The sequence below is a fragment of the Elgaria multicarinata genome, chromosome 8, assembly GCF_023053635.1.
Source record: "Elgaria multicarinata webbii isolate HBS135686 ecotype San Diego chromosome 8, rElgMul1.1.pri, whole genome shotgun sequence".
Classification (NCBI taxonomy): domain Eukaryota; kingdom Metazoa; phylum Chordata; class Lepidosauria; order Squamata; family Anguidae; genus Elgaria; species Elgaria multicarinata.
The window spans coordinates 1,961,010-2,032,582 of record NC_086178.1 but is presented as its reverse complement, the minus strand read 5'-3'; the positions used below and the strand labels follow the sequence as shown (position 1 = coordinate 2,032,582).

The following is a 71,573-nucleotide window of genomic DNA, read 5'->3' as shown; positions in this document are numbered from 1 at the left end:
TGGAATAGAGCAGAAGGTGGCTGGCTGATAGTTGGGCCTTTATACACTGGCTAGACTAGAAGCTAGTGTCATCTGGTAGCAAATGCAAGTGCTTCCAGGGAGACGGATCATAACGTCAATGATCAGAAGGCATTCTGCAGCTCCTCCGTCTTTTTCCTTTTTCTTAATGGACTTTCCATAGAAAGAAAAAAGGTAGAAGAAGCCGTGGGAAAACACAGGAGGGTTACGAGAGGAAGACATCATCATCTGAGGTGTGGCAATGGTGCAATAAACCCTGAGAAAGATCTACAAAGAGGCTGCCACCGCTCTGTGGCAGCGCACCTGCTTTAAGAATATAAGAAGTGCTCTGAGGCTGGATCAGACCCAGGGTCCATCTAGTCCTGCACTCTGCTCACACAGCGGCCAACCAGCCATCAGTCAGGGATGAACAAGCAGGACATGGTGCAACAGCACCCTCCCACCCATGTTCCCCAGCAACTGGTGCACACAGGCTTACTGCCCTGAATACTGGAGATAGCACACAACCATCAGGGCTAGTAGCCAGCCTTCACCTCCAGGAATTTATCCAACCCCTTTTTAAAGCCATCCAAATGGGTGGCCATCGCTACATCCTGTGGTAGTGATGTCCATAAATTAACTATGCGCTATGCAAAGAAGTCCTTCCTTTTATGTGTCCTGGATCTCCCACCAATCAGCTTCCTGGGATGACCCCATTGGGTTCTAGTATTTTGAGAGAGGGAGAAAAATGTCTCCCTGTCCGCATTCTCCATCCCATGGATGATTTTATCCATCTCTATCATGTCTCCTCTCAGCCTCCTTTTTTCCAAGCTTTGCATGCAGAAGCTCCCACAGTCAATCCCAGGGAATGTATTCAATATCTCACCTAGCAGGGCTGTGGAAGGCCTTTCTCCACCTGATACCCTGGAGAGTTATTCAAACATTTGTTCCATTTCTACACTTGTCAACAGGCGAAGTTCCCTTGGTGGTGTACAACGGTTACAAAGATTTACAAAGTTATTGGCTGTCAGCATAGGCAATACTGGGCCAGAAGAACCAGTGGTTTCTGGCTTTGCATAAGGACCACTTCATTCGGTCACATATGTTCCATTTCCGGAAATCCAGTGAATAACATGAACAAAGTTCTTACTACAAATTTCAGTAACGGATCTAAAAGCAAGTCCTGCTGTTCTTAGGACGTCATGTCAACCACAAGCTTACGTCATCCCCTCTGGGCCTCACCTGGCTTATAAAAGCAGACTTTTTAATTAAAATCTCCATCTTGAACAATCAACACTGTTCCCTTTATTGGATTTCACACCTTGCAAACGTTTTGGGTGGTGGGTGTTCTGTTTTTTGCCGCCTATAGCAAGCTATAATGTGCCCTTCCTTGAATATATTTATGTGCTTCTTGGAAAGGTTGTACGAGGGCTTTGTACCAATTCATATGATTGCTGTTCTACTGTGGCTCCAAACGTGGGTTCTTTCCACACCTATTAAGCTGACTAGTCTCACTCTGGGCTCTTGCCTTTTGAAAGCAAAGATATTTAGGAGGGCTGTGATGCCTTTATTGAAAGATTTATGTGTTTCCGGATGAATCTGAGTGGATTCATTAGATTAAGTACAGATGTTTCTTCCCCCCGTGTCAGAGCATGGCAACCACCAGTTACATTTCTACGTGCTTATCAGTAGCTATCTGGTGGTTAAAAGCAGCTGAGCTTCTTGGTGTATCTCTCAATTATGCCCTGCGGCCAAAACTCTGGTTTCTATTTAGATCCGCTGGTGTGAATTCAGTCTCCATTCCATCAGCACTGTCCCTCTGGCTCCAGGCATGTTTGTGGCAAGCTTGTGGCCCAGTGGAGAGACAGTGGTGGAAGCCAGCAGGTGTCGTCGGTTATGGAGTCCCAACATACAGTCAGGCAGATATATGGGAGTATTTACTTGTAATTATTGCTAGGCCGCTCTTAATCCGGAATGGATTCCAGTGCAGTCTACAGGTATAAGAATTCAAAATTGCAAGTACAGCACAGTAAAAACCAATTAATGTAAACATTAACTTAAATTATGACTCACTTGCCTTCTCCTCACAGCGCTACTTAACTCACATGTGTGCATCACTTCTTTTTACCTTGATGATTTGTCACTGGGGCTGAGATACTTTGGGCATGTCTAGACCTAGGATCCGGAAGGGGAGGATCTCACGATATGGTGATCACGAGGTCATCGCCCTCAGTCTACACACGGCACACTATGTCCTGGGAAGAAGAGGACATCCTGGGACATCCTGGGATGACCTCATTGGGTTCTAGTATGGCACCTGCCATTTTTTTTTAATCGAAACTGAGCGCAGGAGCGCTCCAGCGGAAAAGGTTTTTTTTTTAAAAAAAAAAAACAACAGCAACAACCCCTCCCATTCCCCCCACCCCCACCCGGATGGGCAAGGAGACATCAGGAAAAACGTCCTGACTGTTAGAGCAGTATGACGGGACACCCAGCCACACTTCCAGCAGTCTCTGGATCATCCCGAGACCGTGAGAAGAACCAGGATTAAAGTGTAGGGCCATATCCCAGGGAAATGGAGGGATCATCCTTCCCTGCTCCCGGGATCCCCTGTGCGTCATGTGGACGCTCAGGGACAATCCCGGGATGATCCCTGGAATATCGCCCCGTCTAGCCATGCCCTTTGTCACTGGGCTTCCCCTGAGTTGCTACCTTTGTATTAAAGTACAGAATCAGGACTACACTATGTACTGTCACACACACAGAGAGAGACAGTTTAAGAGATCTGGCAATCTCTACCCCCACCCCAGTGACTCCATGAAACCATAAATCAAGGCTCTGGAGCTAGAGATGTGTTCCAGGTCCTCCTTGCAGCTTGCAACAAAACAACTGGCAGGTTTTAGGGCCATGTCATACCTTTCAAAGCTATAAGCAGCTACAAGCCTCCTGGGACTGTCTGGGTCAAAGTATTTCAGGCCAGTTTACAACTGACAAAATCAGCAGCATTGAAAACGGGCTGGTTTTATGCCACTTTTCCATCAGCTGGTTTCACAGCCATCAGGTTTCTTTCTCCCCCACCCGCAATCTTGAGCTGAAATAGATGTTTCTTCAATGCATCTGCCCAAATGTCTTATTTCTACATGTGAATATAATAGTTCATCAGCTCTTTATTAAACAGTTGAGCTGTGAAGCTCCTATGTTTTTCTGTTGCATAGTGGACTGTTGAAATAATGTTAATGAAATTCAAATTATTTTAATTGCCATTGTATAGGGTGACCATATGAAAAGGCGGACAGGGCTCCTGTATCTTTACAGTTGTATTGAAAAGGGAATTTCAGCAGGTGTCATTTGTATATATGGGGAACCTGGTGAAATTTCCTTTTCATCACAACAGTTAAAGTTGCCCTCTTTTAAATCTGGTCACTCTAGTATAGCTCCTGCAGCTTTAACTGTTATGATGAAGAGGGTATTTCAGCAGGTTCACCTGCTGAAATTCCCTTTTCTTTGCAACTGTTAAAGATACAGGAGCCCTGTCCTCCTTTTCATATGGTCACCCTACCATTGTATGTATGTATATATGTATGTATGTATAAAGGTTTGAGGCCTACAGAGGTCAAGGCGGCAGGGCTCCTGCAGCTTTAACTGCTGTGATGAAGCAATTTCACCAGGTGCTGCATGCATACCAATGATACTTGCTAAAATCCCCTTTTCTATGCAACTGTTAAAGATACAGGAGCCCAGTCCTCCTTTTCATATGGTCACGCTACATAATGGTCTGTTGTTTATTCGTTTATTTCATATGGTCTGTTGTTTATTCATTCAGTCGCTTCCGACACTTCGTGACTTCATGGACCAGCCCATGCCAGAGCTTTCTGGCGGCCGTCGCCACCCCTAGCTCCCCCAAGGTCGAGTCTGTCACCTCCAGAATATCACCCATCCATCTTGCCCTTGGTCGGTCCCTCTTCCTTTTGCCTTCCACTTTCCCTAGCATCAGCCTCTTCTCCAGGGTATCCTGTCTTCTCATTATGTGGCCAAAGTACTTCAGTTTTGCCTTAAGTATCATTCCCTCAAGTGAGCAGTCTGGCTTCATTTCCTGGAGTATGGACTGGTTTGATCTTCTTGCAGTCCAAGGCGCTCTCAGAATTCTCCTCCAACACCACAGTTCAAAAGCATCTATCTTCCTTCGCTCAGCCTTCCTTATGATCCAGCTCTCGCAGCCATAGGTTACTACGGGGAATACCATTGCTTTAACTATGCGGATCTTTGTTGTCAGTGTGGTGTCTCTGCTCTTATCTATTTTATCAAGATTTGTCATTGTTCTCCTCCCAAGAAGTAAACGTCTTCTGATTTCCTGGCTGCAGTCAGCGTCTGCAGTAATCTTTGCGCCCAGAAATACAAAGTTTGTCACTGCCTCCACGTTTTCTCCCTCTATTTGCCAGTTATCAATCAAGCTGGTTGCCATAATCTTGGTTTTTTTGAGGTTTAACTGCAACCCAGCTTTTGCACTTTCTTCTTTCACCTTCGTCATAAGGCTCCTCAGCTCCTCCTCGCTTTCAGCCATCAAAGTAGTATCATCTGCATATCTGAGGTTGTTAATGCTTCTTCCCGTGATTTTAACTCCAGCCTTGGATTCATCAAGCCCAGCACGTCGCATGATGAGTTCTGCATACAAGTTGAATAGGTAGGGTGAGCGTATTCAACCCTGCCGTACTCCTTTCCCAATCTTAAACCAGTCCGTTGTTCCGTGGTCTGTTCTCACCGTTGCTACTTGGTCGTTATACGGATTCCTCAGGAGGCAGCCAAGATGACTTGGTATCCCCATATCCATATGGTCACCCTATGATAATATATCCTTGAATCCCAGCTGCTAAGACAATCTAGCCCTACTTAACTGGTATGGAAGCAGGATATAAGAGGCAGGAGCCACACTGCTGCTTTATAGTGGCATCGAAGTGCACTGACAACTGTTGGACCCATTGACACATACCATAGACCGCTTTCATAGTGCTCTATCCTGCTTGGTGTAGATTAGGCCCTAAAGGCATAAGTGACTCACAATTAAAAAGCATCCATGGGTCTCATGCTGACCAGAGACTATGGCGAGTGCTAGTCCCAACTCATCTAGAGGGGCCCCAGTTGGGAGAGGCTACGGCAGAGCTATGAGGAGGTGCTTGAGCCAGGGTCTCCTGGTCCCTGCATCATCATTCAGGTTCTGGGCTTTTCCCTCCAGAGGGAGGGGGCAGAAAGAGCTCATTGGTTTGACCCCACTAAACAGCATTTGGACTAAAACATAGCAACAATCCAGTCATCTGCTCTCAGTCACAGTTTTGTGGCAACAGAAAAAGTGAATAAAAATGCATCTACTTGGAGCAGCCCTGTCTAGCTTTCAGGGCAGAAGAGGCCCCAGAAGAAGAAAACGCCTTGAGCCAAGTCCTTGCCCCCTCTCCGCGCCACTCCGAAGGGATTTTCAGATTCGCAGAAAACAATTTTGCAAAATTTGCAATGGTTTCAGAAGGAGAGCTCACTTTACAAATCATTGTTCTATTTCAGGCAAACAAACTGTCAGCAGCTTGGCTTAAGGGTAGCAAAGAAAAGAAATGCCTTCCTCACCCCAAGGAGGCCTTCAAAGTATCTTGCCACAAAAAAGAAAGAAACACACACACACACACACACACACTTTAATTTCTGGCTAGCGCCATCCTCCTGGCTCAGAAAAGGTAATAATGATTGAGAGTACATATATAATAAGCATTTTACAGCTTAATCCTGCACCCAGCTTTATTTTCTGCTCACTCACACCTTGTTCAACAATCGCGGATGGGGGTGGAGCTTTTATTAATAATGAGGACAAAGAGGTTCGAAAATATAAGACCAATTCTGGACCGCTTGCATTGGCTGCCTGTATGTTTCTGAGCCCGATTCAAAGTGCTGGTTTTAACCTTGGGACCACAATACCTGACGGAACGCCTCTCCCAACATGAACCTACCCATACACTGTGCTCTACATCTAAGTTCCTCCTCTGAGTGCCTACTCCGAGGGAAGTTTGGAGAATGGCAACAAGGGAGAGGGCCTTCTCGGTGGTGGCCCCTCAATTATAGAACGATCTCCCCAATGCATGGTGCCAACATTGTTATCTTTTTGGCGCCAGGTCAAGACTTTTGTTTTCTCCCAAGCAAGATCTACACTACTGCTTTAAAATAGTTTATAACAGTAGTGACAACTGTTGAGGCCCAGGACACAGAGCTCCCGATACAGTCTTCAAACCATTTTCAAACCTCTCCCACCCTAGAGGCCTTCAAGAGGCAGCTGGACAACCATCTGTCAGGGATGCTTTAGGGTGGATTCCTGCACTGAGCAGGGCGTTGGACTCGATGGCCTTGTAGGCCCCTTCCAACTCTGCTATTCTGTGATTCTATTATTCAAAGTGTCATATCCTGCTGTCCATGTTCAGAGGCAGGATGCCTCTTCTTGGGGAGTGGTGTGGGGGCAAACAAGAGCTGAGGACTGTGTTCTCCATGCCAGGTTTTAGGGCTTCCCCGGAGCCTCTGGCTAGCCATGGCTGGAAATGAGATGGACCCCTGGTCTGATCCAAAAAGGCTCCTCCTGTTTCCGCAGGGCGACCTGTATGAAGGATGTGGACTCAGCACATGGCTAACACAGGGCTGAGTCAGGAGCGTCCTTTCCTGTTCTCTCCCACTGCTAGGTTTTGCCCTTAATTGGGGCTCTTTCTCCTTCCCAGGGAGGTGATCAGGACGGTCCTTCCCGCACCAGAGCTAAATCTCTGCATTTGTGCTCCTGCGGCAGCAGTGGTTCGAACACTGCAAATCATTCTCAGATGCTGCCGGCGTCTTTCCCCCTCCGCCTCGGCCTTGGCCTTTATCCTCCAGTGACCATTTGCCTGGAGAGTGCCACAGACACCACAACGGTTTTGCTGTGAAAGGAAGGCTCACATATCAAAGCCAAGAGCGATTTGAAACTGAAAAAGCTGACCGGCCCCGTCGCTTCCAGCTGCCAGAACTTGATTGTGAACTCTGCTGACAAACTTCTTTTGCGGGAGCCATGCAAGAGTCCAGCCCCAGTTAAGATTCGGATCCAAGCCTCACGTAACCAAAATAAATACAGGGTTATCTGAGAAACTCCTTTTGCAGTTTTGCCTCTTATGTTCCAAGCCCAAGGGTCGGCTGAGCACATCACAGCTTGTGGAGAAGTCAGCAAGAAAGGCCGTTTTGCGCCCAGAATAGTATCGTGGCAGGGGGGAGGTGGCAGGGTGGCGTGGCGGGCGTAGAGCAGGGTCTTTTGAAGGGAAGAGGTGGGAGACGGCTGTTAAAAATCATGGCACAATCCATCTTCCTGGCACATGCAGAAAATACCTCCAGAAACAGCTTTCATCAACCTGGTGCCCTCCAGACTATTCCTGCCATAATCCCCAGCCAGCATTGGCCATTATAAATTCACATTTGTGACGGCAGACCAGCCTGCCACAGAGGCAGCCAGGGCAAGAGTAAGGCTCACGAAGAGTGGCTGGGAGCCACGCAAGCGCAGCTCCACCGACTGCCACCTTATTATTTATTTATTTATTTATTTATTTATTTATTTATTTATTTATTACATTTCTATACCGCCCGATAGCAGAGTTCTCTGGGCGGTTCACAAAAACTGTAATCATAACAACGCCGAGCTTGTGAGGACAGACTTGTGTGCACAGGTGTGCGTTCGGCACCCTTTGTTTTTTGTGTATGGGGATGGTTTCACCTGCCCAAACAAGTTCAGGTGTGTGTGAACAATAAGCTGTTGGGCCATGAATACTGAAAGTCCAAAAGATCATAGAATCATGGAATAGTAGAGTTGGAAGGGGCCTACAAGGCCATCGAGTCCAACCCCCTGCTCAATGGAGGAATCCACCCTAAAGCTTCCCTGACAGATGGTTGTCCAGCAGCCTCTTGAAGGCCTCTAGTGTGGGAGAGCCCACAACCTCCCTAGCTACGTTTGAAGGAACGCCTCCTCCCATATGTACCTGCCCGGACCTTAAGATCATCTACAGAGGACCTACTCCGTGAGCCCCTGCCAAAGGAAGTGAGGCAGGTGGCTACTAGGAGGAGGGCCTTCTCCGCTGTGGCACCCCGGTTGTGGAATGAGCTCCCCAGAGAGGTCCGCCTGGCGCCTACACTGTACTCCTTCCGTCGCCAGCTGAAGACCTTTTTATTCTCTCAGTATTTTAACACTTAATTTTAACTTAAATTTAAATTTACTGTTTTAACTCTGTATTTTAATCTTATATCAATTTTGCTGCATGGTTTTTATCCTGGTTGTGCTTTTTATACTGTATTTTGTATTTGTGCTTTTAACCTGTTGGTTGTTTTATTATGGTTTTAATTTTTGTGAACCGCCCAGAGAGCTTCGGCTATGGGGCGGTATAAAAATGTAATAAATAAATAAATAAATAAATAGGTAGCTGGTTCCATTGTCGTACTGCTCTAACAGTCAGGAAGTTTTTCCTGATGTCCAGCCGGAATCTGGCTTCCTTTAACTTGAGCCCGTTATTCCGTGTCCTGCACTCTGGGAGGATCGAGAAGAGATCCTGGCTCTCCTCTGTGTGACAACCTTTTAAGGATTTGAAGAGTGCTCTCATGGCTCCCCTCTTCCATGAGGAGGTGCCTCATGCAAGACCATAAACTTAGAGGAAGGCCTGGTGGCTTTGTTGTGCGTCTCTACTTTCTTTCTAAATCTAATAGTGAGATTCAAAATACACGAATCCATTTGGAGTTGACTCCAGTGGTTAGATGAAGTTATGCAGGAAATGGAAACGGAACAATTGTCACCTCCAGTGGCACTAAGGGTGATGCGGCAGCACAGTGCCCTTAATTCAGCGGTCGTGCTAGCCTTCTCTCTGCATTGCAACGGCAGTAGTGAAGATGGCATAAGCGGCAATTGTGTTTACCTCCAAAATGTTTTCATAGGTTGAACAGTGGTAAATTCAGGGGTGAGGTCTGGGGTGCCAAGGCTGAAGCCACCATCCAGACTATATCCAATAATGGTTGATGTCATCGAATCATAGAATAGCAGAGTTGGAAGGGGCCTACAAGGCCATCGAGTCCAACCCCCTGCTCAATGCAGGAATCCACCCTAAAGCATCCCTGACAGATGGTTGTCCAGCTGCCTCTTGAAGGCCTCTAGTGTGGGAGAGCCCACAACCTCCCTAGGTCACTGATTCCACCGTCGCACTGCTCTAACAGTCAGGACGTTTTTCCTGATGTCCAGCCAGAATCTGACTTCCTGTAGCTTGAGCCCATTATTCCGTGTCCTGCACTCTGGGAGGATCGAGAAGAGATCCTGGCCCTCCCTTGTGTGACAACAATCTTTCAAGTATTTGAAGGGTGCTCTCATGTCTCCCCTCAATCTTCTCTTCTCCAGGCTAAACATGCCCAGTTCTTTCAGTGACACTTAATCCCTAGCAAAGGGACGCACCTAGAGTGCCACATCGCTTGCCACAAAACTGAGGTAAGACAGTTGAAACAGGTTCTGAAATTAAACATCCTAGCTGGGTGAATCAGCACTTTGTTACTGCCCTTCCAGAACTGAGGAGACCAAAATGATAAAAACCCTGGGTCATAAGAAGAGTCATGCTTGATCAGAGCAGCTCAGGCCGTAGCTAGACCTAAGGTTTATCCCAGGATCATCCCGGGTTCGTCCCTGCCTGAGCGCTGGATGCCCTGTGTGGCACTTAGGCCATAGCTAGACCTAAGGTTTATCCCTGGATCGTCCAGGGGCCAAACCTGTTCATCTAGGTGACACACAGGGGATCCAGTGCTCAGGCAGGGGCGAACCCTGGATGATCCCAGGATAAACCTTAGGTCTAGCTGTGGCCTTAGATGAACACGTTTGACCCCAGGACAATCATGGGATAAACCTTAGGTCTAGCTACGGCCTCAGTTCACACAGGGGCCCCACCAGCTATTAACCAGGAACCCAAAAGTAGGACATGGGTGCAGCAGCACCCTCCCGCCCATGCTCCCCAGCAACTGGTGTAAACATAACACAGCTCCACCTAGTCCAGCATCCTGTCTCTCACAGTAGCCACCCTGGTGCTTCTGAGAAGCCCACAAGCAGGACATGGCAACCACCCCACCCACCCCGATTGCTTGCCCCTTGCCTCTGGTATTCAGATATGCTGGGAGGGGCAGCGGCTCAGCAGCAGAACAAATGCCAGCCAGGCAGGATGTCCCAGGTTCAATTCCTGGCAATTCCAGATAGAGCTGGAAAAAGCTGTGCCTGCAGCCATGGAGAGCTGCCGTTGCTGCTGCCAGTCAGTGCTGGGCTGGATGGACCAAGGGCCTGATTCGGTTGAAGGCATGTTCCTAGGTCCCTCTGCTCCTGTTCTGCTTCTGCTCTTGAAGGCTCCATGTAGCTATTGCTTGGTCCCTTTCCTCCTGCCCCCACCCCCAGCCCATGATATACCCTAGCGAAAAGAAAACGGGAAATCCCCTCCGATAAAAAGGCCGTGAGCAGATATAAAAGATGGTGAGAGATTGATGCTGCCCAGAAGGTAGTGCCCTGACTCAGCGAAAACGCTGAGGTCAGCGGGGGAGTCGAGGGCTTCCTCTCGCAACCGCGTATCTTTCAGCTTGGCAGTTGTGCACCACAACCTTCATGCTCCCGGTCTGCATTGGGCAATTACTTTGAAAAGTAAACGATGTTGTTCCATCGCAAAGGCATATACTTTTCTGCACTTGGCCGGCTCATCCTTGGCTTCTTAATAAGGTTTGGCTGGGGTGGGCTGGGTGAGAGTTTATTTCAGGTAATGAGCAACATCAACAGCACAAATGAATAGGTTTGACAGAGGAGAGGGGCGGGACACACACACACACACACAACACACACAACACACACACACAGCACACACACAACACACACATCACACAACACACACACAGACAACACACACACACAAAACACACACAACACACACAACACACACATCACACAACACACACACACACAACACACACAACACACAACACACACACACAACACACACACACAGACTCCGGTAAGCCTCATTTTTCCCCCGTTACCTAAAATGCAAAGACATGGAGAGTTACTGCTTGCAGGTCATTTCTTAAACAAAAAGTATTTTTAGTAAGCAATTCACTCCAAGTACCATGACTCAAGGGAGTTATAACAGCCTAGACAGTCTTTTATCGCTGCTTTTTCAATCCGAATCCAGACCACAAACTTTGGCACGCTCACTGTATGGGGAGTTTTAACAATAGGGGCCCGTACTGGAAGCCAGGCGTGTGGATCCCAAACCAAGGAGGGTGTTTTGCTCAGGGACAGAGCGTGCGCTTTCTGTACACAATGCCCCCCTCCCCCCGTTCCATCATCACGACTTGCCATAAAATGGGATTTGGCTAGTGAGGCTGCAAAGATGTTCTCAGCTTGAACTTGAGATCAAGGAAAGCTGCTGGCAAGCAGAAGAAGCACTGTGGCTCTCAAGTCACAGAAAAGGGGGAAATAGGTCCAGATGGACCTCTTGGCTGATGTTGCAAGACTTCACTTTTTATGCCCTTACGATTCCTCCCCAGGGAGGAAGACGCTGCATGCAGTTCCCACCTCATCAGCAAATTACCTCCAGCAGTGGAAGCACATCTTTAGCTATCAGTGGCTGGGGAACATGGGTGGGAGAGTGCTGTTGCACCATGTTCTGCTTTGTTGGTCCCTGGTTGACAGCTGGTGGACCACTGTGTGAACCGAGTGCTGGACTCCATGGACCCTTGGTCTGATCCAGCCTCAGGGCACTTCTGATGTTCTTATCATGGCTGATATGCCACTGCTTATTAGACCTAACTCTCAATTTGCAAATCTACCCACTTTTAAAGCCATCTAAGAGTTACTTAGTAACTCCTCAAAGACTGGGCACTGCTAAAGCTACAGCGACGCTGTTAGGGTAAGATTTTGGGGACAGAGGTCCAGACCCTCACTCAGCAGAATGACCAAGATTGGCTCACCACATCTTGAAACAAGGAAGACCATGTGGTTCAGAGTCTAAGAGCTTTATCACACCAGCCTTATACTGTGCAATCACTGACAATTGCATGCAAAGGACTCAGAAGTTTTCCACCTTATAACCTGCTTTGATTGTGGAGTACTTCCAGGCATCCTGCTTCAGTTGTGTTTCAAAGCAAAAAGATTTGCCCTATTTAGCCCCTACTTTCTGAGTGTATCTTCCCAGCTGCCGCTGGGGTGCAGGAGCAGGATTTTAAACAAATGCTTACATCTGCGCAAGCTTTAAAGATAAAGACAGCAAAATTGGCACATTAATAGATATTAGGGAGAGCTTTAAGTGTACCAAATTTGAATTGAATTGGGTCATCCGTTGATTTTTTATTATTATTATTTTTTACATTTCCCCCCTTAAACTCACTTCCTGGTATGCAAAGGATCGCTGTCGCCCGGTAGCAAAAACAGCAACAACCGTGAACGCTTAGCGCTACGGGGATAATCCGAAGGAAGCAGGTAGGCGGGATGAAGCTATAAATGACCAAACACCATCAATGTCCATTACTATCCACCAGCAGCCTTCCCCAACCTGGTACCCTCCAGATGTGTTGGACTACAACTCCCATCAATCACAGACAGCAATGAGCATGCTGACTGTAAATGTTAGGCACTCATACCAGTTCACTATATATTGCAGAATTTGTTGTTATGGGTTGGAGGGTGGAGGAATCCCAGCTGACAACATCTTTTCTGTTTGTTGCCTGAAGATTTCCCTTAAAAACCTCAGGAAACATGATAGAAAATAACCTGGAAATCTCCTAGTTGGCTGCTGGCATCTTTTTTCATAAAGGAGACACCCCTAACTCCACTCCGTTTAGTTATCCTTTACTGTATCTTCTTTCAATGTCATGAATCCACTTCAAGAGGAGGCAACCAGAATTGTTCACCATGTTAGACCCAATGGGACTGCACTGGAGATGAATTAAGTATGAGAGAAACAGAAAAACGGGGAGGATTTGCATTTGTGGAGGAGAAATTGAACATCCATGGTGTGCTTTTAAGGTAGGATAAATTCCAAGTCACATTCATGTAATCCAACTTATCTACGAGCATCATCACTTGGGGGGAAATCATGTTTCCTTACCAGCGCTTCTCTGCCCGCGCTTTTGTCCCTCATTACGAGCACGTGGGCCATTCAGTGGGCCGTATTGATCCTGCTTCTTCTCCTGCACATGGCAGGCGATAGAAGAAAGTTCCATCTCAAAAATAATTCCAATTTACCAGGGCCATGTTTTTTTCTCGCGAAGAAGGCTAGAAGGGACCCACGACATCGTGAGAGAGACCCACGGAAATCTGTGATTGCCCAGTAACGAGTGTGCAATGAAATGCTCGTCTGATGACACCCTTTGTTTAGTCAGAAGTTAATCCCATTGAGTTCAATGAGACTCTCTCCCAAGCAAATGTGCATAGGTTTGTCGCCAAGTGCCCAAACTCTCCCATTTCAGGCTACAGCTGAGTTAAGGCTATTTGACTACCCAGTGAGGTAGTTGCATTTCTTTGCTTCATAAAATTGTCCTCAACTTTAATCCTTAATTCTGTATTTTATGGAGTGTTTCCCCACCTCATTCACAATACACTGTCATTAACGGTTCTTGAAGTGCAGCAGTGTTATGTGGCGGAAGGTCTGGCATTTTGGAAGTGTGGGGAGATCCAATTTTCTTTGGGCCCCGGGGCTCTAAAAATGGTTACTTGGATGCACACATTAAAAGTTACCTTTTAAAGACACGGTTACACCCGTGTGAGTCACACCCCATGAGAAATGCCACCTCGCCTCCCAGAGCTGCAAACTATTCATATTGTTCTTTAAGAAAGGGTGTCTTGCTATTATAGTACTTATTTATTTATTTTTAATGGAGCAAGTATTTTGTAAACTTCACTTTTAATTTTATGCACATTCAAAATCTAGATACATCTTTTCGTTAGCAGTTCCAAATGTTGCAGTTTTCACTTTTAAAATGTATCGAAAAGGCTTAAAAGGAGTGAGTTTCTGAAAAGTTACCCTAGATTCTGCTTTTAGAACAAACATTTGCAGGTATCATGTTTTTAATATTTTAGGTTCACATGATGCGAGCTATAGAAATTGGTGAGTTCTCCCAAGCTTACTTGGACCTAACTCAGAAATTATCCAAGATCTTCTGGGGTATGTGGGGGTGGGGGTGCACAGAATCATTTCTCTGAGTCGATCTGAAGGTTGAAATGATGGCTCTCTTCTTGGCCTGTAAGCAACGCAGGAGGATATTTATAATGCTGCAGCAGCAAATCTGGGGCCAGGGGTGGGGACAGGTGGGAAGACCACCTTTTTTGTCCAAAATAATCCCTGCAGGACAACTGACTTCCCCCCAACAGTACCGTAGTGGTAGGGTTGCCATAAGTCTCAGAAAACTGGGAATGTCCCGATTTCCAGGAGATTCTGAAATGTCCCAACTGGCTGGGCAAGAATCCCGGATTCCTGGTCCAGCTGGCTGGAGAAATTCTGACTTCCAAAATGGTGCCTTGAGCCTGCTCGGTGGAGCGGCGGCAGCAGAGAAAAAGACACATCAACCTGGCGCCTTTTCCAGAGCATCACCGCTCCTCCACAGGGTCACCTGAGTCAGTCACCGTGACTCACCTTATTGCGCCTGCGGCTGCACAGGAGAAGAACAACGGCATGGAAAGGCACACGTGCTCTCCTCAGGCTACCCGAGTCCCATGCAATGCAAAGGAGTTTGGTGAGCTTGGCTGGTTGTGGTCAGACCTTTAGGGTAAGCGCTGGGCGGAGCTGCTGGGTTATTTGTAGGGGGGAGAGAGTTTTTTGGGGGACAGGAGGGAGGGAGGGAGGGGGATGAGGGGGTGAAGGAGAGAAAAGCAGAGAGGGCAGAAAGGAAAGGAAAGTCACTCCCCCAAAAATCGCCCTTCAAAATTCCACTTCCTTGGATTTGGGCTGCAAGCCTCAAATCTGTTACTTGGAAGCAAGTTGCAGTGAATTAAGGCCATAGCTAGACCTAAGGTTTATCCCTGGATCATCCAGGAGTCAAACCTATTCATCTAGGTGACACACAGGGGAACCAGTGCTCAGGCAGGGGCGAACCCTGGATGATCCCAGGATAAACCTTAGGTCTAGCTGTGGCCTAAGATGTCTGGTTTTATAGTTGTTGATGTTTTAATTGAAAAATTGGGCTTTGTAAAAATTGAGCTTTCCCTGGACCTTTATATATTGCTCCGTTTTTTAAAAAAAATCCTAGCCACCACCACCCAAAAAAATTGTCCTGGTTTTGTGGATTCAGAATATGGCAACCCTACGTAGTGGTTGAAGTCCAGCCACACCCCCAAAGTGAGTCCAAGACTGCAGACCACAGTGATGATCCATGTATCAGCAAGCCAGTTCTAGACATTTTATCTCCACCATGACCAGCTCTTTTATTATTATTTTATTATTATTTATTTATATAGCACCATCGATGTACATGGTGCTGTACAGATAACACAGTAAATAGCAAGACCCTGCCGCATAGGCTTACAATCTAATAAAGTTGTAGTAAACAATAAGGAGGGAAAGAGAATGCAAACAGGCACAGGGTAGGGTAAACAGGCACTGGGTAGGGTGAAGCTAACAGTATAGAGTCAGAACAAACTCAAAGTTTAAAAGCTATAGGGAAAAGAAAAGTTTTTAGCTGTGTTTTAAAAGCTGTGATTGAGTTGGTAGTTCTCAGGTGTTCTGGAAGAGCATTCCAGGCATGAGGGGCAGCAGAGGAAAATGGGCGAAGCCGAGCAAGGGAAGTAGAGACCCTTGGGCAGGCAAGAAGCATGGCATCAGAGGAGCAAAGAGCACGAGCGGGGCAATAGTGTGAGATGAGAGAGGAGAGATAGGCAGGAGCTAGACCGTGAAAAGCTTTGAAGGTCAACAGGAGAAGTTTATATTGGATTCTGGAATGAATTGGGAGCCAATGAAGAGATTTCAGAAGCGGAGTGACATGGTCAGAGCGGCGGGCCAGGAAGATGATCTTAGCGGCAGAGTGGTGGACAGAGACCAGCGGACTGATGTGAGATGAGGGGAGGCCAGAGAGGAGGAGGTTGCAGTAGTCCAACCGAGAGATAACCAGTGCGTGAACGAGAGTCTTGGCAGAAGAGACAGACAAAAATGGTCGAATCCTGGCAATATTATACAGGAAGAAACGACAAGATTTAGCTACTGCCTCGATATGAGGAATAAAGGAGAGCGAGGAATCAAATATAAAGCCAAGGCTACGAGTTTCCTTGACCGGAGTAAGCGTGACATCGTTGACAGTAAGAGAGAATGAGAGATGAGGAGAAGGTTTAGGAGGAAAAACAAGCAGTTCAGTTTTTGCCATATTGAGTTTCAAACGGCGATGAAGCAGCCAGGCTGAGATATCTGAAAGACATGCTGAGATACGATCGTGGACATCAGGAGAAAGTTCCGGAGATGAGAGGTATAGTTGTGTGTCATCGGCATACAGGTGATATTGGAGGCCATGAGATTGAATAAGTTTACCCAAGGGCAGCATGTATAGAGAAAACAGCAGCGGTCCAAGCACCGAGCCTTGCGGAACCCCTACTGAAAGGGGAAAGGAGGAGGACGAGCTGCCGTTAGCCGACACGCTAAAAGAGCGACCCTCTAGATAGGAGGCGAACCAGTTATAGACAGAGCCACAGAGTCCAAGGTCATGGAGGGAATCTAAGAGAAGATCGTGATCAACCGTGTCAAAGGCTGCAGTTAGATCAAGGAGAATAAGGACGGAATAATGGCCCTTAGACTTGGCAGTGAGAAGATCATTGGTGATCTTGGTAAGGGCTGTTTCAGTGGAATGCAAAGGATGGAATCCAGATTGAAAGGGATCCAGAGCAGAGTTACTAGAGAGAAAGTCAAGACAGCGAGAGTAGACCACACGTTCCAGAATCTTTGAGACAAGGGGCAACAGAGAGACAGGTCGGTAGTTAGACAGAGAAAGTCGATCAAGAGTGGGTTTTTTGAGAATGGGAGAGACATAGAATCATAGAATCAATGACAACTCTCATTTTGTTATTGGCCTTGTGTAGCAATTGGGAGTCAGAAATCCTTGCCAATCTAATGCAAGCCACCCTCAGATCTACAATTGCTTGTTTTTCCTCCTAAACCTTCTCCTCATCTCTCATTCTCTCTTACTGTCAATGATGTTACGCTTACTCCGGTCAAGGAAGCTCGTAGCCTTGGCTTTATCTTCGACTCCTCGCTCTCCTTTATTCCTCATATTGAGGCAGTAGCTAAATCCTGCCGTTTTTTCCTGTATAATATTGCCAGGATTTGATCATTTCTGTCTGTCTTCTCCAAGACTCTTGTTCGTGCATTGGTTATTTCTCGGTTGGACTACTGCAACCTTCTTCTCTCTGGCCTTCCTTCTTCTCACATCAGTTCGTGGGTTGATTCTGATCTGACTTTTATACTGTTAGTTTTACTCTCCCCTGTGCCTGTTTGGTGCATTCTCTTCATCTTCTTATTGTTTTCTTATGATCTTATTAGAACGTAAGCCTAAGCGGCAGGGTTTTGCTATTTTATTGTTTTACTCTGTACAGCACCATGTACACTGATTGTGCTAAATAAATAAATAAATAAATAAATAAATAAATAAATAATACAAGCTTATCTGGATTTACCTCCTTTCCTATCCTGCTGTATATATTTGGCCTGACAACCAAATCAAGATGAATAAGCAGGCTGTGAAAAATATCCTAACGCTGAAGGAGAACTTCACAATTACAAAATTCTTTCCACATTGTTCTACAGTGAGTCGGTCCATTGATCCATTTCAAGAGACTTTTTCTTTTTCTTTTCTTTTTTGTGATAAGTAGAGTCAGAACAAACATTTCAGAACAAACACATGTATTTCATACTGTGCTCTTCCACAGTGATTTGCATTAGAGAAACCAAAACAATGAGAGTCGTGATACATTTTTAAGAAATAAAAATTTAAAGGCAGCAGAACCAAAGACAGAATCAACATAAAAACAGTAAAAACTCAAGAGTGTAGATGTTTTATAAAGTTCAACAAATTGAATGAGGAGCCACTGATGTTTGTGCCAATATTAAGAAATTATTATTTGCCAGTAATAAGAAATACCGATGTGGATGTCACCAAAGATATACGTTATGCCAGTGTTTATTTTTCTATAGGCATTTCACACACACACACACACCTTTCTTTTCTTTGGAATTCTCAATTATGACAAAAAAAGTCTGCATTTTGTTAAGCCATTTTGTGTGTTTTTTACACACACACTTTATTATATAAATTTGATTATACAATTAGAATTGCTTTCATTGCTTTTTCCCCCCATTTTCATTTTGTAACTCTGGACGCTATCCACAATTTATCTACCGTATTTCTTCAATTCTAAGACGCACTTTCCCCATATAAACATCTCTAAAAACGGGCTGCGTCTTAGAATCGCGGGTGTGTCTTAGGTTTTTTTTTCTGTTGGTGGTACTGAAATTAGTGTGCATCTTACAATCGATGGCATCTTACAATCGAAGAAATACGGTAATAAGTATTTTTCTTTTGAGTTTCCTGAATCATAAATTGCTTTCTTCTTAGGTGCCCCCTGAATACAATGCATGCCAAAATACAGGGGCCGTTTTGCATCTTCCAGTCAAAGTCTTTCATTTTGGGGTATTGTTTGAGGAGGCGTCTCTTTTTCTGGCTTCCTGGTTCTTGTTTTCCTTCTGTGTTGATGCCCCATCTTTTCTCAGCTCACCTTTCTCTGACAGGAGCAGCAGGCAGGGATAAGGTGTCCATGAGCATTGCTGTGGCAAGAAGTCACGTCCATTGGAAGTGACAGAAGGGAAAGCTCCTTTGACAGATGGCCTCTTTGACCATAGAGAACCAGCAATTACCTTGTTACATGGTTGGTCTCTTCCTTCCAAAGCAGAATTTATTCACCCACTGCGGTGTGTGTGCACACTACAATATTATAGAAGCATTTTGTAGATGTGTGTACAAACCGCATGTGTTTGCGCAAATGTTTGTATAGGAAAGGATGTCATGGCTCCCTGTCTATCTCATGATGGAATTGGCAGTATGTTACCACAACAGGTTTGCCTAATGTAGGGTGACCCTATGAAAAGGAGGACAGGGCTCCTGTATCTTTAACTACCTGACTGTTAGAGCAGTATGACAATGGAACCAGTTACCTAGGGAGGTTGTGGGCTCTCCCACACTAGAGGCCTTCAAGAGGTAGCTGGACAGCCGTCTGTCAGGGATGCTTTAGGGTGGATTCCTGCATAGAGCAGGGGGTTGGACTTGAGGGCCTTGTAGGCCCCTTCCAACTCTACTATTCTATGATTCTATGTATTGAAAAGGGAATTTCAGCAGGTGTCATTTGTATGTATGGAGAACCTGGTGAAATTTACTATTCATCACACCAGTTAAAGCTGCAGGTGCCCTGCGCTCTTTTGAATCTGGTCACTCTAGTATAGCTCCTACAGCTTTAACTGTTGTGATGAAGAGGGAATTTCACCAGGTTCTCCATATATACAAATGACACCTGATGAAATTCCCTTTTCTATGCAACTGTTAAAGATACAGGAGCCCGGTCCTCCTTTTCATAGGGTCACCCTACCTATTGTTAGAGCCAGCCCTGTTCAAAAGTTATTTTTTCAAGCATCCTAGTTTGAAGTATCTCTACTGTTCTACAAGAAGCTTGGAGACACAGGAGTAGAAGCTACTAGCTCCTCGTGAAGCAATCCTTATCTAGCACAGTGTACAGTGTGTGCTGTGCCTTAGCCAAAGATCCTGTGACTACTCTACACCAAGCAGGATACAACACTTTAAAAGTGGGTTGAAAACAGTATCTGTAATGTGTCCTGGGCCTGAACAGTTGTCAAAACCATTATAAACCGTTATAAGCAGTAGTGTAGATCCTGCCCTGGTCGTTTCCCACGTCCTTTAAGAAGACGTGCATTAATGATGTGTGTTTTCATGGATGTGTGATTGAAGACATGGGCAGCAGTTTGGGTAACAATGGAGAGGGGCTTTGCTCTGATTTGTCTCCCGCCCCAGGATGGAGAAGAGGGGGAAGCAGGAGGGAAAAGGAAGCCGTTCTTCCTAGGCAAGCTGCTATCAGTCGAAGTCAAGAAGCCAGCAAGAGGACGGGGCAAATGCCAGCCAGCCTGAGGATTAGAGTGAAGAAAGATGCCTCCTCCTCCTCCTCCTCCTCCCCCTCCTCCTCCTCCCCCTTCTCCTCCTCCTCCTCTTCCTCCCCTCCTCCTCCTCCTCCCCCTTCTCCTCCTCCTCCTCCTCCTCCCCCTCCTCCTCCTCCTCCTCCTTCTCCTCCTCCCCTTCTCCTCTTCCTCCTCCTCCCCTCCTCCTCCTCCCTCCCCTCCTCCTCTTTCTCCTCCTCCTCTCCCTCCTCCTTCTCCTTTTCCTCTTCCTCCTCCTCCTCCTCCATTCCTTCCCCTTCTCCTCCTCCTCCTCCCTCTCCTCCTCTTTCTCCTTCTCCTCTTCCTCCTTCTCCTCCTCCTCCTCCTCCTCCTCCTCCATCTCCTTCCCCTCCCCCTCCTCCTCCTCTCCCTCCTCCTCCTCCTCCTCCTCCTCCTCCTCCTCTTCTGGGCTTTCCTGGGACTCCAGTAGTTCTTTCTGAAGTACCCCAGGGGGAAACAGCAGCATGAGACAACAGACTGTAAAGTAACTTCACCTAAGTTCTAAAGCTGGGCTGCAGAACCCCTCTCAGCCCAACAGCCAAATTCCATTTCAGGAAGCTCTTGGGTGGGCAAGGACAAGGCCAAAGCCAAAAGGGTAGGACCAAAATATCATCAGATTTTAGCTTAATGCTCTTTCTGCCACTCACTAAGCCTTCAGAGAGGCATTGATCAACCTTTTAAGTAGGGTGGCCATATGGAACAGAGGACAGGTCTCCTGTGTCTTTCACAGTTGTATAGAAAAGGGGATTTCAGCAGGTGTCCTTTGTATGCATGCAGCACCTGGTGAATTTCCCTCTTCATCACAACAGTTAGAGCTGCAGGTGCTATACTAGAGTGATGAGATACAAAATAGGGCAAGGCTCCTGCAGCTCTAACTGTTGTGATGAAGAGGGAATTTTGGCAGGTGCTGCATGCATACCAATGACTCCTGCTGAAATTCCCTTTTCTATGCAACTGTGAAAGATAAAGGAGCCCTGTCCTCCTTTTCATAGGGTCACCCTAATCAGTGGCAGTAAGCCTATATGCACCAGTTGCTGGGGAACATGGGTGGGAAGGTACTGTTGTACCATGTCCTGCTTTATTGGTCCCTGGCTGATGGCTGGTTGGCCCCTGTGTGAACAGAGTGCTGGACTAGCTGGACCCTTAGTCTGATCCAGCATCAGGGCACTTCTGATGTTTTAAGTGGGCTCTCTCCTCCTCCTCCTCCTCCTCCTCCTCCTCCTCCTCCTCCTCCTCCTCCTCCTCCATAGACCAAGTCTGAGGCTGCCAATACCATTATTGGGTGCAATCAACCAGGGACCTTATGTTGAGCGCATCCCATTGAAATGACTCCAAGATATCCAGCTGAACTCCTTCCCTGATTAACAGTTTCTTAGAGATGCACAGTTTTGATTCATGCATGGACACACACACACCCATCCCCTGTTCCACGTATGCAAAAAAACCCACCCTGTTTCCTCCTTGGATGTGAATGCAACTCAGCAGTCCGCACATGGCTCTGGATCCAGCACTGTTTCAATCAGTCAATTTGTCTTAACGGGATTTGTGCGGGAGACATCTTTGATCTGTCCAGCATTTTTGTGGCACTATTACAGAAAATGCAACCCAGGGGATTCCGAGAAACATCGACAGCGTCTTTTATTGGGCCAGCAGAATGCAAAAGTCCTGGAAGGCAGCATTTGCATGGCATGATTTTTGAATCAGGCTTTGGTGTTCTTTTGGAGTAAAAAGAAAAAAAAAAAGAGTTTGTTTACAACACGCTTGAGCTGATAGTGACTACTGAAGAAAACAGGAAGGTTTGAGCAGAGACAATGGATCGGGTCCATAGTTTGGGGGTGCTCTTGGATCCAGAACTGTCACTTGAGGCACAGGTGAACTCAGTGGCAAAGAGCACCTTTTATCAGCTTAGGCTGTTATACCAACTGCGCCCTTATCTGGACTGAGATAGCCTAGCTACAGTGATCCATGCTCTGATAACCTCTTGTTTGGATTACTGCAATGCGTTATACGTGGGGCTGCCTTTGAAAATGGTCTGGAAATTTCAACTGGAACAAAACAGGGCAGCACGGTTACTAACAGGGACTGGCTGACAAGACCACATCACGCCAGTCCTTTTCCAGCTTCATTGTCTGCCAGTCCAGGTCTGGGCCCGATTCAAAGTGCTGGTACTAACATTTAAAGCCCTAAACGGCTTGGAGGCAGGCTATCTGAAGGAACGCCTCCTCCCATATGTAACTGCCTGGACCCTAAGGTCATCCTCAGGGGTCCTTCTCCGTGAGCCCCTGCCAAAGGAAGTGAGGCAGGGGGCTACCAGGAGGAGGGCCTTCTCTGCTGTGGCACCCCGGCTGTGGAATGAGCTCCCTAAGGAGGTTCGCCTGGCACCTACACTATATGCCTTTAGACGCCAGGTGAAGACCTTTTTATTCTCCCAGCATTTTAACAGTCTATAAATAAATTTTAACGAGGTGTTTTAAATTTGTAATTTTGCATTGCTGCTGTTTTTATCTGGTTGAGCTTTTATATTGTATTTTATATTATGGTTTTATACTGTTGTTTTATACTTTGAATGGTTTTAATTTTTGTGAACTGCCCAGAGAGCTCTGGCTATTGGGAGGTATAGAAACATAATAAATAAATAAATAAATAAATAAATGGACTTTTGTGAACCGCCCGGAGAGCTTCAGCTATTGGGAGTATTAAATGCAATAAATAAATAAGAAATGCTCAGTGGTCAAAGGAGCTGGGGGTGGGTGGGAATTGCGCACACTACCACAGGCCGCCACAGAAGGGTATGCATTTGCACCTGTTTCCTTGTCTGTCCTTTGCAAAGGGCCCAAAGACTAGACACATTGACGGACACATGGTCACAGCCTCGCACCATTGCCCTGAGGCAGGGCTCATAGAGCAGGGCTTAGGCTTGGACTCAGACTTCAGTGAGGCCGTTGCTAGATGAGGAGTTAGCCCGGTGTGAGGCCCGGTCTCCCTCCTGTGCATCCAGATGACGCACAGGGGATCCCGGGGTCAGGCCGGGCTAAGTCCTCCCTTGACCCGGGATAACCAGATGCGCTTATGGACTGGCTTTTCCACAGCCCCAGGCTGAGGCCGGGGCTGCGGAAGGTCTAGCAGGGTCCATGGCTTTTCCCGGCTGCTCGCTTACTCGCGAGTAGCCGGGAGAAGCCGCATACTGGGCACAGCATTCCATAGAAGCGCTGTGCCCATTGGGCTGGGGGGGGAATCACAGACGGGGGGCGCGGAGGGGGCATCGGACACGACGAGCAGGCAGGGAGTGGGCATGGCGAGCGGAGACATGACGAGTGGGCACGGGCGAGTGAGCGGGCAGGGGGGGCATCAGACATTGTGGGGGGGAATCAGAGGCAGGGGGAGCGGGGAACCCTTTATTTTTAAAAAAAACATTCTTACCTTTTCCGTTGGTGCGCTCCTGCGCACATGGCCCTTTAAGTTAAAAAAATGGCGGACGCGACGGGGCTTTCCCTTACCCCGTCGCGTATTACGTGTGGAAAAGGACGACGGCCCGCGCTAGCTGTAGCGCGGCGGCGCCCCTACTCCCCACTGGATTATCAGGTAGATCTAGCAAGGCCCTGAGTCTCCTGGAGCAGGGAGTTCCCAAGAACGCCTCTCTGCAGGCCCTCCTGGTATCAACTGTGCACGCAAGTGGTATTTCAAGAGGACTTTGCCAGCTGATCTTATGCACATTCTTACATCATACGTTTAAGCCTGACTTCAGTATCTGGGGCTCCCAAGGGACCCTGGGAATGGCACCTCTGTGAAGGGGCTTAAATGGCCTCTTTCTGAGAGAGTATTCTCTGGGCATGTGCAAGGCTACAACACCATGGGTTTTGTTTTGCATGGAAAACCACAACTGCTACAGGCCCCCAAATTGCTGTTGTTATGCCATCAATTTGCATGGTGCTTTACAACATATAGGAGAAGAGATCTCTGCCCTGAGGGGCTTACAATGCAAGAGAAATGGAGGTAAACAATGGAAGAATGAACATTTCCTTCAGTTTCACTGGCTTAAGCCTAATGACAGGGGTTCTGGGGACTGCAGTGGGCTTATCATTTTCCAGCCACTTTGAAAAGATACCACAGCTATTCACCCTGACCTGACATGATAAAAACTGAGAGCTTAAACAATCCACCGGCTCTGAGGATTTTAGCTTTTTCACTACTACTGAGAATAACAAGTAAGACAATCCCTGTGGCCCCCTATCTGCTGGGGGGCTTCCAGAACAAAAACAACCATCAAAAAAAGGCACCAGGGATGCCGCAGTTCGCACCAGAATTCTGGACGAGGTGGACCCTAAGTCTGCTCCAGCGTAGCCAGTTATGGCATGATAAATCTAGTCCCCGTGATCAGAGCAATAAATATAAGAGGAGAAGCGAGAATGTGCAGAGGGGAGGGGGGAGGGAGAGATTCAATACAAGGAGCAGTGGAAAATCTTTAGACATGATGTAAGAGAGAGCAGAGGCAGGGATTGGAGTGTGGAGGCTTCATCTGAGACTATAAAAACTCTGAGAGAAAAGTGAACATTAGGGATAAGTTAGGGGAGACCAGCTGTGAAGGACCAGCAGCTCCAAGGCTTCCGAGGACCATCCATCTGTAACCCCAGGAAAGGTGAGTGAGGCCAAGTGCCCTCGGTTTGCCTTCCTCGTCTAGCAGCTATTTGCTTCTGTTGTGGTGGCTGGTTGGGTTTAAAGCTCTGATCATTTCAGAATCAGCAAACTAGGCAAATAGGGTGATAATTGGCCAAAATTGCACCAGGTTGTGAAAAAGACACTTCGCTTGGACAGAGTCTGTACTCAGCTTGAACTGTCTCAATGCAGGTAAGGATGATGATGATGATGACGATGATGATTTGTTTTGCTAATTTTGGGAAAGAAATCCACCGCTTGCCACCTCTGGAGAAACATGGCAGACAGTCAAGTTCAGTCAGTAGTGTGGTTCCTTTGCTATTAAGGGAATTAAAGGACCCTGCTGCTACTTCAATGAGATGTTTGTAAAATGGAGTGGGAGGGAGAATTTAGCTCCAGGAGGGACAAAGCAATTCTCTTCGCTGATAAACTCATTTATTTCAGTGTATTGATGGTCAGGGGTTGAAGAAATGTTAGTTCAGATTTTCCACGTTTTTATAAATGCAGAACCAATACCTGGGTTCAGGTATTCCAACTATTTGTGTATCTCTGATTGAAAAGCGGGTCTAATTAACAACACAACTCCTCACTCCATGTGACTTCCTTTGCTCATGTCCATGGCTTGTTACCCTGGTTTGTTACCACCCTCAACCCTCTCTGCCATCATTGTCCCACCACCCTACTCCACACAGTATAAATTTAGAATGTAAACACCTTGGGGCAGAGGTCTGCATCTTATCTTGCCGATATAACTCTGTAATAAAGTGCCTCTTATACTGATGGGGTATATCGATATTGATATATAGCTCTAGATGTCGTATAGATCTAGATTTACGAGAAGCAACTCACTGGACTGACGAGGAACGTTTTGCATGGATTGAATTGTAAAACCAGAGTAAAACTTTGTGACAGCACACACTGGATTTGTCTGCCATCTTCTGCCCTGCACTAACAACAATCACATGTCACTCAAGCAGCTCAAGAGAGGTGTGCGGTGTTTTTTAGCGTCTCTCCACCAATTCTCTCTGTGTTCATTTCTCTTCCTTCTTCCATGACTGTTGTCTGCAGCTGGCCCAGCTGAACAAGCAGCTCAGCTTGTGTCTTGCGCGCACATGCATGGGTGTGCATTTTAGGGCTCTAAAGCAGCGGTCACGTAACCCAAGAGTTGCGTTCCAACCCCCTTGCAATGTCTCAGAAGAGGTGGGCATACAGCTCTGTTTCCCTGGGTGCGATCCAATCAAGAAACTGAGCAATGGTCCCTCTCCAGTATGGGGCGGGGTTTCTTGTTGTCAATCTTGTGGCCAGCCGCAATGAACAGCAGGTGGGGCTGCATTCGGCTTATGGGTCACACATTGTCGGCCAGGATCTAGACTGCCTTTTGTTTGTCCTTCTTCGGCTTTCTGCCACCCTGGCGGTCAGGACCCAAGGCAGGCTGGATTAGACCTGCAGGACTGAGTTCTGCAGCCCTGCTTTAGACCCAATCTCTGGATGGCTGCTTCCCATGGTTTCAAGTAGAGTGCCATCAGACGCTGATGATCCACTGCCCTCTCTACCTAAGCCAGGAAGAGGGCAGGTGACTGCTGGAAACCCAACATTCCCTCCTTGGTGTGGGGATTACCCGACGCCAACCCAGGTAAGTGAAACCTCAGGGTTTTGGAGGAAAGTGGGACCAACTTGGCATGAAGGAACCCTGTGGGCACATGGCTTCAGAGTCCATACATTGAACACTTTTTTCAAGCACTCTGCCTGGGGGGGGGGGCAGGAAGAACTACTGAAAATGGGGGGGGGCTTCACGAGGCATACAATTTATATTCATGACCTCCACCCAGTTCAGCTTCGCACTACTTTTTATTATGTTATGTTAATTATGTAAATTTGAAATGGGCATTTTCACCCCAGCAAATGTTTTATTGTCGATTGCCTCGAGCAGTCATTGAATGGAGGGGTGCTTAAAATACATCAGATAAATAAATAAGTCTGTGAGATAACAATTATGGATTGATTATTTGTTGCAAATATTTGTATATTTTTGTGATTTTAATTTTTTGTTTTTAAGTGTTTTTATCCTATGTAAACCACCCAGAGAGCTTTGGCTATGGGGTGGTATACAAATGTAATAAATAAATAATAATAAATAATATATCCCTGCTTTCAGGATCCAAATCCTTCTAAGGGGTCTTACAAGTAATGTCAAAATATATCCATGAAATCACAACAAGCAAAATTATGTAAAAAGTTGTCAGGATCCTTCCCATGGGGCAGCGGATGACCCAGTTGTGGGGTGGAAGGATCCCAGCTGGAGAAAGGCCCTGATGTCTAGCACTTTATAACAGTTTTGACAACTGTTGGGGCCCAGGACACACTCCATATACCATTTTCAAAACTGCTATAAAGTGCTTTAAAGCAGTAGTGTAGATCCGGCCCTGGTGGCCTGTTGCTTTCAGCACTGAGTCTTAAGGGCTGTCAAGTGGAGCCTGGGGAACAAGGCTGCACCACGGACCACTCCTCTGATGCCAAGTGCACCACTGGCCACTTACCCTCTTGCCATCTGTGCACTGGCAAACGACAGCCGTGGTGGCAAAAAACCTCATGTCAGTTTACAGCATGTCCAGCATCAAGGGTTGGCAATGGCCAGGCACCAGCCGAGGGCCCGCTCCCCAGTAGCAGCTGAGTAACACAACAGCCCCCTGGAGTTGCTCTTCCTCTCCATCATTGCAGCCTGCTTGTTCTCCTCCCTCTCAGTCTGGCCCAGACAATGGTGGTGGTGGTGGTGGTGGTGGAGGAGGAGGAGGAGGAGGAGGAGGAGGAAACTTCCTGACTGTTAGAGCAGTACAACAATGGAACCAGTGACCTAGGGAGGTGGTGGGCTCTCCCACACTAGAGGCCTTCAAGAGGCAGCTGGACAACCCTCTGTCAGGGATGCTTTAGAGTGGATTCCTGCATTGAGCAGGGGGTTGGACTCGATGGCCTTGTAGGCCCCTTCCAACTCTGCTATTCTATGATTCTATGAAGTGCCCTGAGGCTGGATCAGACCAGGCTTAAAGGCTTTTAAGCTACTGTGGAGGTGGTGGCTTCTAGGGTGACCATATTTTGTAAACCAAAAAGGAGGACAAAATGGCCGCCCTCAGGAGGCGTGGCCACCCCAACATGCCCACCCCCAAGGCGGAGCCAATTCAACATGCCCGGCCCCCAAGGGGGTGTGGCCTCGGTCACATTTATTTATTTATTACATTTTTATACTGCCCAATAGCCAAAGCTCTCTGGGTGGTTCACAAAAAGTAAATGATAGCAACCAATGAGTGCCAAAGGCACACAACTACTATAATAATATACTAAATACTAAAAAAAGAATTAATACTTATATAAAACCATTTCTTTATTTTTATAACTTAATAAACAACCACAACAGTCATAGAACACATTAGAATAGTGGTTCCCAATCTATTACTGTCGTGAAATGCAGGCAAAAGGGACAGAACTACAACAACAACACTTCCCTTAACATAGATTTCAACTTTGAAAAACTGTATAACTTCTTGTCCAAGGCAAAAATAATCTGGACATACTGTAATTCTTAATTTTAAAGTTCAGTTGCATTGAACACCGAAGAATCCACATCAAGTGTATGTTCAACACAATAAAATAAAACCACCTTCAAAGCAGTTAGCTACAATTCACAGGCAAGTTCCTTTTAAATGCAATCTCAAACACGCCACTTATTTCAGCTCACCCTAACAACAACCCTGCCACTACACAGTATAGCATAAGTATATGGATTTAAAGCATCCATTTTTCAGAAGCAAGTAAGATTCAAGACTCCAGTACATTTTACACAACTGTTTCCTTGTCTGGAGAGCTATGTAGAAACAGTGAGTAGCAATGAAGATGCAGGGCAGTTGTTAGATATCAAGATGTATATCACATGAAAACACTTTCAGACAACATGTAAAATTACTGGCAAGAAAGTGCTAAGGTTTAGAATATGTCTAAAGTCATGAATGGCCACCTTTGTAACTTTGATCTGGCATTTGCTATGCACTGCATAGCTACTGGGTTTAAATGCCCAGAGCAGTTTGCATTAAAGATAATGGTTTTCGCAGGTTCAATGCTAATCTATTATTAGCATCTATGCCAAGTTCTACATTTAGGAAATAGAAACCAAAGGCACAGTTACAAAATGGGGGATACTTGGCTCAGCAATACTGCAAACAAGAAGGATCTTGGAATTGTTGTAGATTGCAAGCTGAATATGATTGAGGAGAGACATGATAGCACTCTTCAAATACTTAAAAGGTTGTCACACAGAGGACGGCCAGGATCTCTTCTCGATCCTCCCAGAGTGCAGGACACGGAATAACGGGCTCAAGTTAAAGGAGATTCCCGCTGGACATCAGGAAAAACTTCCTGACAGAGCATTACGACAATGGAATCAGTTGCCTGGTGAGGTTGTAGCCTCTCCCACACTAGAGGCCTTCAAGAGGCAGCTGGACAACCATCTGTCAGGGATGCTTTAGGGTGGATTCCTGCATTGAGCAGGGGGTTGGACTCGATGGCCTTGGAGGCCCCTTCCAACTCTGCTATTCTATGATTCTATGATCTCCACGGCACAAGGAATTATATTGGGGTGTGAAAAAGTAAAGGATAACTGGCATTATTAATATCATATTATCAGCATCACCAAGAGAAGGAGGAGAATTATTAATATTAGGATCACCATCCATTATCAGCATCACCAAGAGAAGGAGAAACATTATTAATATTGGGATCACCATCCATTATCAGCATCACCAAGAGAAGGAGAAGCATTATTAATATTAGGATCACCATCCATTATCATCATCACCAAGAGAAGGAGAAGAATTATTAATATTACCAACACCATCCATTATCATCAAGGTTACTTTTTTCCAGGGATGTCTTGAAAACTTGCAAATAGCCAGTTTTAAAGTGGCTGAAGCAATGAAGCCCCCCCTTCCTCTGAATCTGTTAAAGATACAGGAGCCCTGTCCTCCTTTTCATATGGTCAGCCTACATTATCATCATCATCATCATCATCATCATCATCATCATCTCTTTTTACTTCCCCATATTTGTTTGCAACTGACCTGAGGCATTTTCCTCCTTCGTTTCCTTACCTCCTGGTAACCAAGGTTATTTTTTTCAGGGACTCTTGAAAACTTAATTGTAAATAGCCAATTTTAAAGTGGCTGAAGCAATGAAGGTCCCCCCTCTCAAGCTGTAGCCTCACACACACACATCCCGCGCGCCTTTCCCTAGCCCTACGTCCAAGCCTCTCCCCCCTCCTCCTCACCACCCCCATGCCAAGTTAAGGAGGATGGTGGCCTTGCCTCGGCCTACCTTTTCCCATGTTGCAGCTGCCTACTCCTGCTGCTGCCTGGTCCGTGGCCGTAATGTCCTCATTCTCCTTCCTTCCGCATTCGGCGCTGGTCCATGCACTGCTGCCAGCCCTCTCTTCCAGCCCACCATGTTGTCCTTGGCGCCTTGACCCACCACCGCCAGGCCCCCACCATGGCCACGCTGCTTCCCCTCCCCCGATGCTTCTTTTGCGGCCCGGCCGAATAGCCGAGCCGTGTCTTGTCTTGGCGGCAGCGGGGCGGCGGCACAAGCTGCGGTGGCTTGTCCTCCACCACCTCCATCTCGCCGCCTCCTGCTCGCTTGGCTTGTTCAGCCTGGGCCTCTGCTGCCGCTCTGTTCCATGTGTCTTGGTGGCACAAGCGGCGGCAGCGGTGGTGGCTCGTCCTCCACCACCTCCGCCTCACCACCTCCATGACGCCTCCGCCTCGCTTGTTTGGCCTGGCCTGGGACTTGGTCTGCTGCCGCCCTGTTCCGTCGCCACGTCTTGGTGGCGGCGGGCCAGTGGCACAAGCAGCGGCAGCGGCTTGTCCTCCACCACCGCGCCCCCTCCGCCTCGCTTCTTTGGCCTGGTCCCTTGGTTTGCTGCTGATTGTTCCGCCACCGCATCTTGCGGCGGTGGGCCGGCGGCAGAAGCGGCAGCAGGTCGGCGGCAGCAGCACAAGCAGCGGCAGGGCGGCAGCAGAAGGCCCAGGCCAGTGGCACTCACCCACTGACTCTCCCTAGTCCTCTTCTCCACTGACCTGGCGCAGTACGGGAATCACGCGAGTTCTCAGCTGCTGGCTGGGTCTCGCGAGAGTTCCCAGACCCAGCCAGCAGCCAACAACTCACATGATTCTCACGAGATTCAAGATGGCCACCGGCTGCCACCGCTGCAACTGAAGAAACAGCTGCAGGAAAGTAAGGGTGGCCGTGCAGGACCGTGATTTTCCCGGGCATTTGGGGGGATTTTGAAATCTCCCCCCGGATCCCACTTGGGGGCGGGATTTCCAGGCATGTCCGGGCCAATCCGGATGTTTGGTCACCCTAGTGGCTTCAGTTGTATGCCCCCCAGTGACCCAAGTGACCCCATGTGGGGCTGGCTGTCTTGACTTAGGGCTTCCTGACCCCTGGCAGTAGCTGGTTTCTCAGTCAATGGACCCTATTACCCAAGTACCAAAACCCGGGAGCAAACAGGACCTTGGCAACTAGCGCAGGGCTCTACATTGCTCAGAAGTAAAGCCCATTGAACCCAGTGGGACTTACTTCCAGGTAAGTGCGTGCAGCATTACAGCCAGATTCCAGCTGGACATCAGGAAAAACTTCCTGACTGTTAGAGCAGTACGACAATGGAACCAGTTACCTAGGGAGGTTGTGGGCTCTCCCACACTAGAGGCCTTCAAGAGGCAGCTGGACAACCATCTGTCGGGGATGCTTTAGGGTGGATTCCTGCATTGAGCAGGGGGTTGGACTCGATGGCCTTGGAGGCCCCTTCCAACTCAGCTATTCTATGATTCTACACCACAGCCTCCATGCTCCCTGGCTCTCTGCCTGTCAAGCAAGCAAGTGGTAGCAATGAAGAGAAAGAGGCAGCTGGTGCTAACGGTGGTGAGAAGGCCAACTCACTCAGGAAGGGGCCCCCAACAGCCCCCAGAAACCTGGAGCCAGTATTGGTTTACATAACATACCCAATGGCCTACACTCTGGTGCGTGCTGGAATGCTCTCTCTCTCTCTCTCTCTCTCTCCCTCTCCCCCCCCCCCTCACACACACACAATTAATTGGGAGGCATCAACAGTAGTGCACTTCTGGTGGTTATTAAAATAAAAACATACTTTTGCACAGGCTTTCGTTAAACATTAGCACCGATTCTGCAGTCCTATGTATTGATACGCTTTTATATGTTTTGTTGTTTTGATAGTTGTCTTTCCCGATAAGAATCATAGACCATAGCTAGACGGGGCGAAATCCTGGGGCAATCCCTGGGATTGTCCCTGTGCGTCCACATGACCCACAGTGGATCCCAGGATCAGGGAGGGATGATCCTCTCTTGCCTTGGGATCTCGCCCTACACTTTAGGCCCGGTTTTTCCGCAGTTTTGGGTTGAGCCCAAGAGCAAAGAATGTGTGGCCGGGACCCACGTATGGGGTGCAGAGTTCCTCAGGAGCACTGCGCCCATCGAGGGTGAGGGGGGCGGGAAAAGTAATTATTATTTTTTTAAAAAAACACCTACTTTTTGCATACAAGTGCTCGTGCACTGCTGTGCTTTAAAAAATAAAATGGCGGGTGCAACGCCTCTCCCTCTGAAGTCGTTGTGCGCAGCGTGTAAACAGAGGGGGGGATCTCATGATAAAAACATCTCGAGATCTTCACCTCTCCGTCGCGCAATAACAGGTAGGTTTAGCTAAGACCATAGGGTATCATCAGACAAGTGTTTCATTGCATGCTCGTTGCTGTGTCCTCCCGGATTTTCATGGGTCCTATTCATGATGTCATCTGCATCCCACGTGCCTTCCACCCCTTCTGGCCTTCGTCGCGTGACAAAAAAAGACCCTGGTAAATCGAAATTATTTTTGAGATGGAACCTGCCGCTATCTCCTGCTGCGTGCAGGAGAAGCAGCGCAATCAAAACGGCCCACTGAACGGGCCACGGGCCTGTTGTTTACTTCCTCTTTTGAAAGGAACAAAACAAGTTTGAGGGACAAACACGTGGGCGAAGAAATGATGACAAGGAAACGTGATTTCACCCCGTGTAATGACAATCATAGAGTTGTGGAGTTTGAAGGGACTGAAAAGGTCATTTAGTCCAACCCTCTGCAATATGAGGGTAAACCAATTAAACCGTCTATGAGAGGTAGATGGTGAACCACTTCTTAATAGCCCCCAGAGAGGCTTTATTGCAGGTTTTAATGGTGTGAACCAGTACTGAAATTATTATCATTATTTTCAAACAGCAAGCCTTATAAAATTGTTTTAAAATAAATAAGTTTATTTGAAAGGATGGCTTATGAAAATTTGGCATAACCCTAGAATTGTCTAGGGTTGCATCCTATCAAAACTTATTGACAGTTTCAATTTTTTAGTAGAAGCTAGCAATTTTGTTAGAATAGGGGGGGAACCCCCTCAATATTTAGTTTGTGTGAATATTCTCTTTTCAGGGCACCCTTCTTTAACCTTGGGAGCTGTTGCTATTTCGGTGACTACTGTGTCTTCCTCCTTCATAGATTAGTCACTTGGGTTCATCTCACCCAGTCAAGGATTACACAGTGAATAGGGTGGGATCATTGCCTTGCATAGCCAATCAGACTTGACTACATGATGTAGTCAATTTGCACTAAGGGCAAATGAGGACCATTTAAATGGAAACGGAAACATTTTTCCCAGGAGTGCTGAAAAATTGCCTGTAAGAGGGAAGGTGTTTTTCAGCACTGCTGGAAGTGTTTGCAATAAACAAAAACGACCCGTGATGCTTTGACACATTTCCGACATTAGCTGTATTAGGCATGTTTTCTCAAGGCTCAGACATCTTGACACTGGATTTAAATAAATGAGTGATGGTGCACGTTATCTGGCGTCGACTGCTTGCATTCTATGTGATGGCTTTTTTCGTAAATCCCCTAGATCAAAGTACTTTTCTTTTTTCAAATAACAAACTACCTGTGGATCATCTTACGCCTAGGATATAGGAACAGAACTGCCTTTTTCATGTTGTTGCTACAAACTGGATTGAGCCATGTTGTTTCTTTCTCTGTTGGTTTTGCTGCATTAACTGGTAATCTCCTCTTGGGATAAAGAGCACACTCAGAACTTCAGAAGTTACCGAAATGCCTCAGACCTTAGAGTTTCTGCTAGAACTGGCCAACCCTCACACTCGTTAAACTGAAAATTGATTTATTCTCTCTCAGATAATCAATGGGGGCTGAGTAAATATGGAAAATTTCCAGAAATTTTGAAGCCATGGGGCGGGGGGAAATGTTTTTTTTCCGGGGGGGGGGTGTTTGGAAAAAACCGGAAATTTTCAGAAAAATTGAAATAATGCAATATTAGCACTTTTTACAGATTGAAAGTCACTTTTTAACTTTAGGAACATAAAATGTAATTATGTCCAAGTTGGTTTGGCATAAAATTATTACATTTGGTATATTAAAACTAGTGTATTCAAACAATTATTACAAACTTAATTTACTTTTTTGGCTTAACGAATGGAGCTACAAGCTCCTGAACTGTTAGGAACCTCTTTGGTTCTGCCAGTTTATGAGGAGCAGGCAAAAAACAATTTTAAAAATCAACAACTGAAGAAACCACCAACATTAGTAGCAAAGAAAATTATTTATGTCTTCGCTAGTCCTCCAGTGTCAAGACAGAAAGCCCCCATTCCCATAAAAAGAACTGAGAAAAGGGGGGGGACACCAAGATTTAATGAATATGCACTCTGGTAACTCTGGTGGACCATCAGATGCAGGATGGAACTGATTTTCTAGATCCATTGCAATTGGGGTTTAGTCCTGATTTTGCCAATGAAGTGGCCCCAGGTGCCCTGTGGGATGCTGGGAAATTGGGGGTGGGAGGAAAGGGTGGCCCTGAGACTCTCCCATACCTCTCAGTGGCTTTTGATACCATTGACTATGGTATCCTTCTGGAAAAGTTGTCTGTGTTGGGAGTGAAGAGGACTGCTTTACAGTGGTTCCACTCATATGGCCATTTAAAAAAGCTGTGCTGGGGGGATTTCTGTTTGACCCTTGGCATTTATGCTTTGGGGTCCCATCGAGCTCCATCTTATCTCCCGTGCTATTTAACCTTGACATGAAACCGCTGAATGAAGTTGTCTGTAGATTTTGAGTGTGGGTCCATCAGTATGCTGATGACACACCTTTCTCTCTCCTTTTCACCAGATCCAGGTAAGGTTGTGGGAGTGCTTCATCAATGCCTGTTTGTAGTATTGGTTTGGATGAGGCTAGGGGTCCGGGAGCATTTAGTTTGGTCCACATTTTGGAGTGAACGTAGCCAATTCATACCTCCTGGACCAGCGGTCAAATTGGAAGGTAGATACCTGGATGAGCCCACAGTTCTATGAACATTTCCACAGCAAGTTTACCATGTGGTGTGAGGCTGCCTTCATTTTTCTTTCTTTCTTCTTTACAAGTTCAAACTGTTTGGGGCAGATCGAAAAATGCTTGTGAAAATGCTCCAGGAACCGGCTGTGTGGAATTCTGTGGAGTTTTCCCTTCCCTGAATAATTGTTCAGGGGAAAATGGCTGCTCCATGTAGTCTGACAGTCTCCTGAAATCCAGGGGAGATATTCCATAAGAACATAAGACGTGCTATGCTGGATCAAACCAAGGGTCCATCTATTCCAGCACTCTGTTCACACAGTGGCCAACCAGCCATCGACCAGGGACCAACAAAGCAGGACATGGTGCAACAGCACCCTCCCACCCATGTTCCCCAGCAACTGGTGCACACAGGCTTATTGCCTCAAATACTGGAGATAGCACACAACCATCAGGGCTAGTAGCCATGGATAGCCTTTGCCTCCAGGAATTTATTCAACCCCTTTTTAAAGCCATCCGGATTGGTGGCCATCACTACATCTTGTGGTAGTGAGTTCCATAATTTAACTAGGCACTGTGTGAAGAAGTCCTTCCTTTTATTTGTCCTGGATCTCCCACCAATCAGTTTCATGGGATAATGACCCCATTGGGTTCTAGTATTTTGAGAGAGGGAGAAAAAAGCCTCCCTGTCCACATTCTCCATACCATGCATAATTTTGCACACCTCTGTCATGTCTCCCCTTAGTCTCCTTTTTTCCAAGCTGAACAATCCCAGTTGACGTAACCTCCCCAGCACATTGAAACTCATGCAAAGGCTCCAGAGGTCGTATGTGGGTCCCACAGGTTTTTATTTGCTACTTTTTAGACCGTCAAAGCAGCCAATGGAGGCTCTCATGATAGCTCTCCTCCCCACACAATTTGGAGCCACTCACTCATTCCAGTGTTGGGGTGGGGGGGGATGTTCATCCATGCAACAACCTACAGTGCAGGAAAGAGGGACTGAACAAAGAGAAGGCAGATCATAGTAGGCAGGTTTCATGGCTGACGTACATCTGCCTTGCCCGTTCCCACTCAAAGGGATCATGCAGTTCCCTTCTGACTGCTCCTCCGTCTGCTGTGTGCCTAGGAAAGGTTAGCTTGTAAGGACAGTCTGTGCTCCTGTGCATACATAGAAAGAGACTCAATCGGCTTGCAGGGAAGGTGTCAAAACGGCATGACATTGCTTTAAAGTGTTGAGTGCCATTAACACTTTGCAACATGAAAAAAGGGGGGGGAGATTTTTCACAAGCTCCAGGGGCTAGTTTTGCTGCCGTTTTTTGTTATGAAATGCTTTTTTTGGCTTCATGAAAAGCCAATCATGGGTTTGCTACAGTAAGAAAGCAGGTGAGGTTGAGACAGTCAAAAACAGAAGACCTGGACTGTGAAAGCTGCATTGTCAACACTGAAGAGTCCTGATGGATCTTCTATTTCTGACCCAGTTTTCTGTTTCCATTTGTGGCCAGCTAGATGCTTCTGAGAACCCCACAAGCGATTTCCTCCTCAACTACTGCGAAATACACACACATTGGCGTGCGGACAACAGGTTCAAAGGGTTCAACTGAACACCCTAATCTGCCGACACTGCCATGTTGCAGTAGCAGGGCCGGTGCTAGTTGTAGGAAAGAGCGACAAATTCAGCTGCTTATAGAATCCTAGAATCATAGAATAGCAGAGTTGGAAGGGGCCTACAAGGCCATCGAGTCCAACCCCCTGCTCAATGCAGGAATCCACCCTAAAGCATCCCTGACAGGTGGTTGTCCAGCTGCCTCTTGAAGGCCTCTAGTGTGGGAGAGCCCACAACCTCCCTAGGTAACTGATTCCATTGTCGTACTGCTCTAACAGTCAGGAAGTTTTTCCTGATGTCCAGCTGGAATCTGGCTTCCTGTAACTTGAGCCCGTTATTCCGTGTCCTGCACTCTGGGAGGATCGAGAAGAGATCCTGGCCCTCCTCTGTGTGACAACCTTTTTGCCCTTTTTGAAGATAGGGACAAAGTTAGCCCTCCTCCAGTCCTCCCACCCCGCTCCTCCTCTGGAAGGCTTTTTTCACTGGTGCAGCCGCTGCCCCCACCCCAGCTCGCTCACTCGCTCTTTCACACACTCACTCACTCACTCACTCAGCCGCTCTCTGCTCCCAGCTGCTCTGCCTGACCTCTCGTGACAGTTGCTGAACAAGGTGGGAGCAGCAGCCACGCTGGGGCCAGGAAGCAGCACGTGGTGGAGCCGAGGAGGGGACTGTTTCTGTAAGGAGTAAGATTGCCCATAGCTGCGGATGGGGGCCCTCCCCCCCTTTGGAGCTGCTGCCCTCCTCTCCTCATCAGCTCTGCAGGTACTGTCATGTTTGGGAGAAAGAGAGAGAGAGAGAGAAGCTTTATGTTAACCTGCCTCTTCTCCTCATCGCTGCCCCACCGCCCACCCCAGTCTGGCCTCCAGCAAAAGAAAAGAAAGGGGGAAGGGGGGAGAACTGCAATGCCCCCCAGGACCTCCTGGCTAAAGAGGGTTCATGCAGCAGCACCTTTTTCAGGATGCTTGCTAAAACAATTCCTATCTGCCCTTGCTTATTTTAGGGTGTCCAACCCCCTTTTTTCAAGCCGTTCTTTTGGTAAACATGGAATGTGTGTATCTTATGTCACTTTAAAGCAGTGCTGCAGCACAATCCTATGTACGTCTACTCACAAGTAAGCCCCACTGAGATCAATCAAACTTACTCTGAGGTAAATGTGCATAGGATGCAGCCTGAAAATGAAGAGAGGATGAAGAAAGGACAGGAGAAAAAGAATTGTAGAAATAGAATAGCAAGGCAACTGTGGGATATTTAACCATATTTGAAGACAATAAGTACAGTAAAATTAGTGCTCCTCTACTTCAATCCTATTCAAATAATTGCAACAGTGCAGTACGGATTATTTGTTAATTAAAAAAATACAGTTTACTTCAGTTTTCGTTTATTTTGTTTGTTTGATGATTGAAAAAAAAGTCCTTTATTACTGTATATTCAATCAACGTTTACCTTAAAAAAAAATATCCCTTGCCGAACCAGCTAATGAAATATGCTGCGCACGCCTATGCGCACGCACACGCACACACACACACACACACACACACACACACAAACTCTGAACATAGAATCATAGAAGCATAGAATAGTAGAGTTGGAAGGGGCCTACAAGGCCATCGAGTCCAACCCCCTGCTCAATGCAGGAATCCACCCTAAAGCATCCCTGACAGATGGTTGTCCAGCTGCCTCTTGAAGGCCTCTAGTGTGGGAGAGCCCACAACCTCCCTAAGTAACAGATTCCATTATCATACTGCTCTAACTGTCAGGAAGTTTTTCCTGATGTACAGCTGGAATCTGGCTTCCTTTAACTTGAGCCTGTTATTCCGTGTCCTGCACTCTGGGAGGATCGAGAAGAGATCCTGGCCCTTCTCTGTGTGACAACGTTTTAAGTATTTGAAGAGTGCTATCATGTCTCCCCTCAATCTTCTCTTCTCCAGGCTAAACATGCCCAGTTCTTTCAGTCTCTCTTCATAGGGCTTTGTTTCCAGACCCCTGATCATCCTGGTTGCCCTCCTCTGAACACGCTCCAGCTTGTCTGCGTCCTTCTTGAATTGTGGAGCCCAGAACTGGACGCAGTACTCCAGATGAGGCCTAACCAGGGCCGAACTTGGAGATTCCGCTTAGCCATCACAGGTACCAATGAGTAACGATACCTGGATAGACCTTCTGTGAAATTGTCATTGCCACATCTTGTGACGGTGAATTTCACCAATTAATTGGGCATTGCATGAAGCACTTTCTCTTATCCAGAACCTCTCGTCAGTCAATTTTAGTATCATGGAGAAAGAAGATGTTCTCTCTGTTCCCCTTCTCCATCCAATCCATCATTTTGTACACCTCTCTAATGTCTGCCTCCCCTCCCTAGTTGGGCTGGAAACAACCAGTTTATGGTGTAATTAGAAGATGGACCACTAGACTAGAACTTGATATGATCATGATTACAATCAAGCTCAAGGAGTCATGCCTATGTGAAGCAGGACAGCCTGCATACCGTGCCTCCTGACGTTAATCCTCCAACTCAATTTACTTAATTATTGGCAAAGTCGGGAGAGCTCTCTTTCCGGTAACGTGAAATATGATTAAATGGAGGGGGTGGAGTTCTTAAGAAATCTGTTAATGTTTGACAGATAGCAGGATGTGAATTCAGTGAGACTGAAAAAAAGGTAACATGCCCAAGAACTTAAGTCCAAGGCAGAGATGGATGGACTCTGAGCCCCAAAACACACACACACACACACACCACTCTTTTGAACCCAAATAAAGATGACTCCGGAAGGCAGCACTTTGCTTTGCACCATGCCAACCTACCTCTTTAATATCGATATTGATATTGATATATCTTAAGAAACAGAATTAAAATCTGGAAGGTGAAGGAAGCCTGCCAACAGAGGTGTCCGTGGGCACCATGTTGGAGATCTCAGGTGTGGACTGGCATGAAGCACCAGCTAGGCACACCCAGGTCTGCATAGGATGACATTTTGACAGTGCCATGTGTGTGTCATGAGCACCACACCTGCTTTCGGAACTTGAAATTTGGGTTGCATGTGGTTGGTCTCTGGGTTGCCTCACCCAGGGCTGTGCATAAGTTGAACTCTCAGCTCTCCCAACTCAATGAGGGTATAGGAGTGCACACCATGTGCATTCAGGCGGATTGCTTGGGACTACTACAAGTGGGGTCCTACCAGACCAATCATGTGACACGCAGTATTGGGGAAGAGGGGAAGGTCTTCTTCCTTTCTAGTACTCCTCAAGGAGTAGGGATCTCCATGCGTGCCTGTACGCAAGGCTCTGGGTCATAGGACTCCCTCAACACGGGTTGGACACCTCCAATTTGCTCAGAGATCTGTTGTGAGCGCGTGTGCATGAATTGGAGCCCCGGGGAGCTTTAACATCTGGAGGAGAAGGTGGCAATGTTATTGTTTGGATACAATACGGTCGTTCTCACCCTCCCACCCACTGCTACAATGTGGGAGAAAGCGTAGCAAATGCAATCAACTATTTGTGGAATAAGGTTGAGGGCCTCTCACCATCTCTGAGGAGAGCCAAGCCTGTGCCTTCGCCGTTTCCTAATTTTGCTCCTAATTTTGCCCGAGTTGTGTAAGTCAAGTTGTCTTTTGCACTGCGGGTTCTGTCGTGTTTATTTTGATTAGCGTACGGGGGCTTATTTTTAGCTCGCCCGGATGAATGAACAGCAGTGCCGATGTTTCGCCATGAAAAACGTGTGTATTTAACCTTGCAGTTTATTTTTACATCCCCCACTTCCGTATCCAGATAATCAGGATGTGGGTACTTGCAGAGAGATAAACTTCAGCTTCTCACTTAAGTGCAGAGTTCTGTACGAAACGCAAAGGGCCCCGGAGAAGGACGGGAGAAGGGAGGCCTCAGCATGTCCAAGGCAGCAAACCTCCCTCCGCGTCTGGACCTGTGGCTGTTTTGTCTCTTCCCCCCCCCGCCCCATCTCTCCCCTCTTTCCTCCCCCAAAGGGCCAAACATTTGTTGCCAAAAGCAATTGTCAGAGCCGGCGCCAAGGGTAGGCATGAGTGGCCATCAGCAGGGACCCAGGGACCCAAGAGCCCCCCGGAGAAGCTGCCGCTCCTCCTCTTCACCTTTGCAAGCTGCTTGCTCACCTGCCACTCGCAATGGCCCAGACAACGGTGGGGGTGAGAAGGAGGGGGAGCAGAGGCCGTGGCCTGCTTGCTCACTGACTCTCCGCCTGACAAGTGAGCAAGCGGTAGCAACGGTGACAAAGCCAAGTGAGAGGAACAAAAGCAGCTGGTGAAAATGAGGAAGTTGACTCACTGAGGGAGGAGCCAACTGAAGGTGTCTGGCCAAAGGCCCTCCAAAACCGGGAGCTGGCACTGGCAGCTACAAACAATCTGAGCGTGTCCCCCACAGGGTGACCAGATGTCCCAGAAAACCCTGGAGACCTCCAGAAAAACGGACTTCTCCGGGGCAACTTGAACTGCCCCCCCAATTTACTGGGGGAAAGGGCTGGAAGATGCGTTCCCAGATTTCTGGGAACGGGTCCTCCAGCCCCTGCCCTGAGAAAGCTGAAATCAGCCCTGGGGAGAAAAGTTGGAAGACACGTTCCCAGACTTCTGGGAACGTGTCTTCCAGCCGCCCCCTCTCCCGGGCCGCTCTAGATCATCAAAGTGGGGCAGATGGCATAAGACCATTAAGTCCAGGGTCTAAAATTACCTAGCTGCACCTCTGTGCCTCCTCATCTCATAATGACCTTGGGAGGGGACTTCTCAAGAAAAAATAGAGCCCACCAACCATCAAAAAGGGTGATGTCCAGGCCCCGCTAAGTCCAGCCAGCTTCTCCCCGTCCTCCAAAATCATCCCGCCCCCAAAAAAGCCACCCTCCCCATATTTCACTGTCCTGGAGAAATCGGATGGAGAAAATGTAAAGGTAATTTCAGGTTAGCAATAATACGTTGGCTCTATGACTTCTATCTATTTACTTCTCTGTCTTTTAAAAGTAGGCTGTGTAAGACTGAAGTCTTCCTTCTCCTGCTCCAAAGCAGGGCTTTTCAGAGTTTTAAGTTGAAGAGGAACCCCCCCTTCTTTCTCCATGGGGCACGTCTGCATGAAGGATTTGCCCCGGGGTGGCTTTGCAGTAGCGGCACGTCATCTACTGTACATGACGCAGCCGCCATTACGAAGCCATCTGGGGGCAAACCCTGGAAACTCCATTCAAAAAAGTGGGGCATTTACCCTGACTTTTTTTGGCAGCGGAGCCCATGGCGCCCCCGGATTGGAGAAGGGGGGGAGGAGAGGAACGATCCGTTCCTCCCTCCCTTTTAAATTTTTTATTATCTATATGTGCAGAGCTCCGCAGATACAGATAATAAAAATAAAAAGAAATTGGGGCGGGTGGGGAGGAACAGACAGCCAGAGGGAGGGAGACGTGGTTCACCCAGTCCCTCTCGCATCCTCCTCTGGCTGCCTCATTCCTCCCCCCATTTCCATTTTTATTATTTGTAACTGCGGAGCTCCGCAGATACAGATTATAAAATTTAAAAAGGGGGGAAGAATGGCCACATTTTTCTCCCCCCCCCCCCGGTTTTATTTTATTTTTACTTTTCCAGAGGTGCGGCGCTGGAAAATTCGCACTTGCTTTCATTCCTGTGCAGATGCCGGGAAGGAACGCATGTGTGAAGCGCCTCATGGCGCCAAAGTGCCGCCGTAAAGATGGGGGCCTGTTCTCCTCTGCTGAGGAACCCCAGTGTCTTGCAAAGGATTCTGGAGGCATCTTCTAAGACAACCGCCGCCCCCCGCCGCCATTGGTTCTTGTAGGGCCCTGGCCAGGCGTGCCAGATCTCTTTGTCGCTCTGCGTGAGCTGAAGGCACACAGAGCACCCTCAACAACATCCCGTTCTGGCCACCGGCTGCACAAACCAGCAGTGGGACCGGGGGAGGCTACCAGCAGCAGTGAGCCAAATGTCTTCAGGAGGAACTTAGCCACCGTTCCTGGCCCCCGTCTTGACGGTCTCGGGTCTGTGCCCCAAGGCCCCAGGCTCCCGAATCGGCGCTCCTCCTCAGCAACTGCATGGGAAGGAGTGCCAGTTTGGAGTTGCTGCTGCTGACGCCGCAGGCAGAAACGAAGAGAGGGGATGAACGGGGCAGCCGGCTCTCCTCCTTCTGAGCTCACTTGGGCTACCTCGTTCCTGCCCCCCTCCCCGGTGCTTGTCCCGGCAGCAGCGGCTGACTCCTGGCTACCCCTTTTCTCTCCTCCCACCCCCACCCCCATTTCTTTAAAATGTGTGGAGCCCAGAGCTCCCTGTTTGCCCCCTTCCAACCTGCACTTAAAAAAATAAAATCTTAAAAAGGCTCTGCAGAGGCACGTAGCCTGGCTCCAAGCTAAAAAAAAACGTTGGGGTAAGTCCCCGGCTTTTTTAGCACGGAGCTTTGGGGTTTTGCCCCTGGATCCCTTCAGAGTGGCAGCTGCATCATGTAGAGTATTGCGTCCAGTTCTGGGCTCCACAATTCAAGAAGGACACAGACAAGCTGGAGCGTGTTCAGAGAAGGGCAACCAGGATGATCAGGGGTCTGGAAACAAAGCCCTATGAAGAGAGACTGGAAGAACTGGGCATGTTTAGCCTGGAGAAGAAAAGATTGAGGGGAGACAAGATAGCACTCTTCAAATACTTGAAAGGTTGTCACACAGAGGAGGGCCAAGATCTCTTCTCGATCCTCCCAGAGTGCAGGACACGGAATAACGGGCTCAAGTTAAAGGAAGCCAGATTCCAGCTGGACATCAGGAAAAACTTCCTGACTGTTAGAGCAGGATGACAATAGAACCAGTTACCTAGGGAGGTTGTGGCAGCAGACCCATGCATTTCCAGACAGGGGGCACTGGGCCATTGCACGTGGACAGATGGTTTTCTCCCATGGAATGAAGAAGCATCACTGCCTGTGTGCATGACATCATGGGCCAGATCTGTGATCCTGTGCATTTATACTAGGGGTGTGCACGGACCCCCCGCTCCGCTTCACTTGCAGATCCGCCATTTTCCGGATCGGGCCGCTCCGCCCCGCCCCCGCTCCGCCCACTTCCGCTCCGCTCCGCTCCGAGCTCCGGATCCGGATCCGGAGCTCCGTTTCCCCCCCCATAGGCTTGCATTGAAAGCTAAAAAATTATACAACTTTTTTTCTGTTCAAGTTAGAAACCTCATGTTTGGCACCATGACACCTCATGGGGATATACACACGCATGCTAAGTTTCAAAGCAATCCCATCATCCCCTGATTTTTGGGGAATTTTTGAAAATCGGGCACCCCACACACAACATCCCTGCGAGGTGGGCAGGGGAGGAGGGAGGGAAGGCAGGCAGGCATGCAGCTGGCATTTCTGGGGGCATAAGGAAGTGAGCCAAGGATAAGCCAGTAATGCATATAAAATGGAATAAATCAATCAATAAACAAAGGAGGGGTGGAATTAAAAGAAGCAGTGTTGCTCAATAAACAGCAAGAAGAATTTTTTTAAAAAGGCTATATCTGTCTTTTACCAGCAATAGGGGGACGTGCCCGGGGGAGGGGGAAGTAGCTGCCAGTTCAAGACAGCCACCAACAGCTCTGAGAAGAAGTAAAACGCTCACTTCAACTCATAACAGGCATTGCTCTACCACTGAAAAGTGACCATTCACTTCAACTCATGATAGGCATTGCTCCACCGTTTTACTCTCTTTGGAAGGCTCTAATGGCCTTCCAGTGCAGGAGAGAGTGGGGGCACGTCCACGATGAGATGCCCTAGGGGAGCTCATCCCCTTGCACCACATCGATTCAGTTGTTCACCAAGGTTAGGGTGGGGAGCAGTGCTGTGTTTCTATCTCTTATTCTTGGCTTAGTATATGATTTCAGGTTGTGTTTGTGCATTTGGTGGGGCTACTGTGTTAAAAAACACGGGGAAAAGCCCGTTCAGATGAAGAAAGAGAAGTTTCCCAGAATCCCAAGTTACCTGTTTTGCCTATGCCCTCCTCCAACTTTGGGATCATCATGACCGGGAGCTGACTCTGCCCCTCAGCCCTTTGAAAAAGGTATTTTTCCCGCCGATTTTTTAAAAACTTCTAGCCCGCGACCCGTACGATGCAGAAAGTTGAGAGTGGTCTCAAAATGACCCCCATCCACGACTCTCTGTGCACAAGAATTTTCAGAATGATAGCTTAAACCCCCCCCCCAGTTATCCCCGATTCTTTCCCTCAATGCAATCCTATGGGCGAAAAGCCGAAAACGCAGTTTGAGCCGCGCGGTTGACCCGATTTTCACAAAAATATAGCCCGCGACCCAGACAACGCAGAGAGGTGAGAGTGGTCTCAAAATGACCCCCATCCACGACTCTCTGTGCACAATAATTTTCAGAATGATAGCTTCAAAAACAACGTAGTTATGCGCGATTATTTGCCGCAATGCAATCCTATGGCGAAATGTTTTCAAGATGGCGACCGGAGCGCTCCGCCTGAACTCGGAGCTCCGAAAAATGGTCGCTTCTCTTCGCCTTGCTTCTAGGGGGTCCGCGGTCCGCTCCTACTCCGCCTCTGGGTAAGGCAGAGCAGGCCAATCCGCTACTGCTTCTACGCTCCTAATCGGAGCGGAGCACATCCCTAATTTATACCTCACAGGAAACACAATGCTATTTGTTGCAGAATTTTGGATCATGTGGAATAAACAGCAGGAAATAACACTATCAAAGCTGGATCTGGCACGTGGAATGTGCCAGCAGTAGTGTAGATCTGGCCCTGCACTCGCTGGTCCCTTGAGGCTTCATGGAAAGCAAAATCCATACGACAAGGAGAGCAGAAGGAAGCGAAGAACTCCTCATCCCAGACGAAATGCTTCCTGCGCCTTCCACATGTGAAGCTGCAGTGACAGACCTTGAGTGGAGGTCTGCAACGCCAGGCCCCATCCATCAAGCACGGCTTCTTTTTCTGCTTGCGTTGGACGCAGACCCTGGCCGGGCAGGCCCGAATGACGGCTTCTGTGGCATCGCCTGACTTTCAGACTTTTTGCCCCATCCCAGGCCCCACGGGAACTCAAGGGAAAGGATCGCATTGGGTTGCATGTGTGGGAATTGCTTTGCGGTTCATTTCTGCAAAAAAAAAAAAAAGCATTGGGAGGGGGAGCAAAGCTCAGTTTAGAAACCAGGGGTGCAGCTAAGGCCAGAGTCCAGGGTCCCGTGGCTCAGGGCCAGGCCCAAATGGCCACCCAGAGAGTGTCAGGTGGTGGTAGAGCGGCAAAAAGGCAAGCAGAAGCCCCGGGCCATGACACGTCCCATGCAGATGGACATTGCTCAATGCAGCCTCCTTTCTTTAACTTGTTTTTACGATCATGTTTTGGCCAGGGGGTGGCCAACCAGATGTGCACAAGGTTACAGACTTTATTATTTTTACTTTTGGAATATATTCTTTTCTGCAACAAGACCATGGCCCGGGATCCCCTGTGTGGCATTTGGATGCACAGGAACGATCCTGAGATGATCCCGGGATATAGGGCTGGTGTAGACTTGCCCAGTGTTTACGTTCAAGTAAATATGTTCACCCTCAGAGCAGCGGAAGCAAAGTCCATTTTATTCTTGTAACCATGACGGTGCTATGGTTTAAAAGAGTTTAAACTGCAAAATTGCACTTGCTCCAAGGATTTCTTCTTTTTAAAAATATAAGGGCAGGCACACAGGGGTTCATTTTTGTTCTAACATATCAGGAGCTGTATCCAGAGTTAGTTTCATGCAACTGGGCTGGTGGAAGCAGGCTACTCCTCCATGTCAGTCCCTCCAGCCCTCTGTGAAAATGCCACACCCTGCTGAATGTGACTGCAGACAACCCAGCTGTCCTCCTTGAGGGGCTGCCTGAACAGAGCTCCAGACCAGGGTCAGGACCAAAGACATGGTCAGTGGGCAGCACAGACACAGAGAGTTCCAGAGAAGAGCATGGTTATTAACACAGGAATCCAAGGCAGGGGCTAATGCAGAGATGTTATCCCAGCAGCTCTCTGCCTACAACTGAAGACTTTTAAGACTGAGCCTTCAAAGCCCCACCCAGGGCACAGCTCTAGGCCATCAGGACCTGAGGACTGGTCACCAGTATACCTTTACTCACGAGGTGTCCTTATTCTTTGGGTGGGCACTTCTGTGTCTAGCAGTTGTTCAACCCTGAACCTTTAGGCATCTGCACTCCCTGAGGTTAAGTGGCCACTTGCATCTGGCTCCAAATCACAGAGGGGGCTAACTACACCTTCAGGGAAAGCCCCGCCCCCCAGGATCCAGGTTTCCCCAATCTGCTTCAAGGTCCCCTGGAACAGGCATCTCCTCCATGAGGTTTGGCTTGGGGTGGGGGGAGCTGCAGTTCATCGTCCAAAGAGGAGTCCTTTCGAGGGGGCCTGACACTTTACTGCCTGAGACAGAGCAGCAGAGCCCCAACAACAACAACAACACACACATACATTGACTTGTTATTGACCAACAGGGATGACTTAGTGGATAAAGTGGCAGTTACGGGAACTCTGGGGGAAAGTGACCACGTCATACTTGAATTCTTGATTATGAAGGAGACAAAAGTCGAGCGTAGCCATACACGTACTCTGGATTTTAGGAAAGCTGATTTTAATAAACTCAGAACTATAATAAGTAAGGTCCCGTGGCAAGGGAGCCTAAAAAGAAAAGGAGTGCAGGATGGGTGGGAGTATCTAAAAAATGAAATTTTAAAGGCACAGTTACAAACAATTCCAACAAGGAGAAAAGATAGAAGACAACAGAGGAAACCAATGTGGCTCCACAAAAAGCTTATTGATGAACTGAAAACAAAAAGGGATACATATAGGAAGTGGAAGGAAGGCCAGGCTACAAAAGAAGAGTACAGGCAAGTGGCGCAGAAGTGCCGAAATGGCGTCAGGAAGGCTAAAGCTGTGAATGAGCTGAGATTAGCGAGGGATGCTAAAAGCAATAAAAAGGCTTTCTTCAGATACGTGAGTAGTAAAAGACAGAGGAAAGAAATGGTGGTTCAACTGCTTAATGAGGATGGCAAATTGATAACAGACGACAAACAAAAGGCTGAAGTGCTCAATTCCTACTTTGCCTCGGTCTTCTCCCAAAAGTGGGTCTATGACCCCCCTGGAAAAAGTGAAGCAGAAGTTGAGGGGGCAGGATTGCAGTTTGAGATTGATAAACAAATGGTCAAAGAACACCTAATTTCCTTGAATGAGTTCAAATCCCCAGGGCCCGATGAACTGCATCCAAGAGTAATGAAGGAGCTAGCGGAAGAACTCTCAGAACCTTTGTCTATTATCTTTGCAAAATCATGGAAGACGGGTGAGGTGCCGGATGACTGGAGGAGGGCTAACGTTGTCCCTATCTTCAAAAAGGGCAAAAAGGAGGAACCTGGGAACTACAGACCAGTCAGCCTGACATCCATCCCTGGGAAAATTCTGGAGCAGATTATAAAGAAGTCAATCTGTAAACACCTTGAAATCAATGCAGTGATTACTAGAAGCCAACATGGATTTGTCAGGAACAAATCCTGTCAGACTAATTTGATCTCATTTTTTGATAGGATAACCTCCCTTGTGGACTGTGGGAATGCTGTGGATGTCATATATCTTGACTTCAGCAAAGCTTTTGACAAAGTACCCCATGACATTCTGATTAACAAACTAGCTAAAAGTGGGCTAGATGGAACAACTATTAGGTGGATCCACAGTTGGCTACAGAATCGGACTCAAAGAGTACTTATCAATGGAACCTTCTCAAACTGGGGAGAGGCAACGAGTGGGGTGCCGCAGGGCTCAGTCCTGGGCCCAGTGCTCTTCAACATTTTTATTAATGATTTGGACGAGGAGGTGCAGGGAACGCTGATCAAATTTGCAGATGACACCAAATTGGGTGGGATAGCTAATACCCTGGAAGACAGAAACAAACTTCAAAGTGATCTTGATAGGCTGGAGTGCTGGGCTGAAAACAACAGAATGAAATTTAATAGGGATAAATGCCAAGTTCTACATTTAGGGAATAGAAACCAAATGCACAGTTACAAGATGGGGGACACTTGGCTCAGCAATACTACAAACGAGAAAGATCTTGGAATTGTTGTAGATCACAAGCTGAATATGAGCCAACAGTGCGATATGGCTGCAAGAAAGGCAAATGCTATTTTGGGCTGCATTAATAGAAGTATAGCTTCCAAATCACGTGAGGTACTGGTTCCTCTCTATTCGGCCCTGGTTAGGCCTCATCTAGAGTATTGCGTCCAGTTCTGGGCTCCACAATTCAAGAGGGACGCAGACAAGCTGGAGCGTGTTCAGAAGAGGGCAACGAGGATGATCAGAGGTCTAGAAACAAAGCCCTATGAAGAGAGACTGAAAGAACTGGGCATGTTTAGCCTGGAGAAGAGAAGACTGAGGGGAGACATGATAGCACTCTTCAAATACTTAAAAGGCTGTCACACAGAGGAGGGCCAGGATCTCTTCTCGATTCTCCCAGAGTGCAGGACACGGAATAACGGGCTCAAGTTAAAGGAAGCCAGATTCCGGCTGGACATCAGGAAAAACTTCCTGACTGTTAGAGCAGTGCGACAGTGGAATCAGCTACCTAGGGAGGTTGTGGGCTCTCCCACACTAGAGGCATTCAAGAGGCAGCTGGACAACCATCTGTCAGGGATGCTTTAGGGTAGATTCCTGCATTGAGCAGGGGGTTGGACTCGATGGCCTTGTAGGCCCCTTCCAACTCTGCTATTCTATGATTCTATGATTCTATGAAATACACAGTATCCAAAACCAGTCCAGGCTGTCATGTCTAGCCCTGCTCCCCCTGGGTTGGACGAAGGTGCTTCAGGTGATCAATTAGAATCAGACTCTGAAGTAGAGGAGTTGGTGCCAGAAACAGGCCAGCCTGTATCAGTGGGGGAGAAAGCTCTCACAGGCTCTTCACCAGCTGGGCGTTAACCCTCTCCAGAGCTTATCTCCTCAAGGGCAAATAATACACAGTCAGTGGGAAGCCAATGTTCTTCCGAGGGAGAGAGCACAGAGAGGTTAGCTGATCCTAGAGTACGCCGCAGACTCAAACGAGTGGAGCTAAAGGAAGGCGAGAGAAAGTCAGCCCAGCTGGCATCCCGTCAGAAGCCACCTCAGAGCTGGTCTCTCTGAAGTTAACGCGTCTTGGGAAAGGGGTTTCCGTTCTTCATGAAAGGACAATTGTCTCGCTTAATTTGCATAGTTTTGCCTAGGGGAAAGTTCCTAGTGGTTAGGCTCTCTTCAGGTGGGAATCATAGAATAATAGAATTGCAGAGTTGGAAGGGGCCTACAAGGCCATCGAGTCCAACCCCCTGCTCAATGCAGGAATCCACCCTGAAGCATCCCTGACAGATGGTTGTCCAGCTGCCTCTAGAAGGCCTCTAGTGTGGGAGAGCCCACAACCTCCCTAGGTAACTGGTTCCATTGTCGTACTGCTCTAACAGTCAGGAAGTTTTTCCTGATGTCCAGCTGGAATCTGGCTTCCTTTAACTTGAGCATCCAGAAGAGATGTTTATTGCTTGAATAAAGCTTTGTGATTTATTTAGCAGGCCTCGTTATTGTCTCCCAAGAAGGTGGGAGGTTCTAAGAAACACGACACAGGCATTTTGGCATTTGAAGCAGACACAATCCCAGAGGTGCCGCTCGCCTTCCCTGGCACTAAAAATAAGGCAGAGGGAAGGAGTGCTACTGTGCAGTGGAAAGAGAGAGAAGGGGGCTGTGGCTTTGAGGTAGAAGCCCCTGGTTTGCATGAAGAAGGACCCAGGTAACAGCACTGACATTTCCAGGGAGGGCTGGAAACGCTCCTGCTCGAAACCTTGGAGGGAGAGCCGCTGCTGTCAGTCCGGGTCAGCAATTCTGGGCTGGACAGACCAAGAACATGACACAGTCTAAGGCAGCTTCTGACGTCCCCATGTTCAAGTGCAGCTGCAGCTCCTTCTCGTGGGTACCTGGGGTCCAATGCCAGGCTGCTTTGCTTCCCCACCTGAGATGCCCAATGCCTTACAGCAGACTGGATGCCAATGGCCATGCTTTCTGGGGATGATGGGAGTTACAGCAGCTGACTCTAGATGCCTGCTCTCGGCTGTTCCTCCTTGGAGAGCCTTGGGGTGGTGGGACATCCCAGCCGTGTGGCACTACAAATCTAAGGAATCTGCCACTTCCCTTCACAGATGCTGTCAGGCCGGCGAGCAGTAGGGAGCGTTGTCCTGGTCATCACACTGATCCAATGGCAATCCGGCTTGGCTCTCCTGGAAGAGGCGTCACCAGAGGTAAGTGCAAAGGCCAGAATTGCTGCAGGCTGGCTTTCTCCTGAGAGTTGGCTTTCTGGTTTCAAAGTGACCTCAAGTGGTCAGATCTATGGTTTCATCATAACTTGAAATTTCCTTGAAATCAGTTTGAAAACACTATCAGATGTGGTGGTGGGGAGCTTGGGGGGGGGAGGCAACTGGCAACAACAAAATGGGGAAAGAACACGACTGGGAGGTGCTTGTCAGAAAGGTTCGAGCAAGACAGTATCCAACGAGAAAGGAGAGAGACCCTTATTTTACCAGCCAACTCAGGCTTTCCAGTTTGCAAGAGATGCCAGGCTCATGGTTCACACACACACAGAGAGCCATAAATGAGGTGAGGCGGGGTGGGGTGGGGGCTCAGAGAGAGCTTCCTCAGCGGTGCCCACTGTGCCACAACACACAGGCTCTTTACAACCGGCCTGTCCGCGGTCACTCCCTGCTCAAGCTAAGCGCCACCACTTTATGAGCCTGAGGTGAGGGACAAACACCACCTTTCTACAAACTATGTGGAGAAAGGGGTTAAACAGGAATAATTTCAGGGGGGAAATAATGTGCTGTGAATTATATGTGCTGATGGTGAATTAATGTCAGAATGGGTGTTATATGTATATAACTAGGGCTGTGCTCCGCTTCTCTTCGGTTCAGAGAAGCAGGAGCGAGGCGGCCTGATTCGCCTCCGGAAAAGGCGGAGGCAAAGAGAGTCGGGGGGGCTGCGGATCGAGGCGAAGAGGATCGCCTCAATCTGGAGCTCCGCCTGCAGGTAAGTGGGGGGGAGGGGGACTCATCTGGTGCTGCTGGTGCCACCATCCATGGGGCAGCGGCGGCAGCGGCGCCAGGTAAGGGAGCAGGGAGGAGGGACGCTTACCTACGTCCATCGCGGGCTTCAACTGAGGCCCTGGTTGAAGCTGGAAGTGAAGGCCGAGGCCTCTTCCTGCTTCAACCGAGGCCTCAATTGAAGCCCATGATAGACACAAGTAAGGGGGAGGGGGGGCTGGCCTACCTGGCGCCGCCGGCACTGCCATCCATGCAGCGGCGGCAGGTAAGGGAGCAGGGAGGAGGGACGCTTACCTGCATCCGTTGCGGGCTTCAATTGAGGCCCCGGTTGAAGCCGGAAGTGAAGGCCGAGGCCTCTTCTGGCTTCAAGCTGGGGCCTCAATTGAAGGCCGCGATGACAAACACAGGTAAGGGGGTGGGGGCTTACCTTGCACCACTGCTGCTGCCGCCGTCCATGTGGCGACGGCGGCAAAGCCGGATCTCGCTCCACAGAGCGGGAGACGGGCAGAGCGGCGCGAAGAGGATCGGGCCCGATCCGGATTTTCCAGATCGGACCACGAAGCGGATTGGGGGGTCCGTGCACAGCCCTATATATAACTGCAGATGATAAATGCCAAGGAGGCACGTGGGATTTTTGTGGTAGTAAAACCAACTGAATAAAAAAACATTTCAATGTTCACAAACTTTGTTTCATAATAAAACTTTTCAGACCCTTGTTAAGACCTCTCATCCAATCCTTTCTCTCTTCTCATACACACTTTCCTTCCAGAGAGCTCCAGCTATTGGGCGGTATAGAAATGTAATTAATAAATAAATAATTCTCTCACACCTTCACTCTTGACCTTTCTTTATTATCAGGATTGTTTAATATACACCAACTGACTATCTGCACACTACACTCAAAAGACAACCCTCTTTACCCTGATCCTCTAATTCTCCCTCCTACCAAAGTACTTTAAAAACACCCCCCCCCTTATCACCTCAATCGTTCCCTTATATATCCTCCTCCTCCCTCCTAAGATATTCAATCTCCACCCACTCAGGTCAACATTCTAAATACAATAGACTTACAAATCCTAGACATTTATTTATTTATTTATTTATTTATTTATTTATTTATTTATTACTTTTCTATACCACCCAATAGCCGGAGCTATTGTGGGGTGTAATGCCACACCCACCTCCTGTTTAGAATCATAGAATCATAGACTAGTAGAGTTGGAAGGGGCCTCTAAGGCCATCAAGTCCAACTCCCTGCTCAATTCAGGAATCCACTGTGGAACTCCCTCCCAGGAGAGGTGTGATTAAAACTCAGCTAAAAACTTTTCTTTTCCCTATAACTTTTAAATGTTGAGTTTGTTCTGACTCTATACTGTTAGCCTCACCCTACCCGGTGCCTGTTTACACTTCCCTCTGCCTGTTTGCATTCTCTTTCCCTCCTTATTGTTTACTACAACTTTATTAGATTGTAAGCCTATGCGGCAGGGTCTTGCTATTTACTGTTTTACTCTGTACAGCACCATGTACATTGATGGTGCTATATAAATAAATAATAATAATAATAATAATAATAATAATAATAATAATAATAATAATAATAATAGTCCCCACTGTGGCTATTTTAAAACGTAAGTTAAAGGCCTTTTTATTTCCATAGGCATTTGGCTCCTGCCTTGGTGGTTTTGAAGTTCTTATGATGGTTTTATTGATACGTTTGATGAATATTGTAAGATTCTCTGTGCTCCATTCCGAGAAAGGGAGGTAGTATAAACAAATAAATAAAGATAATAATGGCACATTACCGGATACCTCCAGTATCAGAGGCAGTAGGCCTGTGTACACCAGCTGCCATACAGCTTCGGCTATTGGGCGGTATAGAAATGTAATAAATAAATAAATAAATAAATAAATAAATAAATAAATAAATACAACATGGGTGGGAGGGTGCTGTTGCATCATGTCCTGATTGTGGGTTCCTGGTCGACAGCTGGTGGGCCGCTGCGTGAACAGAATGCTGGACTAGATGGACTCTGGGTCTCATCCCGCATCAGGGTTCTTCTGATGTTTTATGGGCCGCATCTTTTCCATTCTCCTGATGGTCCCAATCCTGCTGCATATTACACTGCAGGGTTAGCACTTGGGTGAGGCAGCACCCGTTTCACCCTGCCAGGGAAGCCTGTCACAAAAACCAAGCCTGAGTTGAGCTCCATCTAGCCCAGTGTCAAAACCTCTGGGCAGCAGCAGCTGTCTAATGGAGCCTTACCCAACCTAGTATCCTCCAAATGTGTTGGAATGCAACTCCCATCATTCCCAGCCACCATGGGATACAACTCCCATCATGCCAGCCAGCTGTGCTCCCTGATCCTGTACATGGAGGTGCTGCCAGGGGCTGCACCTGGGGCCTATTTCACACAAGCAAGTGCTTCACCCCTGAACCAGGATCCTCTGCGCGTAGGTCAACCCTGGGGACCCCTACTTGGGGCTGCTGGAAGGCCAACCTCTTGACAACTCGTCTCCTGTTCCTTTGCAGCAACCCTTGGACCCTTCCCTTGCCCTCAGCAAGGCGCCTGCTTCCCCCTCCAGCGGAGAGAAGTCAGCCGTTGACCTGGCTGCCAAACTCCTGCTCCTGGACGAGTTGGTGTCCCTCGAAAACGACGTCATCGAGACCAAGAAGAAGCGGAGTTTCTCAGGGTTTGGCTCCCCCCTTGACAGGCTCTCGGCCAGCTCCGTGGACCTGAAAACCAAGCAGAGGTGGGCTGGGCAAGGCGCCTGCACGCTTCAAAAGCAGGCGGAGGGCCTTGGAAATGGCTGCTTGTGATGTGACCAATCAGTCAATCAATCAATGTATCTTTATTGGCAAAAAACAACCACAAATCATACATAAACATCATGACATCCTCCAGACAAACTAGTACTCCTACATTGTGCAATTCAGCCTGCTAGTATAGTAGACCGTACTAATCTCCCTGCTGGCTATTCCGCCATGCCTCTGGGTGTAGCTCCCGGTCTGATAGGTCATTACATAATGGGCAAATAATGCAACATTTTCAAGCATTCCCCCCCCCCCGCAGATAATAGGGTCCGTAGAGTGTCAGACCCCACGGATCCTTGACAATTTAATAAGATCTTTTCCAGATATCTCTGCCGTTGGGATACGTGGAGAGGGCAGTGTAAAAATATATGTTCATGAGTCTCAATGCAACCCCCACTACATAAACATAACCTGGCTGAATATGGTATACCTCTGAACCTCCCCGTTAGTAATGCAGAGGGAAGGGCATTGCACCTAGCTAACATAAATGCTCTTCTCAGTTGCGGATTGTACAGCAGCTGTAAGTATGGTGCCATTTTACCAGGCTTAACAGGCAGATGGGAATATAGTGGGGAGCACGAGGTATTTGCTACACTGTTGAGTTCCTGATACTCGGCATCTAAAGTTCTTTCTCTAATGACCCTGAAACCTTCAGTTTGGTTTAACATACCCAGATTTAAAAGGTCTAGACCAAGCGAGTTTAATTTGGCATAGAAGTCTAACATCCCTGAACACATAACTGAATCGGAGAGGAGTTGAAAAATCAGGCTACCACTATCCGCTTTATAGAGAATGTCAATCGAATATTTCGCAATCCTCAACCAGGCCTGCGTGTTTAGCCTTACAAGTCCAGTTTCAAGGCACAGAGCAGCATACGGAACACAGCACGGCATGCATGATGTGACCATAGAAACATAGAATAGTAGAGTTGGAAAGGGTCTCAAAGGCCATCAAGTCCGACCCCCTGCTCAATGCAGGAACCCACCCTAAAGCATCCCTGACAGATGGTTGTCCGACTGCCTCTTGAAGGCCTCTAGTGTGGGAGAGCCCACGACCTCCCTAGGCTATCGGTTCCATCATCATACTGCTCTAACTGTCAGGAAGTTTTTCCTGATGTCCAGCTGGAATCTGGCTTCCTTTAACTTGAGCCTTTTATTCCGTGTCCTGCACTCTGGGAGGATCGAGAAGAGGTCCTGGCCCTCCTCTGTGTGACAACCTTTTAAGTATTTGAAGAGTGCTCTCATGTCTCCCCTCAATCTTCTCTTCTCCAGGCTAAACATGCCCAGTTCTTTCAGTCTCTCTTCATAGGGCTTTGTTTCCAGACCCCTGATCATCCTGGTTGCCCTCCTCTGGACACGCTCCAGCTTGTCTGCATTAGGGGTGTGCACAGACCCCCCACTCCGCTTCTCTTCCAGATCCACGATTTGCGGATCGGGCCGCTTCGCTTCGCCCCCGCTCTGCCTATGTCCGCTCCGCTCCGGAGCTCCGGATCCGGATCGGAGCTCCGTTTTTCCCCCCATAGGCTTGCATTGAAAGCTAAAAAAGTATACAACTTTTTTTATGTTCAAGTTAGAAACCTCAAGTTTGGCACCATGACACCTCATAGAGGTATACACACGCATGCCAAGTTTCAAGCCAATCCCATCATCCCCTGATTTTTGGGGAATTTTTGAAAATCGGGCACCCCATTCACATCCCTTTCGATAGCTCTGTCAATTTGCACATTAGAAACCTCAAACTCAGCACCATGATAGCTTATCCAGGGATACACATGCACGCCAAGACTCAAGGCAATCCCATCATCCCTTGATTTTTGGCGGGGCTTAAACCTTTTAACTCACCCCAAATCAAGTCCCATTTTACAACTACGTCAATTTGCATGTCAGAATCCTCACCTTCGGTACCATGACAGCTAATCCATGTGTCCATATGGACGCCAAGTTTCAAGCCAATCCCATCATCCCCTGATGTTAGGCGGATTTTTGAAAATCGGGCACCCCATTCACACCCCTTTCGATAGCTCCGTCAATTTGCATGTTAGAAACCTCAAACTCAGCACCATGATAGCTTATCCAGGGATATACATGCATGCCAAGACTCAAGGCAATCCCATCATCCCCTGATTTTTGGCGGGGCTCTAACCTTTTAACTCACCCCAAATCAAGTCCCATTTTACAACTACGTCAATTTGCATGTCAGAAACCTCACCTTCGGTCCCATGACAGCTTACCCATGTGTCCACATAGACGCCAAGTTTCAAGCCAATCTCATCATCCCCTGATTTTTGGGGAATTTATGAAAGTCGGACACCCCAGTATCTGCAGACAGCTCAATGGGCCCGTTTCAAAGGAAATCCCAACATGCCATGAATTGGGGAGTAGAGATAAACCTAAATATGAATCTTCTTCCACACTTGAAAAATTGATTTGGAACTTGAGCACAGGAAAGACTTCTCCCCTGAGTCAAAGCAAGACACACAAAAACCATCCCTGCGAGGTGGGCAGGGGAGGAGGGAGGGAAGGCAGGCAGGCAGCAGACATTTCTGGGGGCACAAGGAAGTGAGCCAAGGATAGTTTCAAAGCCAGTAATGCATATAAAATGGAACAAATAAATAAATAAATAAATAAATAAACAAAGGAGAGGTGGAATTAAAAGCAGCAGTGTTGCTGAATAAACAACAAGAAGAATTTTTTTAAAAAAGGCTATATCTGTCTTTTACCAGTAAGAGGGGAGTGGACGTGCCCAGGGGGAGGGGGAATCATCTGCCAATTTGACTGGTCCTGTCTAGGTACCAGTCTTTAAGAAGCAAACGATCACTTCAACTCATGATAGGCATTCTCTCCAGTGATTTACTTTTGGAGGGCTCTGATGGCCCTCCAAGGACAGGAGAGTGCACAGGGCACGTCCATGCCCTAGGGGAGCTCATCCCCTTGCACCACATCTATTCAGTTGTTCCCCAAAGTTAGGGTGGGTAGCAGTGCTGTATTTCTATCTCTTATTATTGGCTTAGTATATGATTTCAGGTTGTGTTTGTGCATTTGGTGGGGCTACTGTTTTAAAAAACACTGGGAAAAGTCTGTTCAGACTAAGAAAGAGAAGTTCCCAGAATCCCAAGTTACCCGTTTTGCCTATCCCCTCCTCCAACTTTGGGATCATGTGATCATGACCGGGAGTTGACTCTGCCCCTCAGCCCTTCGAAAAAGGTACATTTTCCCGCTGTTTTACCCAATTTTTCCAAAAATTCTAGCAAGCGAACTGCAGCACGCAGAGAGCTGAGAGTAGGCTCAAAATGACCCCCAGCCACGACTCTGTAAGCACAAGACGTTTCAGAAAGATAGCTTAAAAAACAACACAGTTATCCCCTATTCTTTTCCGCAATGCAATCCTATGGGCGAAATTTTTCAAAATGGCGATCAGATCGGTCCACGAAAAGAGAAGCTCTCCGCGTATGGGCGCTTCTCTTCGCTGTGCTTCTACGGGTCCCCGGTCTCCTTCTACTCTGCCTCTGGGCAAGGTGGAGCAGGCCAATTCACTTCTGATTCTCTGCTTCTAATCGGAGCGGAGCACATCCCTAGTCTGCATCCTTCTTGAATAGTGGCGCCTAGAACTGGATGCATTATGAAAAATTCTCAGCAACTTACATAAAACAGCCACTTAAGAAATCAAGAAAGCAGATCAAACCTTAGCACCAACTCTCACACACAGAGATATCGTTGCTCTCCACTACCAAGGGTCAACCCATGAGAATTTCCCCAAGATTTTCATCTCCTTTGAATTTCTTTCCCAAAGCAATTTCTGTTCTCTCAAGTTGAATTAGAGAATAGTAAAAAAAAAAAAAAAAAATCTGGAAGAAATTTACGGCACACCACTGGCACAAACAACATCAGTGTAGGTTTTATAATATTCTTGAGCCATTTTTGTCAGAATGATGTTCCACAGGGTAAAGAATCCTCAAAGCAAACAGAAAACATCATATAAATTGTAGCTGTTGTAGCTCTGTTTAGCCACAGGAGGGAGCAGGTCTCCTGCAAAAGCACCATGCTGGCTGCAATCCTCTGTCCGCCTTGCAACCTGAACCCAGTATTTATTCATTTATTTATTTAGGTGCTGCAAAAGAAACAGTGAGACATCACAACAGGTCAGCCTCATTGTGCTGGTTCTAAGACTGTTAGAGCTTCCTGACTGTTAGAGTAGTACGACAATGGAATCAGTTACCTAGGGAGGTTGTGGGCTCTCCCACACTGGAGGCCTTCAAGAGGCAGCCAAGGATGCTTGAAGGTGGATTCCTGCATTGAGCAGGGGGTTGGACTCGATGGCCTTGTAGGCCCCTTCCAACTCTGCTATTCTATGATTCTATGATTCTATGATGGTTTAAATCACGCCATTTAACTGTCACAAGTTGTGCATTTAAAAGTTGAGTCTTTCAGGTTTACCAGGCTGGTAATATGTAGGCAACATACATAAAATAGCTGTTTTTGGCTACAGCTAGACCTAAGGTTTATCCTGGGATCATCCAGCGTTCGCCCCTGCCTGAGCACTGGATCCCCTGTGTGTCACCTAGATGAACAGGTTTGACCCCTGGAAGGACCAGGGATAAACCTTAGGTCTAGCTATGGTCTAAGCAATCAATAGAAATAGATCAAACGTTACCACCAACTTACACACAGAGACATCACTGCATTCCGCTAATAATGGTCCAACCCAAAGAAAAATGGACTTGCAGCACTTATGGAAGCTGGTCAGGCTTGGACAGGGGTGCAGATCCGGATGGCTGGATGGTGTAAAATCTGCCCTGCATGTGTTTCGTGGTTTGTGCAGTGTGGTTTGTTCTGATGTCTGTTCACAGACAGATTCCGGGTTGTTGTTTTTTCCATTATGTAGAAAAATAAGAAAATAATTACGTGAGAAAATTCGCAACAATTTACAGAATGCATTTATCTTATTGTCCCCCCATTCTATTTGAATTTCCCCCTGCATATATTTCCCAGCCTGACATATGTCTCAGCTGAAATGTGCATCTTTTCCTGTGAATGAATTTGCATAAACTTGGGGGAAGTTAAATATATCCAGAACTCTGCATGTCCTGGGGAGGCCGGTCCGCAGCGGATTCCTCAGATTGGATTCTTAGAAAACCTAAATTGTTTCACTTTGTCTGAAATTTCTCCAGCCTCCCTGGGGGCAGAGCCTCAGGCCCAGGGACCACATCCACCCTTCCAGTTCCCCCGAGGGCCACGCCCTATTGTCCCAGCCCCACCTTCTTTTGCCAGACCACCAATCGTTTTGGTGGCTTCCAGCCGTTGTTGGTGGAACTTGCAAGGGGAAATTTGCCACCTGCTGGACCTTCAGTGCCTTTTGAAGTCTGTTTCTTCATCCATCCCAGAACCGAATCCTCTTGACTGGCAACAGCTCTCCCGAGGCCCAGGGAGGGATTCTGCCTTGGAGCTGCCACTTGGGATCTTGGGTGGAGGCGCCCAGGCTTGGACCTGGGGGCTTCTGCAAGCAAGGCAAGAGGGGGAGCACTCATCGCTCCATGGCGAGCTCCCCCTGCCCTAGAAACATACTGACCAAATGGCTGGGCAGCTGCCGCATCACCCTGAAGCAGCCTTCCACCAAAGCAGGCCTTCGGTCCATCCATCCAGGCATGAACTACGGTTCCAGGCATGGAATCAGTGACCTAGGGAGGTGGTGGGGTCTCCCATACTAGAGGCCTTCAAGAGGCAGCTGGACAACCCTCTGTCAGGGATGCTTTAGCGTGGATTCCTGCACTGAGCAGGGGGTTGGACTCGATGGCCTTGTAGGCCCCTTCCAACTCTGCTATTCTATGATTCTATGATACTATGAACTATGCCTCTAGTTTCATTGTTGCTGCTGCTGCTACTTCTCAAAGCGGTGTCAGATAAACTGAAAATCAGTTGTGGGCAACTTTGGGTGTGTCAAGGGCCACATTCCACCATAGGTAATCTGTTGAGGCTGCATATCAGTGCTGGGCGGGGCTAATGCCAGTGGTGGGCGGGACTCTGCAAAAAGTGGGTGGCTCCCCCTTTTCTCTATCTCATTCTGCTATCCCTTCTCTCTCTCTCTCTCTCTCTCTCTCTCTCTCTCTCTCTCTCTCTCTCTCTCTCTCTCTCTCTCCCACCACCACCACCCCATTCCCAGCCCATGGGCTGCCAGGAAAAGAACAAGTTGCTCGTCTTGCCAGATGGTCTGAACTGATCGCATGCAGAGGGCATTTGGCATTAGGCTGAAGGCCACGGGTTCTCTGGCCTTGCAGTATGCAAAGAGGCAAAATAAACCCTTGTCTAAGGCGCTGCTCCTGCAACACTCATGCAACGTCACCGTCCGTGGGTGGCCTCCTTAGCTCCCATCCGATTGGCTGCGGCACCGCACATAATTTTATTTACAACACCCTTTTTTAATTTATTCAAAGTATTTATACCCTGTTCTTCATTTCACAATTCCAGGGCAATTCACAATAAGTTAGAACACAATTATAATAAAGCAGCAGATTAAAAACAGCCAGCAAGAACTCTCCTGGAGGTCACGACAGGCATTTAAAACATCCGGATGAGCTGTTAGTCTGGCATCTAAAGAATAACAACGTTAGTGCCAGCAGGGCCTCCTTGGGGATGGCTAGATTGGCCCCTGGGCCAGAGGCTCAACACCCCCAGCGTAAAAGAAAAGGGCAGCTTTTCAGATAGGGCTTCTTTCGTCTCTTTCTACAGAGGTTTATACAGCAGGGTCTTGAGCATGTCCCACTGACGATGGGTTAGCCCGGTGCAAGCCCCGGGCCCTCCCCTGTGCGTCCACATGATGCCCAGGGGATCCCGGGGTCAGGCAGGGGTAACCCTCCCTTGCCCCGGGGTATTTGGCTACAGTTGTAGCCCGGTATTTTCTGCGGTCTCAACCGCAGTCATGTAGACCCGTCTGCCGCTTTTCCTGGCTACTGCAATTATTCACGAGTAGCTAGGAAAAGTGGCGGATGGGGCGCAGTGCTCCACAGGAGCACTTGGCCCATTGGGGCAGGGGGAGAGATCGGGGTGGGCAGATTGCAGGGGGGGAACCGGAGATCGCGGGGGGAAGCGGGGATCGCGGGGGGGAAGCGGGGATCGCGGGGGGAAGCGGGGATCGCGGGGGGGAAGCAGGGATCGCGGGGGGAAGCGGGGATCGCGGGGGGGAAGCGGGGATCGTGGGGGGAAGCGGGGATCGCGGGGGGGGAAGCGGGGATCGCGGGGGGAAGCGGGGATTGCGGGGGGAAACCGGAGATAGCGGGGGGAAGCAGGGATCGCGGGGGGGGAACCGGAGATCACAGGGGGAAGCGGGGATCGTGGGGGGGGAACCGGAGATCACGGGGGGAAGCAGGGATCGCGGGGGGGAAACCGGAGATCACAGGGGGAAGCGGGGATCGTGGGGGGGGAACCGGAGATCGCGGGGGGAAGCAGGGATCGCGGGGGGGAATCCCGGCTAGGGTGGGGAAATCGGGGGTGGGGGAGTGGGGAACTCTTTAAAACAACAAAAAACAAAAAAAACCACTTGTTGTTGCCGGTGGTGCGCTCCTGCGCACCCAGCCCTTTAAGTCTACAACAAAATGGTGGACACAGCGGGGCTTTCCTGTAGCCCGTCGCGCCTCACGTGTGGATAGGAGCGACAGCCCGCGCTACTAGTAGCGCGGGCTGGCCCCTCCACATGCCCGTATTTCCAGGTAGGTCTAGCAAGGCCCTGAGTCAAGTCTCCCGATTCTTTCCATCCCGCAGGAAAGTCGTGCAACTGCCCAAGAGACGGTTTGGACTTCCTCTAGACCGGATCGGAGTGAACCGCCTGAGCAACTCCAGAGCTTAGCAGACGTGGGTAAGATCAAGTCACCCATGGTCTGTGTAGGTGTGTGGAGCCTGGTTCTGTCTTTACTGCATGCTACAAGCTGCGTGGGAAAGAGAGGATCCAGACAGAGAGAGTTTTGTCTATGTTTTTCTTCTTCTTCTTCTTCAAACGGCAGGAAATTCAAGTTCAGGGTCCTTTGGAGGAGAAACGGAACACTAGAGACTTTGTGCCTGTCTTGAGAATAATGTGTTGGTTTACGAAAACATAGGTTGGAGGGATGGTGGTGGCCATGCCTCAGTGGTGGAGAAGCTGAGATGGATCAGAGCTGGAAGGGGGTCTTGTGGGCCACTTGTCCTTCTTGTTGCAAGGAATGCAGAGCTCGAACGTCCTCAGTCGATGCCTCCTGAGCCTCTGCTTAGCAATGCCCATGTTTTGTATGCAGAAGGTCCCTGGTATCTCCAGTGATGGCTGAGGAAAACTCCCTGTCTGAAACCCTGGAGAGCTGATGCTCCAAGGTAGATTATTTGTCTCAGCCGAAGGTAGCAGCCAGTGAAGGGAGCCATAGTCCCAGGGTGAACAGAATATCCTGACATCCTCACTGGATATTAAAATTGCAAACCAGCTGGAAATTGGTTTAACGTTGATGACTTCTTGAAAAGAATTCTGTGTATGGTCCTAGAATGAGGTGCTGAGATTTGTTGTTGTTGTTAAATTAGGGATCTCTTTAGCCTTCATACAGCCTCGTGTGGCGCAGAGTGGTAAGCGGCAGTTACTGCAGCCGAAACTCTCCCCACGGCCTGAGTTCAATCCCAGCGGAAGCTGGTTCTCAGGCAGCCGGCTCAGGCCGACTCAGCCTTCCATCCTTCCGAGGTTGGTAAAATGAGTACCCAGCTAGCTGGGGGAAAGGTAACTACGACTGGGGAAGGCAATGGCAAACCACCCCACTACAAAGTCTGCCAAGAAAACGTCAGCGAAAGCAGGCGTCCCTCTAGGAGTCAGCAATGACTCAAGTGCTTGCACAAGAGGGTCCTTTCCTTTCCTTTCCTTAGCCTTCATAGGACTTCAGTTCCAAGGGTTCCTGCCTGGGCAGTAAGCTAGCTAAACCAGCTTGAAGGTGGTTTCAGTTGGGTCATGTAAACGGCAAACATCTGGGGGATCTTTATCTAAAGTGTCTTTTTGTGGCGTCTTTGATCCCACACGCCACTCAAAGCTTTATCACACCAACCTTATAGTCTGCTGTCGCGGTGAATTGCATGCAAAGGACTCCGATGACGGCGACCATGTCCTGCTGTGATTGCAGTTCTCCCCACCACCACCCCTCTTAGCGACGTATTTTGGTGCGTGGAAAGTCCAGTTCTTACGCATTGTCAAAGAAGAAGAGGAAAGAGGAAACAGCCTGCACTTGGGAGTCCAAAGCCAGCAGGAAACAAGGAGGCGGACCGGGCTTAAAGGAGGGCAGAAGGTGGCTAGTGATGCAGGGGTGGGGGGAGGCTGATGGGCGCCACAAGAAGCTCCTCCAGCAGTGCTGGGGCGGAGGGACAACATTGAAAGTGCATTTCATATGCTATGGAAATGAAGTGGGATAATTCGAGGGGAAAACAGGACAGATGTGTAGGTGTGATGAAGCTTTCAGAGTTCCTTCTCCCAGCCTGAAAATTTCTCAACAGGAAATTCTGTTACCTATTAACTGTTTGTGACTTTTCTTCCAACAGATCTGCCAGCCCTCGTTGAAGCTGTGTCCAGTGCATCTCCCATTGCAGAAGACACTTCAAAGAGCCCCACCCTCTTGTCTTCACCGAATGACTTTGCAGTTAAGGAGCAGATCTCCTAAAACACACGCACACACACACACACACCCATCAACTCTTCCTCTCCCATGTCACCTTTGTATGGTCTAGAGCACGTTGAGTCTACTGGATCAGACTTTCTTTCACTGACGCTCTGTCCTGCTGGTAAAAAGGAACAGAAAGTGTTTACTTGTTTGCATGTATATAATAATTTCATTGCATGCCATTTTAAAAATAATAATTTCCTTGAGTTTGTTAGCTTAATAAGGTGCAGAGAAACAAAAGACCAAGGTGATGTTGTTAATGCCATTCATGTAGGAATATGCAAAGCTTTTGAGTTCCGCAAAAGACTTTTTCGCCTGCTTGCTGGTCCTCATTATGATCACAATGCAACTCTCTTTGCCTCTCTTGACACGAGTTTGGTATGACTCAACTCTGGGGTTTGCAGCTCTTACAAAAGCTCTCTTTCTTTGGGCAGTTCTGATTGGAGGCTTTTTATGTAGTGGCAGAAAATAAATGCTTCTGTAGCAACTTGGAGTGGGGAAGGGGGTGGGGGGAGTCATAGCATTTGTAAGCCAATCTACACTTCTGCTTTAAAGCGCTTTAAATAGGATGACCATATGAAAAGGAGGACAGGGCTCCTGTATTTTTAACAGTTATATTGAAAAGGAAATTTCAGCAGGTGTCAATTATATACATGGGGAACCTGGGGAAATTCCCTCTTCATCACACCAGTTAAAGCTGCAGGTGCCATGCCCTCTTTTAAATCTGGCCACTCTAGTATAGCTCCTGCACCTTTAACTGTTGTGATGAAGAGGGAATTTCACCAGGTTCCCCATATATACAAATGACACTTGCTGAAATTCCCTTTTCTATGCAACAGTTAAAGATACAGGAGCCCAGTCCTCTTCATATGGTCACCCTACTTTAAAGCACTTTGAAAACGTTTTGAAAACTGTATATGCAGTGTATCCTGGGCCCCAACAGTTGTCAAAACTGTTATAAAGCACTTTAAAGTGCTTTAAAGCAGTAGTGTAGATCCTGCCCAAGTTACCACATTAGCCGGGATCATGAGCATGGAGACGCACCCACCCCGCTTGTGCCTGCATCTGCACAGAACGCTTAGCCTTGATTTATTTTAACCATATTATGTTGAACAAGGCAATGTCAGTTGTGCAGACAAGCAAAGCTATCATGGTTTACTCAGCCTATTCATGGTTTGTTTCCCCTCCATCTCTTCTGCCAGTAAGGCTGGTATCCCAAACATCCTAGCAACAGTAAAAGACTTTTTTGCCTGTATGATCATGGCTGTGGATATTTTGGTGGTGGTTGTTTTAAATTATGGAGTGTGTTTTGCCTGTGTGTTTAGGGGCGGGGGTTGGGGTCTTTTCCGGGGTTAGGGAGTGGATTGAGAGGGTTTGCACACTTTTGGGAGGGGGGAGTCAGGAAGCAAATCCTTTGTTCCTTTGGAGAGTTTATCATAGAATCATAGAATCATAGAATAGCAGAGTTGGAAGGGGCCTACAAGGCCATCGAGTCCAACCCCCTGCTCAATGCAGGAATCCACCCTAAAGCATCCCTGACAGATGGTGGTCCAGCTGCCTCTTGAAGGCCTCTAGTGTGGGAGAGCCCACAACCTCCCTAGGGAATTGGTTCCATTGTCATACTGCTCTAACAGTCAGGAAGTTTTTCCTGATGTGCAGCTGGAATCTGGCTCCTTGTAACTTGAACCCGTTATTCTGTGTCCTGCACTCTGGGAGGATCGAGCAGAGATTCTGGCCCTCCTCTGTGTGACAACCTTTTAAGTATTTGAAGAGTGCTATCATGTCTCCCTTCAATCTTCTCTTCTCCAGGCTAAACATGCCCAGTTCTTTCAGTCTCTCTTCATAGGGCTTTGTTTCCAGAACCCTGATCATCCTGGCTGCCCTCCTCTGAACACGCTCCCGCTTGTCTGCGTCCTTACCATTTTGCACTGTGTGGGTATCATGGTCAGGGTATCCTGAAAGTTACACTTTCGAATTGCAATCCTACGAAAGTACACATATAGGGTGATCATATGGAAAGGAGAACAAGGCTCCTCTATCTTTAACTGTTGCATAGAAAAGAGAATTTCAGCAGGTGTCATTGGTGTGCAATCAGCACTCCGTGAAATTCCCTCTTCATCACAACAGTAAAAGCTGTTGTGATGAGGAACATTTTAGATTTTAAAGCAAGAGCATTTTAGATTGCTTCTCACCTCTGTAGATTGGCACAGAGCTTGCGGGGGGTGGGGGAGGAAACAAACCAAGGCCACAGCTAGACCGAAGGTTTATCCTGGGATCCTCCAGGGTTCACCCCTGCCTGAGCACTGGATCCCCTGTGTGTCACCTAGATGAACAGGTTTGACTCCTGGACGGACCAGGGATAAACCTTAGGTCTAGCTATGGCCCAGGAATAAACCAGTATTCTGGATTCTGACATAACAACAAACCATGGTCAAAGCAAGCCAGAATTCATAAACCAATTTCAAACTGTAGCTTTAAACTGAGGGTCATTTCCAAAAAAATAACTCATGATTTGTTGCCCAGTGTAGGTTCGGACATTCAAACAAACCTCATTTAGTGCTAAACAAGTCCTGGCTTAGTGTTATGTGGAAACCAGGTGAACACCTGAGAGTTAGCCTTATCTTCTTGCTTCATTTCTTTTGACATCATCTCATCCATTAATCTGCTCCTTCCAACTTCATAGAATCATAGAATAGTACAGTTGGAAGGGGCCTATAAGGCCATCGAGTCCAACCCCCAGCTCACTTCCCTCTCTGGCTGGTGTTGGTTTAGCACGTCCCTTTTCTCATACAAAGCTGTCTTACAGGGATTCGTGCCATTGGCCCATCTTGACCTCCATTGTCTCTTCTGGCTGGCAGCCTCACTCCAGGTCATAGGCTGAACAGGGTCTTTTCCTTCCACCTGCTGCCTGCTCTTTCTACCTGGAGATGCCAGAGAGTTGGACATGGGACCTTCTGTGGGCCAAGCAGATGCTCCACAGCAAGTGTTTCCAAGCTGTGCCGTGATGTTCTCCCAGCTTCCTCTGCTTGGAAGAACCACGTTGTGCCATGTTGTCCTTCCTCTTGCTTTGTGTTCATGATTTTAACCACTAGCATCACTGTACAGCACGGAAGAGTGGCGAGCATCACAGTCCAAGGCTGAAATTGGAAGCATAGAACTGGGTACCTAGGAGCAACCATGAATTGTCTCTTCCTTCCTTCCTTCCTTCCTCAGTTTCCATGAGAAAAGTGTTTTCACATTCCTGTGTTACATGCTTGGAAGTTGGAGACGCTTCCTTATTCAAGAGCTATGGAATTGCTGCATAAACTCAACCTTGTTAAAATAAAATATCACACACCCTGGATGGGTAGCTATAATTCTGTCGTCTCTGTCATGTTTATTATAGCACCGTCTTGTTTATCCTCACAGCAGATGTGTGAGGGAGGGGGGTCTTGCTGTGAGGAGAGATTTCTGCAGACAAAAGGGGGTGGAGGAGGAGGTTGGGGTGGGGGCGGTGGGGGTGGTAAAACTGTCTTACTTGGAAACAGGATGAGGATGAGGGTGTGAACAAACCTCGAAAGCACGGTCGTCTGCATTGGGAGCCGAGCCTCTTCCCCAGGCAGCTTCAGCTCTTGAGGGCTCCAGCTCCTTTGCCTCCTAAACTCCACGTGCCAACCTGCTTCCTCTCACCTCCCACTGACGCAGGTCAGGTGTGCCTGGTAGCCACAAACCCTCACTAAGCAAGCAGCTCAACCAAGCCACCTACGCAGAAACATCAAGGGAAGGGGGTTGTTTTCCCATACTCTGAGCTGATGCTAGCAACAATATTTTTCCTGCGTCCAAACTTCACTCCTCTGTAGAACTGCCAGGTCCCCATCAGAGGCTGTGCCGAGGCTTTGAGCTTAAGGAACACAGGAAGCAGCCTTGGGACATCTGCCGCTTCATACCAAGTCAGGCCCACTGGCATTGTCAACACGGACTGGCAGCAGCGGCTCTCCAGGGTTTCAGACTGGGTTCTTTCCTTGCCCTCCCTGGAGATGCTGCCAGGAATAAAACATGGGACCTACGAAGTGGGGGCTCTGCCACTCAGCAAAAACTGTGGGCACCAAACGCCCTGCCGGGCTCCCCCACTGGGCTCTTTGTTGACTACCCTCCTGCTGCTGTGATGGGGCCGCAGCTGGGGTGCTTCTCTGTACAGCAAGCAGGAGAGAAGGGTGGGCAAGAGCACAGAGGAACAAATGGGATGGGATGAGCACAGTGCCAAGAGACTGAGGCCGTAGGTCGACCTAAGGTTTATCCCAGGATTGTCCTGAGGTCAAACCTGTTCATCTAAGTGCCACACAGGGCATCCAGTATTCAGGCAGGGACAAACCCGGAATGATCCTGGGATAAACCTTAGGTCTAGCTACGGCCTCACTCCATGCTTCATTTGAAAGTAGAGGAACCATCACTAGGGGAAGACCCATCGACCCAGCTCCTGTATCCCCCAACCCGGGAAGAGCTTTTAAACTATCCCCAACTGAACCCTCTGGGAAAACGGACCACAACATGGTCATGGGGCTGTATCTCACTGGTAGAGAACATACCCGGCCTGCCGAAGACCCCAGGTCCAGTCCCTGGAATCTCCAGTCAAAGACAGGATGAGGGGACAGGTGTAGAATGAGAAGGTTGTATTTGCTCACAAACTATGTGAGCATGCCCCCATTTGAAGCACCTAATGCGAGCACCGAAACACAGTCTCGGTTTACGCCGATCTCCCATTTGTGCAAAGTGAGCAGCGAGTGCAAACATGAATGGGAATCAGGCACGAGACGGGTGTCCATGTGACATTCAGAGATTCCTGATGATCTCAGGCATCACTCACTCGCCCATCCACCCATCCCTAAACCAGTGATGGAAAAAGACTTCTCTTTGCTTGACGTCCTGGAGATCCACTGCCAATTGGAGGAGACCAAATTGGGCTGCCAGATCGTTTGACCTGGCAGGAGGCAGCTTCCTGTCCTCCTATGGCTGGATCAGGCTTCGTGTTGCGTTGAACGAAGGGGCAATTATTTATTTATTTATTTATTTATTTATTGCACTTATATACCGCTCCCATAGCCAGGGCTCTCTGGGCGGTTTACAGAAATTCTAAAATTGAGATAAAAACAAGTATACAAAATTTAAAATTCTAAAACACAGAACATACACACATAAAGCATTAAAAACTGATTAAAAACTAAACATGTGGGTAATTAGGATGTGCCGCCATATGCCTGGGCAAAGAGGAAAGTCTTAACCTGGCGCCGGAAAGATAGCAGCGTTGGCGCCAGGCGAGCCTCGTCAGGGAGATCATTCCATAGTCTGGGGGCCACCACCGAAAAGGCCCTGTCCCTCGTTGCCACACTCCGAGCCTCTCTCGGAGTAGGCACCCGGAGGAGGACCTTAGACGTTGAACGTAGTGACCAGGTATATTCACGTCGGGAGAAGCGTTCTGTCAGGTATTGTGGTCCCAAGCCATGTAAGGCTTTATAGGTCAAACCCAGCACCTTGAATTGGGCTCGGAAACATACAGGCAGCCAGTGCAAGCGGACCAGAGCAGGTGTTATATGGTCAAACTTTGTGGTTCCCGAAATCAATCTGGCCGCTGCATTTTGCACGAGCTGCAGCTTCCGAACCGTCTTCAAAGGCAGCCCTACGTAAAGCGCATTGCAGTAATCTAACTTGGAGGTTACCAGAGCATGGACAACTGAAGCCAGGTTATCCCTGTCTAGATAGGGGCGTAGCTGGGCCACCAACCGGAGTTTGTAGAAGGCACTCCGTGCCACTGAGGTCAATTCAAAAGCAAGTCAGAGGCATAGTTTTAGTAGTCAAGAAGGAGAGTCCCAAGAGAGAAGTCTGAGGAGCAGCCAAGGTTCAAACACAGACAAGCAGCCAGATACAAGATACAGTCCAAGAAGCAGAGTCAAGCATGATGAGTACAAGGTCAGTAGCACAAAGGTTCGATCATGGCACAAGGCCAGACTTACAAGGCACTGGAGCTAGTAGAAGACATAGACCGATACTCAGGCTTATATTGCCAGAGCTTCTGAAGTCCCACCTAGGGCTCAGCTGCAGTTCATTACATGCCCTGCTCCTGAGGAGTCTCTTCCTCTTGAAGAGCCTTTCTTTGTATTCAAGCACTTCTCCTTACTGGTCTGCGTCCTGGGGCAAAAATGCTCTTGGAGGCTAAGTCATCTCCCCTGAGGGCCCAGGCTCCCCCAGATCTCCTGCCATGGGTGCCTTCTTGGGGTCATCTCATGGGGGTCATCTCAGGGAAAAGATAGCATAGGAATGGGAAAGGTACAGAAAACAGCAGGGTGGGAGAGGCCATGGGCATATGACACCAGTATATCAAACTACATAGAGTGTGAAGAAAGTGGAGAGGAAGGTGTCCCCTGCCCTTTTGTAATACTAGAATCCAAGGGTCATGGCCAGGCTTTGTGGTGGGTGAGGTGGGTGTTTGCCCCGGGCACCAAGCTCAAGTTGGTGATGGGGTGAGGGTGGAGGGGGGTAGTCTGCAGAAGGGCTATGCTCCACTCTGATTCAGATCCCTGAATCGGAGTGGAGCGACCCGATCCGGACCCTCTAAATTCAGATCCAGATTGGGTCTAGGGAGCAAAGTGCACTTTGCTTCACCTCATTTCAGATCGCTTCGCCTCAATCCGGAGCTCCGGACGCCATTTTGAGAGTTTTTTCCCATTGATTTGTATTGGGTGAAAAAATGCCTATAACTTCCTTATTTTTAAAAGATAGAGCCCTGAAAATTACTGAGCTTAGAGATTGCTCACTGGGGGTCATTTGCGTAGATTTTCAGAAATATCCATTCAGCGGTTGGGTTGCAATGATTTTTTTTAATGGGTAAGCGAGAGGGGGAAATAAGCCTTTTTCAGCATTGATAGACAGCTTCATCTCCCAATCATGCTGATAAGTGATCACCCCATGTGAAGCATCCTCCAGTCCCAATGTTGGAGGGGGGGGGGACTAAGCCAGAGGCATACAGAGACACTTTTCTCTCTCTGTTTTTTTGGGTTAGGACTTCAGTCAGTGAGGAGTGAAATTTTCTGGAGCTGTGTTTGGAGGAGTTAGTTGGAAATATTTTTAAAAATTCCCCCAAAATCAGGGCATGATCTGATTTCCTTCAAAGTGGTCATGCCTAAGATCCTATGTGGAAGCTATCATG

General features: G+C 48.0%; 1 protein-coding gene across 2 annotated transcripts; it reads left to right on the top strand.

The window, feature by feature from the left end:
* The first annotated feature begins 24,724 nt into the window (after positions 1 to 24,724).
* OSTN (osteocrin) lies at positions 24,725 to 64,403 on the top strand. Of its 2 annotated transcripts, none has more exons than XM_063131735.1 (5): positions 24,725 to 24,861; positions 51,042 to 51,140; positions 54,466 to 54,686; positions 62,499 to 62,592; positions 64,275 to 64,403. In XM_063131735.1, exons 2-4 carry the CDS (start codon positions 51,042 to 51,044, stop codon positions 62,581 to 62,583), a joined length of 405 nt encoding a protein of 134 aa, XP_062987805.1. In that variant the 5' UTR covers positions 24,725 to 24,861; the 3' UTR covers positions 62,584 to 62,592; positions 64,275 to 64,403. The 2 variants fall into 2 exon arrangements, with proteins under 2 accessions (XP_062987805.1, XP_062987806.1); XM_063131736.1 differs by having other exon boundaries at positions 62,499 to 62,622.
* The last annotated feature ends 7,170 nt before the right edge of the window (positions 64,404 to 71,573 follow it).

Coding starts and splice junctions, on each gene's coding strand:
- OSTN (XM_063131735.1), top strand. CDS start 51,042: ATGCTGTCAGGCCGGCGAGCAGTAGGGAGCGTTGTCCTGGTCATCACA. Junction 51,141..54,465: donor TGGAAGAGGCGTCACCAGAG/GTAAGTGCAAAG, acceptor GTTCCTTTGCAG/CAACCCTTGGACCCTTCCCT. Junction 54,687..62,498: donor GACCTGAAAACCAAGCAGAG/GTGGGCTGGGCA, acceptor TCCATCCCGCAG/GAAAGTCGTGCAACTGCCCA.